This window comes from Callorhinus ursinus, unplaced genomic scaffold (genome assembly GCF_003265705.2).
Source record: "Callorhinus ursinus isolate GAN/ISIS: 27379988/994484 unplaced genomic scaffold, GSC_fseal_2.0 scaffold33, whole genome shotgun sequence".
NCBI classification, from domain to species: domain Eukaryota; kingdom Metazoa; phylum Chordata; class Mammalia; order Carnivora; family Otariidae; genus Callorhinus; species Callorhinus ursinus.
Window position 1 is genome coordinate 9,108,051 of NW_027397095.1, and position 72,089 is coordinate 9,180,139.

Sequence of the window (72,089 nt, forward strand, 5' to 3'; positions counted from 1 at the left end):
AACAACAAAAAGACAAACAACTGAATTTTAAAATAGGCAAAAAATCTGAATAGACATTTCTCCAAAGATAGTCAGATAACCAACAAGCACAAGAAAAGGTGCTCAACATTATTAGTCATTAGCAAAATGCAAATCCAAACTGTAATGAGATACCACTTCACAATTACTGGGATAACCATAACTTTTTAAAAAAAAGAAAATAACAGGTATTAGCAAGGACGCAAAATAAATGGGAACCCTCAAATACTGCTGGTGGGAATGTAAAATGGATCAGCCACTTTGGAAAATAGTTCGGAAGTTCCTCAATAAATTAAATATAGAACTACCATATGACTCAGAAACTCCATTCTTCCATTGACAACAGGTCCAACATTTGAACAAATATGAAAACAAAACCTTGTACACAAATGTGTGAACAAGATTCTTTCCTCTGTCCCCTCCATTCTGCTACTGAGCCTATCAATTCAGTTTTTATTTTAGTTTTTGTTTTTTTTTTCATTTATGAAATTTCCATTTGGTTCTTTTCTATATTTTCTGTCAAGTGAACTAATAAATAGGCCCCATCTTTGAGTTCAAAATCCAGTGAGGTGGAGATAAGGGAGTGTTTGATTAAAATATACTTTCAAATGTGCAATGGCCTTGCAAAGAAGAGACACTTATATGAGAGATAAAATAAATTTTGTCAATGTCTTGCTGAAATCTAGATATATCATCCCTTTAGTTTTCCCTTAACCATCACTCTACCAGTTTAGTAACCCTTTTAATAAAGGTAATTAAATTAGTTTAACAGTATTTATTTCTATTGAGTCAAGGGTACCCTTTGTATTTACTAATTTTTTGCCAAATGCTCAAAAACTTACCTGTTTATTAATATACTATTGGAAGGTGATCAATACCAACATGCCTTTGGTCTGTAATTGAAAGGAGTTATATTTCTCAACTCTCTGGAAAAAAGTGAATTGGAACAGCATTTTTGAATCAGAGAAACATTTGTACATTTTCGTTCTTCTGATAACTCTCCTCTTCATGTGATTTCTCAAAGATTAGCAACAGAGGTTCAATGACTACATCTGGAATTTGTTCCATTCACCTTATATGTAATACATCTGGCCTGCAAATTTAAAACATTGAAAGAAAATTAATACTTTCTCACTATCCTTCCCATTTATTGGCCCTCAGCTCACCCCAACCACATTTTGTGCAATGGGTTCCAATAGGAAGGTATTTCTTTTTCTAATAAATGTTGGGCACAAAATAGAGTTGATCATTTTGTTTCTTCCTGTCATCTGTTAATATTGTGTCTCTAGCAAAGGGCTTCTATTGTCCTGGTTTTTATTCTAACATTTAACACAGTTATCAAAGCCCTTTGGTCTGTCCCCAGCATTTTTTTATGAGTCTCAGCATATTTTGTACTTAACCTTTCTAACCATATTCCTACAAAATATTTTGTATTTGTCCTTGATTGTATTTGCTTCTATATTTCCACATTTCTGAAGAAAAATATGAACTTGTAAGAGATTTCCCAGTGCAGCCACAGTTTTCTTTAGATGTCTCTGCTGTTCAAAACCTTTTTTAAAAATCTTTCTTGAGTCATTTTCTGTCTTAGAGTCTCTGTCTTCACATCTGGCCTGTGGAAATATCATTTTAAAAATCAAGAATACCTTTAAGTATCCAAACCTTCATTCCTTTGGCTTTCTTCCCCCTTTCAGTGCTCTTTTGGGTATGTGCCAGTAAAGTACACAAGCACTTTTTCCTAGAGAAATGCGGCAAATGCCTACTGAAAGAGAATACTTTCCTCTCAACTCATTCCTTTGGAGGGATAAAACATTCACAAGGTAACCTATAGATGTATGCATATGTGCATATAATACCTGTTCTCTCATTTATATGAATATAAATATATAAAACAGATGATTCCATTTTCATGCCAACATGTTTTGACATCAATAAATATTTTATCTTAACGTACTTATGCTGACATTAACCCACACTTGACTAAAAATGGATCATGTGAAGTTAGAATAAAAAGGATCAGTGAGCAATTTTATTTTTTTATTTTTTATTATTATGTTCAATTAGCCAGCATATAGTACATCATTAGATATTGAGAGCAATTTTAAAAGCATTTTACCAATGTATTCTTACCATAAGATATATGAAAATACTAAAATGTAACCCATCTCTCTCTCTCTGACTCTGTCTCTCTCTCTCTCTCTCTCTCTCACACACACACACACACACACACATTTATGTCTCCAGAAAAAAATATATGCACATAATGTCCTAGTGTTTTATATCTCATACAGTTTCCATTCTGAAATCCTACTTTATACAGAATAACACAACTCTGCTACCATAAGGCACATAAGAAAAATAAAATCTGGAGTAGCTGTTTTTAATAGGTATATATAATTATGAATATTATGATATCTATTAAAGAGGATGCATGTAAAAAGCACACATAATATCTCCAATACTTTTTTTTTTAGTTTGTGAAAGAAAAACTAGTTTTCTCTAATAATCTTGTATATATTAGATATACAATGTGATTTTTTTAAGGTTGTACAACATGGTGATTTATTATAGGTAAAAGTGACTTATGCACCATCACTACAGTACTAGAGTACTCTGAATTTGACTATATATTTACCTTTTTTAAAAGATTTTATTTATTTATTTAATAGAGAGAGAAAGCATAAACGGGGAAGAGGCAGAGGGAGAAGCAGATTCCCCACTGAGTGGGGAGCCCAACGTAGGGCTCAATCCCAGGACCTGGGAACATGACCTGAGCCAAAGGCAGATGCTTTACTGACTGAGCCACCCAGGCGCCCCAATTATACATTTACCTTTACCTTTACCAGTGAGTTTTATACTTTCATATGCTTTCATGTTGTTATTTAGTGAACTTTCATTTCAATTTAAAGAATTTCTTTCAGCATTTCTTGTAAACCAGCTCTAGTGATGAAGAATCCCAGCTTTTGTTTGGGAATGTCTTTATCTCTCCATTTCTGAAGGACAGCTTTGCCAAATAGAGTATTCTTGGTTGGCAGGGTTTTTTTCTTTGAGCATTTTGAATATATCATCTTACTCTCTTCTGGCCTGCAAAGTTCCTATTGAGAAATCTGCTAATAGCCTTATAGGGGTTCCCTTGTATGTGATGAGTACCTTTTGCTGCTTTCAAAATTCTCTGTCTTTGACATTTGATAATTTGATTATAATGTGTCTCAGGGTAATCTTTGGGTTGATCTTGCTTGGGGTACTTTGAGCTTCATGTATCTGCAGTTCCATATCCCTCCTAAGATTTGGGAGGTTTTCAGCCATTATTTCTTTAAATAAACTTTCTGTCCCTTTCCCTTTCTTCTCCTTCTGTACATATATACATTTTCTTGACAGTGTACCATAGGTCTTTGTGCTTTCTTCACTCTTTTTCCTTTTTGCTCTTTGTTCCTTTAACTGGTTATTTCAAATGACCTATCCTTGAGTTTTCAGATTTTTTCCTCTGCATGATTGAGTATACTTTTGAAGATCTCTGTTGAATTTTTCAGTTCTTTCATTATATTCTTCAGCTCTAGGATTTCTGTTTTGGTTTTATATGACTTCTATTTCTTTATTAAACTTCTCATATTGTTCATGCATTATCTTTCTGATTCTGTTTCACTGTTTACCTGTGCTTTCTCTCATTTCATTGAGCTTATTTAAGAAAATTATTTTGAATTCTTTGTCAGATTATTCATAGATATCCATTTCTTTGGGGTTGGTTATTGCAGCTGTATTAGTTTCCTTTGGTGGTGTCATGTTTATCTTATTCTTTGTGATCCATGTTGCCTTCATTAGTGTCTGTGCATATTAAGGAGCAAACACTTCTTCCAGACTTTATAGATTGTTTTGTCAAGCAAAGACCTTCCCCAGTCAGGTCCCCAGGCTGATGGTATTGTCTTTGGAATCACAGTCTAGTGGGGTTGGAGCTGGGTCAAATGGCTGCTGGGTCTGTGGTGGGGTCTGTGGTTGGCAGGCCTGTTACTAGGGCCTGTCAGGTGTGGATTCTGTTTGGTCCCTGGGGGTGGATGGGACTCACTTTAGGACCTTGGACCATAGGGCTGACACTGGGACAAGGGTTTGCCGATGATGGGCCTTTTGCCAAGTGCATGGATGGGTGTGGTTTCCTCTTAATTCATGGGATGGCTTTCAACATGGTGGGTCCTAGGTTAGGCAGGATTGGTGTCAGACTGCAGTTGAGAGAGGCTATAACTGACTCCTTCCCCAATACTTTTGGATTATGTAAAGTGAAAAGTAAAGATCCCCACTCAGTTCATCCAATCTTTCATGTCAATGTTTCCTGAATTTTTCTTAATTTTATATATCCATGCATTTTAAATTGACCACAAAAACCAATGTAGTACCAGATCACAAACTGCCCGTCCAGGTAAAGGAAATCACTGTGGTTGCTGAGATAGAAATGGCCTTACTTGAATTATTTGAATGTCCCTCTGCTTCAAAATAGTGTCAATTCATTATTACCATGCCGAAATTAATGTTTTCAATATAAGCAAATTGTTGAACTCTCAGTTTGTTGCAGAACATTATATTTCATTAGGCTTATATTAAATTAGGAAATTTACCATGTTGCTCATTAAGAGCATAAAGATAACATCTTGAATTTCAAATTCCAAGCATATTACTGAAGATGCATCTTTTTGTGACAGAGGATTTATGGTGTAGAAATATTTGAAGAATTATACTTTATATGTGATTTTCAATAAAAGTAAAAACTATGAACCCATTGAAATTACTTACTTTTTCAAAAGTTTGCTGACTTATTGTCTAAAAGCTATTCCCTCTGTGAACTCCCTGCCCCCAAAATGACTTGTACAGCAATACTTGGTTACTTTTATTCTATGATATAAAGTTTTTGAAATTCCATGTAATATTAATCTTCACTATTGACTTCAACTTATATCCTGCTTTGAAATCTACTGTTAAGGTAAGAGTAGAATTATGTAATATAAATTTTAGTAGAAGCTATATTGGTTTTTGGTCAGATATAGATGAGATGTAGATGCCCTTCTGGACTAAAGTAGAGCAGATGAGATGATATCTTAATGGAATGGAGTGAAAAGAGGTTGGGGGAACCAAGGATGAGAAGAGAAAAAGAAGGCTTCAAACTTAATTTAAATTATCATTTTGCTTCAAATCCTTTCCATTGTAAATGGAATAAGCACATGGAGTGGAGGAAGATAGCAACAAAACTTCCTTGGCTATAACCTATAGTTATAGTTAAGCCTATAACTCAATTTTTACCTAGCATGTCATCTAGAGTTTGATAGTTTATATGGTTTAAATGGCTCATTTAAAAAAAAAAGCAAAAAAAAAACATTCTAATGAGTCTAGGAGGTTAAATTTTAATTAAAATAGTGTATTCACATCCAAAACTAAAACATGCAATCAGCCATTTAGATGACCTAGTAAATTTTTTTAAATAAAGTGGCACATTTACAATACCATATCATCTTTTATTACCCTGGTCTTAAGTTAACATCATAATGGGGCACTCAAGGTGTTGTTGAACTTTGCAAGTAAATAATTTGCTTTTGAATCAATTACATATTCTACTACTATCAAGAGGCTGCCACCATACAATTGCACAGTGGTAAGACCTAAGATGGCTTTCAAATCTTACTTAGTTAAGAAACCCCTGCCAATTAAGTGATTTTTTTTTTCTGGAAATCCTTTTACTGGTTAAGCCTAGGTTTTTCTTCTGCCTTTGTGTCTAACATACTCCATGCAACTTTTTTTTAATTTTCTTTCTTTTTTTATTCTTTTACATTCTGCACACTAACACACAGGGAAAAGAAAGTGCCTGAAACTGAAATATGGAGCAGTTCTTTACAATTATGTCCAGTTTTGTGCACTTCTCTCATTCACCTGTTAGTGAAAAATCACCAACCATTATGAAATAGGACAACTTAAGTAAAAAAGAACCAAAAATAATCTCATAAAAAATATATCCAAGTACAAAAAGCATTGTCCTCTTGGAGTCTTCACATCCTTCTCTTCTGTGTACTTACATACAATTCATTGTTTCCACGGATAAATGCAACCCCATACTTACTCTTCAGCTGTCCATTTATTGTCTGCTCCAAGGCTATATTCATGTAGCCATTTAGGCAAGCCAGGACTCCTCAATAATCCACTCTAGAATTCAATTTTACAACTCGTTGTCTAATGATTTGCTTTAAGAAGTCACTGGGGTTTGCTTCCATAGACTTATTTTAACAATCCTGATAAAAAATTTGGGAGATAGGAAGCCTGAGTTCTAATCCTAGCTCTGCTACTTAATTTAGCTGTATGCCTTGGATAACTCATTTCACCTCTCAAGGCCCCAGGTTCCTCATCTGGTGGCTGGGATCCAAAACCCTGCTCCAAGTTCCCCTTCCATGCAGCTTTTTGAGGGCTTCATTAAAATTCTGCTTTTTTATCATCCTCCTTTTTGCACATTCCCAAAAGCTTTTAAATTACCTATAAATCTATCTTCCTTTCAAAATGAGGGCTCATTGAGGGTAAAGAATATATCCTGTTTAGGTTTCCAATTCTCATTACCTAGCACTGTGCTAGATACATGATGAATAAATAACTTCATTTGACCTCTGGTTGCCTCTATTTCTTATTTGTTATTTCTCCTCCTCTCTTTCCTCCACTTTCCATTAGTAGAAACTCTAAGAAATGTGCCACAGGAAGTCTCCTCAGAATTCATATCTTAAGAAAACACACTGTTTAGATTTCTAACCTCAGGCCTTAAAAATTCTGTTTTGTGAAAATAAAAGAAAAGCTTAACAAGAAATTTGAAGAAAAGCCTGCTGTGAAATTCGAATATGAATAGTGAAACTGGGTCAATATAATTTAGTAAGATGGCAAAATGAATTCCCCAAATGTAATCATACTTGAAAAACAGTCAGCAATAGAGTGAGTTTTATAGTAAAATTGCAGAAAAAAAGAAAAATAATAAAAGCTTATTCAGGTAACTTTTACTTAGGGTCATTAGAGAAGGCCTAAGATTTACAGTGTTAAGAAAAATAACAGGGAATTGAAGGAAGAAAATTAATAAAGTGACTTATAGAGAAATTACTTACGATTTCTTTTAATTTTAATTCCAGTGTAGTTAATATGCAGTGTTGTACTGGGGCACCTGGGTGGCTCAGTTGGTTAAGCGACTACCTTCGGCTCAGGTCATGATCCTGGAGTCCCGGGATCGAGTCCCACATCAGGCTCCCTGCTCAGGCAGAGAGTCTGCTTCTCCCTCTGACCCTCTTGCCTCTTGTGCTCTCTAGCTCTGATTTTCTCTCTCAAATAAATAAATAAATAAAAATCTTTAAAAAAATATGCAGTATTGTATTAGTTTCAGGTATATAATATAGTGATTCAACATTTCCATTTATTACTCAGTGCTAATCAAGATAAGTGTACTCTTAATCCCCTTTACCTATTTCACCCACTGTATAATGTTTTAAAAACTTTCAAAATTGAAAAGAACTAATTACCAATATTTATTTGATTAAAATATTTCAATGTATGTTTAATCTTAAATTTAGTACATCAGAAATAGATGATGAAGTTTTCAAAGATCAGAGAGAATATATAGATAATTTGATCAAAATAGAGTCTTGAGCAAATGTCTACTGCTTGTTCTCCCTAAAAATCCAACTAAAATTACTGAAAAATACGAGAATTATCCATAACACCATGAAAGGAAAGAAAATATAAATGCAATCAGCAAACTAGAAATTCTGAGGAATTTCTGGAATCTGATGAACTGAGATACATATACACATAGCTTTAAATTGTTTATAAATCTATCTTTCTCTCAAAATGAGTGCTCATTGAAGATACAAAATATGCCTTATCTAGCTTTTCAATCTCATTACCTGGCACTGTGCTAAATGCATGATGAATAAATAATTTACATTATCTCTGATTATCTCAATTTCCTATTTGTTATTTCTCCTCTTCTCTCTTCCCTCCACTTTCCAATAGTAAAAACTCTAAGGCAATAAAGCTATGGTCTATTGCAGAATTGGGAACAATTCTTTCCAAGAAAGCCTCAGATATACTCAAAGCTCAGAGTCAATACAAAGATCAGTAAAGAATCTGGAGCTGTCATCAGGGTAATTAATGAAGTACATTTGAAAAAGTTGGATTTTCTAGAATCCCCACCCCTGCCCTACATACAACATGCTGTAGGGCACAATGATATTTGTTCTCAGTATGTACCCATGAAAATATTTTTTCTGATTACTAGTTTTTTAATTTTTTTATTTAATATTTATTTTTAATTTTTATTTAAGAAATATACATACATGATTTTAAAAGGCAAAAGTACCACAAGTCTCATAATGAAAAATGGAAGCCCATAGCACTTCCTACACGCCAGAAGCAACTACACTCAACTTTTTTAATGGTTTTATTTTATCACTGTTATTTCTTGAATTTTATTCATTTAAATATTAATTACTGACTTCTGACTTCAGAATATTCAGTAACACACACATTTCTAAAACTTCATCTTTCCAGTATGGATATATCATTATTTATTTGTTGCATCAGTATTCAAGCCTTAAATTATTAGGACTACATAAATATTTTTTTTAAGTTGAATCAATCAGTGTGGCATAATATCACTTTCTTTCTTGTACAGCTATGCATTTTTTCTAGAATTCATAACTGCTTCAACTTTATTTGTTTAGTTTTCTTCATAGCTATCACTAAGTTGTCTCCAAAGTGTCTAATAGGGGTGCCTGGGTGGCTCAGTTGGTTGAGCATCACACTCTTGATTTCAGCTCAGGTCATGATCTCACAGTCCTGAGGTCCAGCCCTGCATCAGGCTCCATGCTCAGCATGGAGTCTGCTTGTCCCTCTCCCTCTGTTCCTCCCCTTAACCCTCTTTCTCTTCCTCTCTCTCTCTAAAATAAATAATTGAATAAATACATAAATAAAATCTTTAAAAACAAAGTATCTGACAAAACTCTACAGCTCCACTCGATGTGGTCACACACTGGAGATAATTTGTGGGTTACATTTTTTTTTTCTTGGAGATATTACTCTTGAATACCTCCATTCTCTTACTCCAGTCAGAGTTGATGCTTTTTACTGATACTGCATAGCTATGATCATGGGAGTTCTATTCACCATCATCCTAAGAAATTCCATTACTTCTTATCTTAGATAACCCATTCCCAAGACATAAAAATTTCCTTTTTCTTGGTTTACTATTCCCTGAAATTATCTGTCCTCCTCCTTCTTAATTTCCTTTTCTTCTTTTACAGTTTATTTTATTCTCTGAACTTTTAAGATGGAAGCTTTCTTCAGAAATCTAATGTTTTTCCATCGTATTTAAGAACAAAACAGGCATGAAAAAGGTGATTAAAAATTCATTATGTGAGAGTGCGCTTTGTGACTGGTGGATCTCTCAATGAGTGATTGAGTGGGAACTTAATAATGTCATATGGTTACTCTAAGGTGTTAGTATTTGAAAGTTTTTTGAGGGCTAGTCAGATTCCTCAAAGAAATAGTCTAACCAGTTACTTTGTTAGGGGTGAGTTATATTCACCGGACTTCAGTGTTTGGGGAATAAGAGGGGGGATGACGGGTCTTAGAATTTATTATATAAGGCTTCTTATAATCTCTTTTTTCAGCAAGGTGCCTCATTCCTATCCTCCGCTGTGCCTGGTAATTTCCAGAACAAAGCTTCATGTGTTCAATTTTACCAGATAGTAAAATTCTCATTTTCTACAAGAAATTGTAGTATGACACTCATCCCTAAGTGCTGTTTTGGGAAGGGGATCTGGAGTCTAAGCATTCCTTATATAAATTTTAACTACTCCTTCTTAGCCCCATTTTCCTTCTGCCTTCAAAGTTACCTGATGCTTCCAATCCTTGGATAGTCTAAGGTTTCAGAGTAGAAATTGGCTTGTTTCATGTGGTGTCCCCCCAAAACTCCTACTTTTGCAGGCACTTAGAGTAAATAAAATCTAAGTCAATTACCATTTGTCAGTCCACTTTCCAACTTATAAAACTATATTAGAATATTTTCTCTGATTTCATCTTCTCCCCATTTGTCCTTATAGCTTTACAATTTTTTAAAATTTCCTTCACCATAATTTTTAGGTCTCAAGAGAGAAGAAAAGATGAAGATATGTTCAATTAGCTATATTTAAAAAAAAACACCTCAGACTATATTTTAGATAGAATAAAGTACTTCTAGCATGAGTAAATAACCTAACAAAGAAGAATAGGGCCTGACATAACTCTGAAAAGAAGAACAAGCAATAGGGGTCAGGAAAAGATGGCGGAGGAGTACGGGACCCTATTCTAACTGGTCCCCAGAATTGAGCTGGATATCTACCAGACCACTCTAAACACCCAGGAAATCAGCCTGAGATGTAAGAAGATAGATCTGGATCTCTACAAACAGAATAATGCAGGCAGTTGGTTTCAAGGTATGAAGAGGGGAACCATGATTCTTTGGGCACATATCCAAGGACAAAGGGAAGGGGGAGGGAGCTGCCATAAGCACTGGCACCAGGAAGGTGAAATAACATAGTAGTGCAAAAGCTGAGGACCGGACACAGACTCGCAGACTGGTAGCAACTGGGAAAGGACTTTAGGGCAGCCCCCCGGACTGAAACCTGGAGCAGCAGGGCCTCCCAAGTGAACTGGGTGCAGCTGGTGGTTTTAGAAGCACAAAGGGCAGAGACATGCCCCAACCTGAAGGTGAGGAATGGGAGCACTGCTGAGAGGCGCTCAAACAAGTACGCTGCAGTTTACAGCACCACAATCAGAAATGGAGATAGTGTGGCCTGGAGAGGTCACTGAAGAGCAGACTGCATCTGTCTACTCTGAGGCAGAGGGCTGGAAAAGATCTCTTCTGCTCTGACTCTTGGAAGAGACACAGAAAGCCGCCAGAGAAAAAAAGCCCCCCAAAAAACGGTTTTCAATGAGCCCATCCCTCCCCCAAAAGGGGCAGGGCAACTCTTCCCAAACAGGGTTGCCTGAGTAACAGTGCAGCAGGCTGCTCCCCTAGAACACAGGCTGTAAGAAGAAGAGGCCAATAACCCTAAGGTCCCTACAAAACAGGTGCATCTTCCTTGGGTTGTGGTCAATAATTTGGACTCTGTACATTCCCTCAACCATCCCTCAACAGAATGTAACCCCCAAAATAGGAAAGACTCAGAGACTGTGATTTCTGCCACAGATTTACAAATGGATACAGTTATAACCAAGATGTTGGAAATGGAATTCAGGGTAGCACTTGTGAAAACAATAGCTAGAATGGAGAAATTGATTAATGGCAACATAGAATTTCTAAGGGCAGAAATGAAAGCTGAACAGGCAGAACTTAAAAATGCTATCAGTGAGATCCAATCTAATCTAGATAACCTAACAGCTAGGGTAAGTGAGGTAGAAGAATGAATTAATGATCCAGGAGACCAACTGATAGAAAAGAAGGGAAAAGAGGAAGCCAGGGAAAAACAACTCAAAATCCATGAAAATAGAATCAGAGAAATAAGTGACACCATGAAACATTCCAATGTCAGAATTATTGGGATCCCAGAGGGGGTGGAGAGAGAGAGAGGACTAGAAGATATATTTGAGCAAATCGTAGCTGAGAACTTTCCTAATCTGGGGAATGAAACAAACATTCGTGTCCTAGAGGCAGAGAGGACCCCCCCCACCCCAGATCAAGGAAAACAGGCCAACACCCCGGCATGTAATAGTAAAACTGGCAAATCTTAGAACCAAGGAAACCATCTTAAGGGCAGTTAGGCATAAGAGATTTCTTATGTACAGAGGAAGGAATATCAGAATAACGTCAGACAAATCCACAGAAACCTGGCAAGCCAGAAAGGCCTGGCAAGACATATTCAGGGTACTAAACGAGAAGAACATGCAGCCAAGAATACTTTATCTGGCAAGGCTGTCATTGAGAATGGATGGAGAGATGGAGAGCTTCCAAGACTGGCAGAAACTGAAAGAATATGTGACCACTAAGCTGGCCCCGCAAGAAATATTAAGGGGGTTCTATAAGAGGAGAAAACCCCAAGAGTGATATAGAACACAAATTTACAGAGACAAACTATAGAAACAAGGTCTTCACAGGCAACATGATGACAATAAATTCATATCTTTCAATAATCACTCTGAACGTGAATGACCTAAATGCTCCCATAAGACAGCACAGGGTTGCAGATTGGATAAAAAGACAGGACCCATCCATTTGCTGTCTACAAGAGACTCATTTTGAACCTAAAGATACGTCCAGACTGAATATGAAGGGATGGAGATCCAACTTCCATGCCAACCGACCTCAAAAGAAAGCTGGAGTAGCAATTCTTATATCAGACAAATTAGATTTTAAGCTAAAGTCTGTAGTTAGAGACACAGAAGGACACTATATCATTCTTAAAGGGTCTATCCAACAAGAAGATCTAACAATTGTAAATATCTTGCCCCCAGCATGGGAGCAGCCATCTACATAAGCCAACAGTTAACCAAAATAAAGAGTTATACTGATAACAATATGTTAATTGTAGGAGACCTCAATACTCCACTCTCAGCAATAGACAGATCATCTAAGCAGAAATATCAACAAAGAAACAAGAGCTTTGAATGACACACTGGACCAGATGGACCTCATAGATATATAGAGAACCTTCCACCCTTAAACAACAGAATACTCATTCTTCTTGAGCGCACATGAAATGTTCTCCAGAATAGACCACATACTGGGTCACAAATCAGGTCTCAACCGATATCAAAAGATTGAAATTATTCCCTGCATATTCTCAGAGCACAATGCTTTAAAACTGGAACTCAAACACAAGAAAAAATTTGGCAGAAATTCAAACACTTGGAAGCTAAAGACCACTCTGCTCAAGAATGTTTGGGTCAACCAGGAAATCAAAGAAGAACTTAAACAATTCATGGAAACCAATGAGAACGAAAACACATTCGTCCAAAACCTATGGGATACTGCAAAGGTGGTCCTAAGGGGGAAATACATAGACATCCAAGCCTCACTCAAAAAAATAAAAAAATTCTGAATTCACCAACCAACTTTACACCTTAAAGAACTAGAGAAAAAGCAACAAACGATGCCTAAGCCACGCATTTGAAGATAAATAATTAAGAATAGAGCAGAGATCAATGAATTAGAAACCAGAAACACAGTAGATCAGACCAACGAAACTAGAAATTGGTTCTTTGAAAGAATTAATAAGAACGATAAACCACTGGCCAGACTTAGCCAAAAGAAAAGAGAAAGGACCCAAATTAATAAAATTTTGAATGAAAGGGGAGAGCTCATTACTAACACCAAGGAAATAGAAACAATTATTAGAAATTACTATCAACCACTATATGCCAATAAACTGAGCAACCTGGAAGAAATGGATGCCTTCAAGGAAACCTAGAAACTATCAAGACTGAAACAGGAAGAAATTGACAGCCTGAATAGACCAATAACCAGTAACGAAATTGAAGCAGTGATCAAAAACCTCCCAAAAAGCGACTCCAGGGCCTGATGGATTCCTCGGGTATTTCTACCAAACATTCAAAGAAGAAATAACACCTATTCTCCTGAAGCTGATTCAAAAAATAGGAACAGAAAGAAAGCTTCCAGACTCATTCTATGAGGCCAGCATTACCTTAATCCCCAAACCAGGCAAAAACCCCATCTAAAAGGAGAATTTCAGACCGATATCCCTGATGAATATGAATGCTGAAATCCTCAACAAAATCCTAGCTAATAGGATCCAACAGTACATTAAAAGGAACATCCACCATGACTAAGTGGGATTAATCCCTGGGATGCAAGGGTGGTTCAACATTTGCAAATCAATCAGTGTGATAGAACACATTAATAAGAGGAGGGAGAAGAACCATATGGTCCTCTCAATTGATGAAGAAAAACCATTTGACAAAATACAACATCCTTTCCTGATTAAAATTCTTCAGAGTATAGGGATAGAAGGAACTTTCCTCGAGTTCATAAAATCCATCTACAAAAAACCCACAGCGAATACCATTCTCAGTGGGGAAAAGCTAAAAGCCATTTCCTTAAGATCAGGAATAGGACAGGAATGCCCAAGCTTGCCACTATTGTTCAACATAGAACTAGAAGTCCTAGCAACAGCAATCACACAACAAAAAGAAATAAAAGGTATTCAAATTGGCAAAGAAGAAGTCAAACTCTCTGTCTTCACAGATGACATGATACTTCATGTGGAAAACCCCAAAGACTCCATCCCCAAATTACTAGAAGTCATACAGCAATTCAGTAATGTGGCAAGATACAAAATCAGTGCACAGTAATGACTTGTTTTCTTATACACTAACAAGGTAACTGTAGAAAGAAAACTTAGAGAATCAATTCCATTTAAAATAGCATCAAGAACCATAAGATAACTTGGAATAAACATAACCAAAGAAGTAAAAGATCTCTACTCTAGGAACTATGGAACTCATGAAAGAAATTGAAAAAGACACAAAAAGATGGAAAAACATTCTATGCTCATGGGTTGCAAGAATAAACTTTGTTAAAATGTCTATGCTGCCCAGAGCAATCTATACTTTCAACACCATCCCGCTCAAAATACCAATGGCATTTTTCAACGTGCTGGAACAAACAATCCTAAAATTGGTATGGAATCAGAAAAGACCCTGAATCACCAAGGAAATGTTGAAAAAGAAAAACAAAGCTGGGAGCATCACGTTGCCTGATTTCAACCTATATTACAAAGCTGTGATCACTAAGACAGCATGGTATTGGCACAAAAACAGACATATAGACCAATGGAACAGAATAGAGAGCCCAGATATGGGCCCTCAACTCTATGGTCAAATAATCTTCGACAAAGCAGGAAAATATATGCAATGGAAAAAAGACAATCTCTTCAATAAATGGTGCTGGGAAAATTGGACAGCCACATGCAGAACAATGAAACTCAAACATTCTCTTACACTATACACAAAGATAAACTAAAAATGGATAAAAGATCTCAATATGAGACAGGAATCCATCAAAATCCTAGAGGAGAACATAGGCAGTAACTTCTTCGACATCGGCCACGGCAACCTCTTTCAAGATACATCTCCAAAGGCGAATGAAACAAAAGCAAAAATGAACTTTTGGCACTTCATCAAGATAAAAAGCTTCTGCACAGCCAAGGAAACAGTCCACAAAACAAGGAAGCAAACCACGGAATGGGAGAAGATATTTGCAAATGACACTACAGATAAAGAGCTGGTATCCAAGATCTATAAAGAACTTCTCAAACTCAACACCAAAAAACAAATAATCAAGTCAAAAAATGGGCAGAAGACATGAACAGACACTTCTCCGAAGAAGGCATACAAACGGCGAACAGACACATGAAAAAATGTTCATCATCATTAGTCATCAGGGACATTCAAATCAAAACCACATTGAGATACCACCTTACACCAGTTAGAATGGCAAAAATGGACAGGGCAAGAAACAACAAATGTTGGAGAGGTTGTGGAGAAAGGGGAACCCTCTTACACCGTTGGTGGGAATGCAGCCACTTTAGAAAACAGTGTGGAGGTTCCTCAAAAAATTAAAAATAGAGCTACCCTATGACCCAGCAATTGCACTCCTGGGTATTTACCCCAAAGACACAGATGTAGTCAAAAGAAAGGCCATATGCACCCCAATGTTCATAGCAGCAATGTCTGTAGTAGACAAACTGTGGAACGAGCCAAGATGCCCTTCAACAGAGGAATGGATAAAGATGTGGTCCATATATGTGATGGAATCTTACTCAGCCATCAGAAAGGATGAATACCCAACTTTTACATCTACATGGATGGAACTGGAGGAGATTATGCTAAGTGAAATAAGTCAGGTAGAGAAAGTGAATTATCATATGGTGTCACTTATTTGTGGAACATAAGGAATAGCGTAGAGGACATTAGGAGAAGGAAGGGATAAATGAAGGAGGGGGAATCAGAGGGGGAGACGAATCATGAGAGACTATGGACTCCAGGATACAAACAGCTGGTTTTAGAGGGGAGGGGGTGGGAGGTTGTGTTAGCCCGATGATGGGTATTAAGGAGGGCACGTACTGCATGCAGCACTGGGTGTTATATACAAACAATGAATCCTGGACACTACATCAAAAACTAATGAAGTTTTATATGGTGACTAACATAATAAAAATAAATAAATAACCATAGTAATTCTAATGACAGGGGAAGAAGTTAAAATAAAGTCAGCCATGCCAAACATCCTATTTTTATTTACTTTATTTATGTTAACTCATATATTTCTCATTTTGTTTTGCACAAAATATGTTAGTGTTATTGTTATGAGAATAGAAATAAACATTGTGTTCTTGTGTGAAAAATATATCTCCCTGGAAGCCCCTTATTTGTGCAATAGTAGAGGTACAGTTATGATTTAAGTTAAACTTAATGCTCTCTCTTTTTGCTCACATCATTTTGAACCATATTTACTTATTTTGCATAAACCTGTCATTACTTACTTTATAGGTAAGGTTATAACCCTACAATTTAAGGCCACCTATTTATGCCTTGTAAACATATCTCTGCCTAAATCTACCTGTATGTAAACATATTTCTGCCTAACTCTACCTGTATGTCTTCTATGTAAAAATGAAAATAATATAAATTAACATTTAGGGTTGCCATGGGGATTGAACAAAAATGCTAATTCACAACACCTGCTGCATAATTAGCTATGAGTTTCTTTATCTCTCCCCCCTTTCTGGATATATGATATATGTCTCTGTCACATAAAATTATATCTCTAAATCTAAACATCTGCACCTTGTAGATGATTTATTGCTTTTTTGAACGGGACATTATAATGTGGTACCCATGAACACAGTCTCTAGGACCATACTCAGGTCCCTATCACTAACTAGCAGTGTGACTTTCTAATTCATTGATCTCTGCTCTATTCTTAATTATTTATCTTCAAATGCGTGGCTTAGGCATCGTTTGTTGCTTTTTCTCTAGTTCTTTAAGGTGTAAAGTTGGTTGGTGAATTCAGAATTTTTTTATTTTTTTGAGTGAGGCTTGGATGTCTATGTATTTCCCCCTTAGGACCACCTTTGCAGTATCCCATAGGTTTTGGACGAATGTGTTTTCGTTCTCATTGGTTTCCATGAATTGTTTAAGTTCTTCTTTGATTTCCTGGTTGACCCAAACATTCTTGAGCAGAGTGGTCTTTAGCTTCCAAGTGTTTGAATTTCTGCCAAATTTTTTCTTGTGTTTGAGTTCCAGTTTTAAAGCATTGTGCTCTGAGAATATGCAGGGAATAATTTCAATCTTTTGATATCGGTTGAGACCTGATTTGTGACCCAGTATGTGGTCTATTCTGGAGAACATTTCATGTGCGCTCAAGAAGAATGAGTATTCTGTTGTTTAAGGGTGGAAGGTTCTCTATATATCTATGAGGTCCATCTGGTCCAGTGTGTCATTCAAAGCTCTTGTTTCTTTGTTGATATTTCTGCTTAGATGATCTGTCTATTGCTGAGAGTGGAGTATTGAGGTCTCCTACAATTAACATATTGTTATCAGTATAACTCTTTATTTTGGTTAACTGTTGGCTTATGTAGATGGCTGCTCCCATGCTGGGGGCAAGATATTTACAATTGTTAGATCTTCTTGTTGGATAGACCCTTTAAGAATGATATAGTGTCCTTCTGTGTCTCTAACTACAGACTTTAGCTTAAAATCTAATTTGTCTGATATAAGAATTGCTACTCCAGCTTTCTTTTGAGGTCGGTTGGCATGGAAGTTGGATCTCCATCCCTTCATATTCAGTCTGGACGTATCTTTAGGTTCAAAATGAGTCTCTTGTAGACAGCAAATGGATGGGTCCTGTCTTTTTATCCAATCTGCAACCCTGTGCTGTCTTATGGGAGCATTTAGGTCATTCACGTTCAGAGTGATTATTGAAAGATATGAATTTATTGTCATCATGTTGCCTGTGAAGACCTTGTTTCTATAGTTTGTCTCTGTAAATTTGTGTTCTATATCACTCTTGGGGTTTTCTCCTCTTATAGAACCCCCTTAATATTTCTTGCGGGGCCAGCTTAGTGGTCACATATTCTTTCAGTTTCTGCCAGTCTTGGAAGCTCTCCATCTCTCCATCCATTCTCAATGACAGCCTTGCCAGATAAAGTATTCTTGGCTGCATGTTCTTCTCGTTTAGTACCCTGAATATGTCTTGCCAGGCCTTTCTGGCTTGCCAGGTTTCTGTGGATTTGTCTGACGTTATTCTGATATTCCTTCCTCTGTACATAAGAAATCTCTTATGCCTAACTGCCCTTAAGATGGTTTCCTTGGTTCTAAGATTTGCCAGTTTTACTATTACATGCCGGGGTGTTGGCCTGTTTTCCTTGATCTGGGGTGGGGGGGGTCCTCTCTGCCTCTAGGACACGAATGTTTGTTTCATTCCCCAGATTAGGAAAGTTCTCAGCTACGATTTGCTCAAATATATCTTCTAGTCCTCTCTCTCTCTCCACCCCCTCTGGGATCCCAATAATTCTGACATTGGAATGTTTCATGGTGTCACTTATTTCTCTGATTCTATTTTCATGGATTTTGAGTTGTTTTTCCCTGGCTTCCTCTTTTCCCTTCTTTTCTATCAGTTGGTCTCCTGGATCATTAATTCATTCTTCTACCTCGCTTACCCTAGCTGTTAGGTTATCTAGATTAGATTGGATCTCACTGATAGCATTTTTAAGTTCTGCCTGTTCAGCTTTCATTTCTGCCCTTAGAAATTCTATGTTGCCATTAATCAATTTCTCCATTCTAGCTATTGTTTTCACAAGTGCTACCCTGAATTCCATTTCCAACATCTTGGTTATAACTGTATCCATTTGTAAATCTGTGGCAGAAATCACAGTCTCTGAGTCTTTCCTATTTTGGGGGTTACATTCTGTTGAGGGATGGTTGAGGGAATGTACAGAGTCCAAATTATTGACCACAACCCAAGGAAGATGCACCTGTTTTGTAGGGACCTTAGGGTTATTGGCCTCTTCTTCTTACAGCCTGTGTTCTAGGGGAGCAGCCTGCTGCACTGTTACTCAGGCAACCCTGTTTGGGAAGAGTTGCCTTGCCCCCTGGGGGGGGTGGGCTCAGTGAAAACCGGTTTTTTGGGGCCTTTGTTCTCTGTGGCTTTCCCTGGTGGATTTCTGCCTCTCTTCCAATAGTCAGAGCATAAGTAACCATTTCCCACAGCACCTGGGTGACTCTGTTACTAAGCCTCTGTCTTCACCTCAGGTCATGGTCCCAGGGTCCTGGGATCAACCCCCACTTCGGGCTCCCTGCTTGGCAGGAAGTCTGCTTCTCCCTCCCCCATGTCCCCTGCTTGTGTTCCCTTTCTTGGTGTGTCTCTCTCTGTCAAATAAATAAATAAAATCTTAAAAAAAAAAAGAATTGACCATTTCCAAACCTCTATCTCAGAACAGAATGATCTCAGACTGTTCTTCAGTGAGCTCTCTGGACCACACTGTCTCCATGTTTGTCTGTGCTGCTAAAACCACCGTGTCCTGTGTTGTGTGCCCCACAGCAGCACTCCCAGCCCTCACTTTTACGTCCAGGCACATCTCTGCCATTTGTGCTTCTAAAATCACCTGCTGCCCCTAGTTCCCACGTGCACCCCCACAGCTCCAGGTTTCAATCTGGGGGGCCGCCCTAAAGTCCTTTCCCCGCTGCCACCAGTCTGCAAGTCTGTATCTGGTCTCCAGTGTGGAAGGCTTTCATGCTCCAGCAGTGCAGGATCCCAGAGGCTCCCTCCCCCTTCTGTTTATCTTCTGATATCTGCCCACAGAATCACAGCTCCCCACTTCATATCTCGAAACCAACTGCTGGGGATATTCTGTTTGTAGAGATCCAGATATATCTTCTTACATCTCGGGCTGATTTCGTGGGTGTTCACAGCTGTCTGGTAGATACCCAGCTCAATTCAGGGGACTGGTTGAAATAGGGTCCCCTACTCCTCTGCCATCTTTGCCCCCTCCTACTACTATGGTTATTTTGTAAAAAAAAAATTTAAAAATCTAACTTCAGTGGACAATTGTCATTTACATTTGCCCCCATTATTCACCATGAGTTATCCAGGATTATAGCTGGTAATACTTACATTACTTTAAAATGCACAGAAAAAAATGTTCCTGATAATATTGGTTTCCCTTGTGGTCTGAATTTACCTTTCCAGAGCTTGAAATATATCTAGAAATATAATGTGATCATATCTGAGAAATATTTCGTGTTTGGTTATCATCTTTTATACTCTATAAACAATTTTGAACTTATCCAGACAAATCAAAAATTTAGTATCAGATATGGTCTTATCATCAATGTGATAAATGTATTATTGGTCTTTGGTCAAAATAAGTGTATATGGAACCCCCAAGAATCATTCAGAGGTTTAACTTGACAGAATTCTTGTGATTTTTATAAGTATTCAGCATCAGAGTCACTTCAGGAACATTCTCTTACACTAGAATTTATTTAACCACTTCTTTTGAGACAAAAAACAATGAAGATATCAGTGCATATGTTTTTTTAAAAAGTTATATTTTATATAACTTACCACTAAATGTTTATCTTTTACTTTTTTTAACACATTCAGTATTTTTATTTGTTTAGCAGACAATGGACATGTCTCCCACCCTTTCCTTTAAGTTAGTGTGACAATTTTCCATAAAAAACTACTTAAAGAGAAGCTTTGGTCAAGAATGGAATGAAATAGCAAAAACAAAAAACAGAAAAACCCAAATCATGGCTGCTTTTAAAAAAACAACATTGTCACCAGTTATATTCAAACAAAAACACACAAACGATATTTGCGCGAAACTTGGCTTCAGTGTCTCCTTGCGGCTGGCTCTCCTCACCACCATGCACACAGCGGGGCTGCGTCAGCGCATTTGTCAGTCTGTCAGTCTGTCCATTTGTCATGCTGGATCTGGGAGGCTCACTCAGCTTCACATTTTCTGGAGGCCCTGGATGGGAAGACTCTAAGGTCTTGAAATCCCAAATTGTCATGGCTCCATCGATGCCAGTAGTGCAAATTTTGTGACAATCTTGCTTGTCCACCTCATAAATAGATACCTGAGTGATGCTATTCTGGTGCAGCGTCTCCAAGGCTGTGTTGCTGTCCTCAGTCGTGGCCCTCTTGTCCATGTTGCGGAAGCGCTCCATGGCAGACATGTTGCGCTGGATGCTCTGTTTGGGAATGTCTAGTTTGGAGATGAAGGTCAAGCAGCCACGGTCATCGTAGTTGAAGAGCATTGGGCAGCAGTCATGGCCCGCGGCTACAACGCTATTCTCTGAGACAAACGACACACTCAGGAGGGGCAGGAACTCTGTTTTCAGAGTTGAGACCTGCACACTTTTTGAGGCATCAGCAACGGATACGGTGCTGTCATGGCTGACCCAGGTCAGGCGGCTCCCACTGGCAGAGAAGCTGACCCCATGTACCCAGCCACCAGTGCCGCTGCCACCGAACTCTGACATCAGCTGACCAAAAGGCATCTTGCTGCCCCAGGGCGTACTGGCTGACTTTTCATCCACTTCTTTAATGTAGGCAGAAAACACTGTGCATTTGGAAATCACATGATCCTGCTGCCAGCAAAACATTGTTGGGATGCCAATCCAAGCTGAGGACCGTGGATCGAATTGGCTTTTTAATGTGCTTGCTTACCCACCAGTCATTTTCAGACTCAAAGTAACAAACAGAAATGAGTTGTGCTCCACTTCCCACAGCAAATTTGTTCTCTAGCGGGGACCACTTGACAAAAGTCGCTGCATGATTAATTCTCAGGATCACCAGGGTTGGCTTCCAGACACCATCTTTCTGACTCCAGACATAGGCATTGCGCTCTGCCCCACAAGTGACGATGCAGTCACTCTTGGGAGCCCAGTCGATACCTGTAATGTGTCCGTTGCGCTCCTTGAGTTCATGAGCTTTCACCCACTGGCTCCCGTTCTTCTTATAGATGTGGACTTCATGATAATTGGGGCTAAGAGCAATCTGGGTACGATCCCTGTTCCAGGCATGACAGGTGATTGGTTCTAGTAAAAACTGATGCAGGGACATTATTCTTAGTGTTTTCAAAGGATAGAAAGCTGGGATCGGGGCAGTGTGGACCGGCTCAGAGCAGAGAACTTGCAGACTCTGGTAAGTCGCAAACAGGCTCTGGCTGATGTGGGTGGAAGACCCTATCTTTTACTTTTTAATAAACTCCACTGGTATAGACTTTATATCCAATAAAAATGTTCACAATTAAGTATATATTTTGATGAGCTTTAACAAATGAATATACCCTTGAAACCACTACTATAATCCAAATATAGAACATTTCCTTCACCCCCAAAAAGTTCCTTTGGGCTCTTTCCCAGTCAATCCTTGTCCCCAGCCTTGCACATTGACCACCTGTTCTGGTTTTCCAGGAACTATTCTGGGTTTAGTCCTGAAATTCCTGTATTGCAGGAAATATCTCAGGACCAAATAAAGTAGGATGGTGAAACACTGATCTGCTTTCTATCATCATAGATTAGTATTGCTTATTTTAGGGTTTCATACAAATGGGATCATATGGAGGGAATGAAGATGGCAAGAGAGTAGGGGACCCACATTTCATCTAGTCCCTTGAATGCAGCTAGATATTTACCAAATCATTCTGAACACCTGTGAATTCAAACTGAGATCTAAGAAAAGAATTGCTGCAATTCTACAAATAGAAAAGCGACCACTTTTTGCAAGGCAGGAGGTGCGGAGATGTGAATCTAAGGGGATATATCGGAAGATAAACCACAGGAGAATGAAGTCTCTGTATGCCAGCTACCAGAAAATGATATAACAGTGGATAGCAAAATAGGAACTCTTAGAAGTCTGCTCCTGTGAGGGATGTCCCTGCCTGAAAGGTGGTCAGGTGGTAAAGTGGGGCAGAAACCTAGGTGGGACAGTGTGGTCTCAGGATCCCCATGGTCACAGAACGAATGGGGATGCCTGAGCACAGCAGAGTTTCCAAACATTGGAGCAAGGAATCCAGTTGAGCCCTGGAGTGGCCTCTCAGCTGGGTGTTGTCATAAACCATGAACCATGGCACAATCAGGCAACTGCTCTCCAAGCAGGGGCCCAGCAAGAGACAACCACTGTGAGATCTGGCTCCTTCCCCTGGGAGAATTGGTGCAGGTGTGCACTGCAAGAGTCTTCAGAGTTTGGTGCACGTGAAAGGGATTGACTGCCTTTCCCTGAGGGTGCACTAAAGAGTGGGGGCCATGATTGTTCAGCTCTGGGGTTGGAGATCGGGGCACCACTATTTTTTACATTTTTTTTCCATCTTCTAAAGTCGTATGAAAAGCCTTCAGGAAACAAAAGCCACATAGCAACCTGAAGCAGCTTATGCTGAGCCCGGCCCCCTGGCAAGGGTTGGTGCAACTCTGCCCAGGCAAAGACACTGGAGAATCAGTGCAACAGGCCCCTACCCAAGAAGACAAGCAGGATCCTCAGGCAAATACTAGGTTTTATAGATCACTCAGAACTGAAAAACTCCTGCACTAGGGGAAAATAGTATATAGAATTAGAGATTTTTTCACATGAGTCTTTAGTCCTTCAGTTTAAAAATTTTTTTCACTTTTTCCTTTTCAACTAGTCTCTTATTTTATCAACTCTTTGTTTTTATATCTTTTTTAATTTTAATTTTTACATTTACATTTTATACGCACACACACACTTCATTTTGGCTTCCTTTCACTTTTTAAATTCTTTACAATTTTGGGATTTAGTGTATTCTAACAAACACACCAAAATACACCAGGGACCAAGTGGATCACCCTGTTTTGTCCACCTGTGAGATTGTATTCTCTCTTTTTCCCTTTTTTTTCTTTTCTTTTTTGGTTTCTGACATCTTTGGATTTCTCTACTGTGTATTTCCCTTGAGTTTGGTTGATTTTTTTATTTTGTTTTCTTGTTCATCCATTCTTCTCTGGGAAAAATGATTAGATGGAGGAATTCACAACAAAAGAAAGAACCAGAGGTAAAGCTCTCTGCCACAGATCTATCGATATAGATATAAGTAAAATGTCAGAGGTAGAATTCAGGATGATTATAATGTTACTAGCTGAGCTTGAAAAAGGCATAAAAGACATTAGAGAATCTCTTAGTGCAGAAATAAAATCTAATCAGTCCTAAATTAAAAATGCTTTAACTGCGATGCAGTCTAAAATGGATGCCCTAACAGCTAGAATGAGGCAAAAGAGAGAGTCAGTGACATAGAAGACAAGATGATGGAAAGGAAGGAAGCTGAGGAAAAGAGAAACACAACTAATGGACCATGAGGGGAGGCTTCAAGAAATCAGCAATACCAGAAAATGAAAATTATTAAAATTATTTGGGTCCCAGAAGAAGAAGAAAGAGAGAGGGACAAAAGGTATATTTGAGCAAATCATAGCTGAGAACTTCCTTAATGTGGGGAAGGAAACAGGCATTCAAGTCCAGGAGGTAGAGAGAACCCCCCCAAAATCAATAAAAATAGACAAACACCCCACCACACCATGTAATAGTGAAGCTTGCAAATTTCAGAGATAAAGAGAAAATCCTGGAAGCAGCTCGAGACAAGAACTTCTTAACCCACAAGGGTAGGAACATTACACTGGCAGCAGACCTATCCACAGAAACCTGGTAGGCCAGAAAGGGTTGGCATGATATATTCAGGATGCTAAATGAGAAAAATATACAGCCAAAAATACTTTTCCAGTAAGGCTGTCATTCAAAATAGAAAATAGAAGGAGAAGTAAAAAGCTTCCAGGACAAACAGAAACTGAAAGAATTTGTGATCACTAAACTAGCCCTGAAAGAAATATTGAAGGGGGATCCTTTAAGCGAAGAGAGAGTCCCAAAGTAACATAGACCAGAAAGGAACAGAGACAATATACAAAAACACTGACTTTACAGGTAATACAATGGCACTAAATTCATATCTTTCAATAGTTACTCTAAATGTAAATGGGCTAAATGCTCCAATCAAAAGACTCAATGTATCAGACTGGATAAAAAAAACAAGTCCCAACAGTATGTTGGCAAGAGACTCATTTTAGACCCAAATACACCTCCAGATTGAAAGTGAGGGGGTGGAGAAACATTTATCATGCTAATGGACATCAAAGAAAGCTGGGGTAGCAATCCTTGTATCAGAAAAATTAGATTTTAAATCAGAGACTGTAATAAGGGATGAGGAAGGACTTTATATCATAATTAAAGGGTCTATCCAACAAGATCAAATAATTGTAAATATTTATGCCCCTAACTTGGGAGCAGCCAATTATATAAACCAATTAATAACAAAAGTAAAGAAATTCATTGATAATAACACAATAATCGTAAGGGACTTTAACACTCCACTACTGCAATGGACAGATCATGTAAGTAGAAGATCAACAAGGAAACAAGGGCTTTGAATGACACACTGGACCAGAGTGACTTCAGAGATACATTCAGAGCATTCCATCCTAAAACAACAGAATACACATTCTTCTCAAGTGCACATGGAACATTCTCCAGAGTAGATCACATATTGGGTCAAAAATCAGGTTTCAACTGGTACCAAAAGATGGGAATCATTCCCTGCATATTTTCAGACCACAATGCTTTCAAAATTGAACTCAGTCACAAGAGGAAATTTGGAAAGAACTCATATATGGAAGTTAAAGAGCATCCTACTAAAGAATGAATGAATCAACAAGGAAATTAAAGAAGAATTTTTAAAATTCATGGAAACAAATGAAAATACAACTGTTCAAAACCTTTCAGATGTTGCAAAGGAAGTCCTAAGAGGGAAGTATATAGCAATACAAGCCTTTCTCAAGAAACAAGAAAGGTTTCAAATACACAAGCTAACCTTACACCTAAAAGAGTTGGAGAAATAACAGAAAATAAAGCCTAAACCCAGCAGAAGAAGAGAATTAATAAAAATTAGAGCAGAAATCAATGAAATAGAAACCAAAAGAATAGCAGAACATATCAACAAAACTAGGAGCTGATTCTTTGAAAAAATTAATAAGATCAATAAACCCCTAACCAGACTTGTCAAAAAGAAAAAAAAAGGAACCAAGTTAATAAAATTATGAACGAAAGGGGAGCAATCACAACCAATACCAAGGAAATACAATTTTAAGAACATATTATGAGCAACTATATGACAACATTAGGCAATCTGGAAGAAATGGATGCATTTCTGGAAACTTATAAACTACTGAAACAGGAAAAAACAGAAAACCTGAACAGATCCATAACCAACAGGAAATTGATGCAGTAATCAAAAATCTCCCAAAAAACAGGAGTCCAGGGGCCAAATGGCTTCCCAGAGGGTATTCTACCAAATATTTAAGGAAGAAATAATATTTTTCTACTAAAGGTGTTTCAAAAAATAGAAATGGAAGGAAAACTTCCAAACTCGTTCTACGAGGCCAGCATTACCTTGACCCCAAAACCAGACACCCCATCAAAGAGGAGAATAACAGACCCAATTTGCCTGATGAACATGGATGTCAAATTACTCACCAAGAAACTAGCCAATAGGATCCAGCAGTACATTAAAAGAGTTATTCCCACAACCAAGTGGGATTATCCCCAGTCTGCAATTGTGGTACAACATTCACAAATCAATCAATGTGACACATCATATTAATAAAAGGAAAGACAAGAACCATATGATCCTCTCAATTTAGTACTTTATCTAGCAAGGCTGTCATTCAGAATGGCAAGAGAGATAAAGAGCTTCCAGGACAAACAGAAATTAAAGAATTTGTGATCACTAAACCAACCCTGCAAGAAGAAATATTGAAGGGGATCCTGTAAGCGAACAGAGCCCAAAAATACCATAGACATGAAAGAAAAAGAGAGAGAGAGAGAGAGAGAGAGAGAGACCATCTATAGAAACAGGGACTTTACAGGTAATACAATGGCACTAAATTCATATCTTTCAATAGTTACTCTGAATGTAAATGGGCTAAATGTTCCAATCAAAGACACAGGGTATCAGATTGGATAAAAAAGCAAGACTGGTGGTGCCTGGATTGTTCAGTCAGTTAAGCATCTGCCTTTCACTTAGGTCATGATCCCAGGGTCCTAGGATCAAGCCCCACGTTGGGCTCTCTGCTCAGCAGGTAGCCTGCTTCTCCCTCTCCCTCTGCCTGCTGCTCCCCCTGCTTGTGCTCTCTCTCTCTTAAATAAAATATTTTTTAAAAAAGCAAGACCCATCTATATGCTGTCTACAGAGACTCATTGTAGACCCAAGGAAACCTCCAGATTGAAACTGGAGGGAGGTAGAGAACCATTTATCATGCTAATGGACATCAAAAGAAAGCTTGGGTAGCAATTCTTACATCAGACAAATCAGATTTTAAACCAAAGACTATAGTAAGGGTTAAAGAGGGACACTATGTCATATTTAAAGAGTGTATCCAACAAGGTCTAACAATTATAAATATGCTCCTAACCCTAGGAGCAGCCAAATACACAAACCAATTAATAACCAAATTAAAGAAACACATTGATAATACTACAATAATAGTAGGGAACTTTAAAACCCCACTCACAGCAATGGACAATCATTTAAGCATAAGATCAACAAGGAAACAAGGGCTTTGAAAGACACTCCAGACCAGATGGACTTCACATAGATATAGAGAGAGCATTCCATCCTAAAGCAACAGAATACACATTCTTCTCAAGTGCACATGGAACATTCTCCAGAATAGATCACATACTGGGTCAGGAATCAGGTCTCAACCAGTAACAAAATATTGGGATTATTCCCTGCATATTTTCAGACCACAGTGTTTTGAAACTTGAACTCAACCACAAAAGAAAATTTGGAAGGAACTCAAATCCTTGGAGGTTAGGGAGCATCCTACTAAAGAATGAATGGGTGAACCAAGAAATTAAAGAAGAATCTAAAAAATTCATGGAAACAAATGAAAATGAAAACACAACTGTTCAAAATCTTTGGGATGCAGCAGAGGTGGTCCTAAAAGGGAAGTACATAGCAATATAGGCCTTTCCCAAAAAAATTAGAAAGGTCTCCAATACACAAACTAACCTTGCACCTAAAGAAGCTGGAGAAACATCAGCAAATAAAGCCTAAACCCAGCAGGAGAAAAGAAATAATAAAGATCAGAGCAGAAATCAATGAAATAGAAACCAAAAGAACAGTAGAACAGATGAAACTAGAAGCTGGTTCTTTGAAAGAATTAACAAGATCAATGAACCCCTAGCCAGACTTATCAAAAAGTGATAGGACCCAAATAAATAAAATCATGAATGAAAGAGGAGAGATCACAACCAGCACCAAGGAAACACAAACAATTATAAGAACATATGAGCAACTATATGCCAACAAATTAGGCAATCTGGAAGAAATGGATGCATTCCTAGAGACATATAAACTACCAAAACTGAAACAAGAATAGAAAACTTGAACAGACCCATAACCAGAAAAAAAAAAAATTGAATCAGTAATCAAAAATCTCCCAATAAACAAGAGTCCAGGGCCAGATGGCTTCACAGGGGAATTCTACCAAACATTTAAAGAAGAATTAATACCTGTTCTTCTGAAACTGTTCCAAAAAATAGAAATGGAAGGAAAACTTTCAAACCAGTCTATGAGGCCAACATTACCTTGATCCCAAAACCAGATAAAGACCCCACCAAAAAGGAGAATTACAGACCAATATACGTGATGAACATGGATGCCAAAATTCTCACTTAGATGCTAGCTAATAAGATCCAACAGTACATTGGAAGGATTATTCATCATAAACAAGTGGGATTTATTCCTGGGCTTCAAAGATGGTTCACATTCACAAATCCATCAACGTGATACATCACATTAATAAAATAAAGGAAAAGAGCCATATGATCCTCTCAATTGATCCAGAAAAAGCATTTGACAAAATACAGCATTCTTTTTTGATTAAAACTCTCCACAGTGTATGGACATAAGGAACATACCTCAATATCATATATGAAAAGCCCACAGAAAATATTCTCTCTCTCTTTTTAAAGATGTTATTTGTCAGAGAGAGAGAGTAAAGAAGGGGGAGCAGCAGGCAGAGAGAGAAGCAGGCTCCCTGCTGAGCAAGGAGCCCAATGCTGGACTTGATCCCAGAACCCTGAGATCATGACCTGAGCCAAAAGCAGACGCATAACTGACTGAGCCACCCAGGCATCCCAGCAAATATTCTCAACAGGAAAAACTGAGAGCTTTTCTGCTAAGGTCAGGAACATGACAGGGATGCCCACTCTCACCACTGTTGCTCAACATAGTACTAGAAGTCCTAGCCTCAGCAAGCAGACAACAAAAAGAAAGAAAAGGCATTCAACTTGGCAAAGAAGAAGTCAAACCTTTACACAGATGACATGATGCTTTATGTGGAAAACCCAAAAGACTCCAACCCAAAATTGGTAGAACTCATACAGGAATTCAGCAACATGGCAGGATATAAAATCAAGTCACAGAAATGAGTTGTATTTCTATACACTAACAATGAGACAGAAGAAAGAAAAATTAAGGAATCAATCCCATTTACCACTGCACCAAAAACCATAAGATACCTAGGAATAAATCTAACCAAAGATATAAAAGATCTGTACTCTGAAAGCCATAAAACACTTCTGAAAGAAATTGAAGAGCACACAAAGAAATGGGAAAACTTTCCATGCTCATGGATTGGAAGAAAAAATATTGTTACAATGTCTCTGCTACCCAGAGCAATCTACACATTTAATGCAATTCCTATCAAAATACCATTGATATTTTTCACAGAGCTGGAACAAATAATCTTAAAATTTGTGTCGAACCAAAAAGACCCTGAAGAGCCAGAGGAATGTTGAAAAAGAAAACCAAAGCTGCTGGCATCACAATTTCGGACTTCAAGCTATAATAAAAGGTTTTAATATAAGGCTGTGATCATCAAGACAGTATGGTACTGGCACAAAAACAAAAACATAGATCAACGTAAAAGAATTGAGAATCCAGAAAAGGACCTTCAACTCTATGGTCAACTAATCTTCGACAAAGCAGGAACGAGTATCCAGGGGAAAAAAGACAGTCTCTTCAACAAATGGTGGTGGGAAAATTGGACAGCCACATGCAAAAGAATGAAACTGGACTATTTTATTACACCATACACAAAGATAAATTCAAAATGGATGAAAGGCCTAAATGTAAGACAGGAATCCATCAAAATCTAGAGGAGAACACAGGTTGCTACCTCTTTGACCTTGGCTATAGCAACTTCTTACTAGACACGTCTCCAAAGGCAAGGGAAATAAAAGCAAAAATGAACTATTGGGACTTCATCATGATAAAAATCTTTTTCACAACAAAGGAAACAGTCAACAAAACTAAAAGGCAACCTATGGAATGGGAGAAGATATTGGCAAATGACATATCAGATAAAGGGCTGATATCCAAGCTCTATAAAGAACTTATCAAACTCAACACCCAAAAAACAAAAAAATCTAGTGAAGAAATGGGCAGAAGACATGAACAGACATTTCTCCAAAGAAGACATCCAGATGGCCAACAGACACATGAGAAAAGGCTCAACATCACTTAGCATCAGGGAAATACAAATAAAAACCACAATGAGATACCATCTCACATCAGTCAAAATGGTTAAAATTAACAAGTCAGCAAATAAATGTTGGTGAGGATGTGGAGAAAGGGGAACACTCTTACACTGCTGGTGGGAATGTCAACTGGTACAGCCACTCTGGAAAACAGTATGGAGGTTCCTCAAGACGTTAAAAATAGAGCTACCCTACGACCCAGCAATTGCACTACTAGGTATTTACCCCAAAGACACAAATATATTGATCCGAAGGGGCACCTGCACTCAATGTTTATAGCAGCAATGTCCACAATAGCCAAACTATGTAAAGAGTCCAGATGTCCAACGACAGATGAATGGATAAAGATGTGGATGCAATGGAATATTACTCATCCATCAGAAAGGATGAATACTTACCATTTACATTGGCATGGATGGAATTGGAGGGTATTATGCTGAGCAAAATAAGTATATCAGAGAAAGACAATTATCATATAGTTTCATTCATATGTGGAACATAAGAAACAGTGCAGAAGATCAGAGGGGAAGGGAGGTAAAACTGAATGGGAAGATATCAGAGAGGGAGAAAAACCATGAGAAACTCTTAAATATAGGAAATAACCTGAGGGTTAATGGAGAGGGTGTGGGTGTCGGGACAGGGTAATTGGGTGATGGACATTAAGGAGGGCACATGATGTGATGAGCACTGGGTGTAATGTGTAACTGATGAATTATTGAACTCTACATCTGAAATTAATAATGTACTATATGTTGGCTAATCAAATTTAAATAAAAAAATAAATGGAATCACACAATAATGTACTCTTACAATCTTCGAATAATAATTTTAAGATTCATCCAGATTGTTCCATAAAATAGTAATTTATTTCTCTTTAATACTGAATAATTTTATATTCTCTGGATATACAACAATTTTTTTATCCATTTACCTGTTAATGGATGTTTGGTTGTTCTCACGTTTTAGTTATTATAAATAATGCTGTTATGAATACTCATACATAGGTCTTTTTGTGGACATATGTTTTCATTTCTCTTAAATACAATACCTTAGCAAATACCTAACAGTAGTAATGCTGGGTCAGAAAATAAATATATGCTAAATTTACAGGAAACTGGAAAACTATTTTCCGAAGTAGTTGTACCATTTTACATTCCTACAAGCATTATATGAGTGTTCCAATTGTTCCACATCCTTACTATAACTTTATCAGTGTTTTTAATTTTTGCTATTAAAGTGGTTAGGTAGTAAAATCTCATGATTATAATTTACATTTCCCTGATAATTAATGATGTAGACAACTTTTCATGTACTTATTTGCCATCCAAATATATCTTTCATATGCTTGATAAACATCACAAACAGCACATATAAATCCAAATATTTGATGCCACCCTATAAACTTTGAAGTCATCTTTGATTCTCTCTTACATCCCACACGAAGTCTAATAGATTAACTTTGCCCTATATTTTAGTATACTTATAAATGAACTCTTCTCATACTCAATACTATAAACGAAATACCCTGCTCCAACCCACCATCATCTCTTATCTGGACTAATGCAATAGCTTCTTAACTAGTCTCTCTGCTTCCACTCTTGTTCATTCATCACATTATTCTCTTCACAGCAGCCAAAGTGATAGTTATAAAATATATGTCAGATCATGAGTTCAACACCCAATGAATCCTGATGGCTCCTGGTCTATAAAAATAATCTATATAAGGCTATATGATCTTACCCCTCTGCTACCATTCTGACTTCATGTCCTACTATCTCTCCTTTTATTTCATTCCAGCCACATGACTTCCTGGTTATCCCTTAAACATGCCAGTCATGCACCTGCTTCAGGACGTTTGCACTGGTTTTTCCTCTGCCTAACATCTTTCCCCCTAGACATTCATGTGATTTGTTTGCTCACTTCTTCAGATGTCAGCTCAAATCCCTTCTTAACATAGAGATAATTTTTATATATAAAATTTGTATATAAAATCACTCCCCTGTCACTCTTTATTCCTTTTTCCCTGTTCTATTGTTCTTCATACTACTTATCTCAACTTGGCCATTATAGATTTATTTTTTAATCTATTGTCTGCCTTCTCTATAAAATTTACACTTCAAGAGCATTTCAATTTCTCATATTGGTATCCTAGTGCCTAAACTGTGCTTGATATGATAATAAAATTCAATAAACTTGTTGAATGAATAATTGTAAACTATTTCTCCATGTCCACCAAGTCCACCTCCTGGATTCTATATTAAATTCTTCATATGGAGGAATCATACCTCATTCTTTTCATAGTACCTTGTATGAGGTACATACTAAGCACTCAAAGATCCTTGTTGATGGGTTTCTGCATATTGGAAATGCTGCCCAATTAGCCTAGTTGAGATTAAAATTAGCCAGGAAATGTTGATGCCTAACATTATCTTGAATTGATATTATAAGAATAACTAAAACATTTGATAAATGGTAAAATAAATGGTTTTTTAGGCTCAACTAATACTTATTGCCCTTGTACACAGAAATAATTTTCAATGTTTTTGTATAGCATTTGATATTGACTAAACTGATTTTCAGAGATTAAGTAACTCTCCCAAAATCATAGATCTAGGACATTACACAACTAGAATTCTAATTCCTTAGCTCATGGTTCCAAATTTTGTACTTGTACTTCTCCCTTTCATTGTTTCACCTCCAGTCAAATGCTTCCTAATTATTGCTTCCATCTTCCCCGATCTTTCATTCTCTAAACTATGCCACATCCTGAGAAGTGTGCCATTTGTCACACTTTAGCTGATCTCTTCACCTTCAAAATGTAACCCTTTGTTGGTTTATTGTTACACTAACCTAAGTCAAGGGTAAATGACCACTACTGCTTAGTGCAGTAATCATATAACAAAATTGACATCCTGTTAACAGAAGTATCTGGCTACCTATGAAATAAGAAATTACTGTGAGAATTTTAAATACTGGGGCCAGACCAGATAAGGATTATGATGTGTTTAGGCATTTTTGAAGTCCTCTGGCACACATTCCCTCAGGCAGCTGTTGATGTGCCTACTTCAAGAGTAAGCTATGAGTATATTTATACATACATGTTAATACACTACTCTTACCCCAGAGAATGTGAAATGAGAATTTCTTTTTGCTTACTCTTACTTAGCACTCCTCTTACAGCTATATTTTCTATGTTAACTTAGGGGAAATAAATGTTAGGGGTGAGAATTAGTATAAAAATTACTATTTTTCTTGATTTTCATCTGTAAATGGTATGAGGTGAATTAAATACATAAACTTTAAGCCACATAATTTTTACTTATTCATGTCATCTGGATATGTATTAAACTTTTATCAAATAGCTTCTATGTACAATGTACTTTTAAACACTGTGAGAAACCCCTGCATATTACACAATTCCAGCTCTCAGAGATTCATGTAATCTGCTGGAGAATACAAAAATGTTCAAGAGAATTTGTAGGGAAGTAAACAGTATGGGCATTTCCAGTTTCAAGTTTAGTCCACCCATTCAACAATAAGCACCAAAGATGTGCAAGGCATTATGCTGGGAACTAGGTATTAAATGATGAACAAACCTATCACAATCCCTATGTCATGGTATACAAAGAATAGTAAGGAAGATACAGACATAAAGGAAATAATTATCTACAAAATGAAAAATTTTCAACTGTGAGTAAGTATTATGAAAATAAGAGGACTTTTACATAGAAAGCTCAGGGAAGACTTCACTGATAGGAAGATAATTGAGGTATTATCTGAAGAGTGAATAGGAATTAACCAAGTAAAAAAGGGAGAGAATAATGTCTCAGGCCCTCCAGCAAGAGGGAGCAAGAAAGACACTGAAAAAAGACCTATATGGCAAGAAAAGATAAGGCATGTACATGATGAATCTAGAGAGGTAGATGAAGCCAGACTATGATACAAAGACTTCTGGGACATGGTATAAAGTTTCAAAATTAGAATAGTATTTTCATGATGGAATAAAAACTCTCTAAAAATTCTACCCTATGGTTATTCCTAATGCTAGAGTCTTACTTATTTATACATTAATTATATTTGTATATTACTCCTATTTATAGCTAACTTGGTTAATCATGTGAATTACTATTTAACAAATATTGTATTATATTTTAAGATTAATTTAAGTATAATTTATATAAAATAAATGTAATTAAATATTATATTAAACTACTACTTAACAAAAATACACAACAGATGAGAAAATTTAGCCTTTCATATGCCTCTCTAAACTGTATACCAAAAGAAAAAAGGTGTGCATTTGCAAAGATTTAGAGATCATGAGATAAATTCAAATTGGAAATTAGATATGAAAATCATTCTGGAAATAAACTCCATGATTTTAACATGTTGAGATCACCTGTGCTTCTGGGGAAAGGCCTGAGGAAAATGTGATCGAATACCAGCTACGTTAAATTTTCTTAAGTCATCAGACGGCTCTGATTTTTAAAGAAATGAAAGAGATGCAAATTCCTTCCTAAGATACACACTTTTGCTATTCTCCATTTAGAGTTAAAATTCTCCACTGTATTTAAGGTTTCACCAAATGTATTTAAACAATCTGGATAATGCAACAAACACATGTTGTTCTAAATGCTATCTTCATCACTAAGATGTGATTTTATATCTTTGAAAATCGGAAATTCAAGGTAAATCAAATTCATGGTACATACTTAAAGGCCTGCTTCAACCCAGACATAGATGTATATTTTTTCCATTATATTCATGGTAAATACAGTATCACAGATATTTAACAGAAAAAATAGACCACATAAGCCATGCCCTTCTTATGCACATCTATAACAGGGAACTAAATAGGTGAAATATCCCTACAAGAAATTATAGCCTTAAGGGAGAAAATTGTGCTTCTTGATTCCTAGACTAACTAGAGAACAAGAAAGCAAGGGTAAGCACAAGAGTCTCTTCCTAATTAAAGAGTACAATGCCTTTATTAATATGTACTTAATCCAGGACAAATAGTATCTACTCTCCAAATTTAACAAAATATTAAAAGTATTTATTATTTTTTAATTTTTAATATGGAAAACTTCACAGATTTGCATGTCATTCTTGCACAGGGGCCATGCTAATACCTGTATTGTTCCAACTGTAGTATATGTGCTGCCAAAGTGAACACAAAAGTACATTTATAAAAATCAAATTTCATTAACACAAGAAGCATTTCAACACGATATTTTTAAAGGAATTCTTGAATAATGGCTATCACATTACTCAGGCTTTTTTTTTCCCTTCTCCATGTACATCATCCTCAAGAAGCTTGTGAGATTTTGGAAACCAAAGATCAAAGAGCTTTAGTTTTGTCAATTCCACATTTTTAGTTTAACAAGTACATCTCCATTCAAAGTTCTTGAAACTGTTCTCAGTAATCAAAACTTGAAAGCTAATCTGAATTTGTAGCTTCACTCACTGTAGTTATAATACTTTTTTTTTCAGTGCAATGGTCAAATACAGGGCAATTCCTTCCCATAACTAAAATGGAGGCTACTATTGAATATGAGCTATATTACTGATTTAATATATATTATTCCTATTGTTATCACTATTACATACATTTTGAATTTTCTCTTAAGCAACTTTTCACATACTATGACTTCTAAAATATTACTTCATTAATGTCATGATAACTTGAAAATATCTCGTATTATTCAGTTTGGGCTGCTGTAACAAAATACCATAGACTGAGTAGCTTATAAAAAATAGAAATATATTTCTCACAGTTCTAGATGCTCACAGTCTGATATCATGTTGAAGCATGGTCGGGTTCTGTTGAGAGCCCTCTTCTGAGATGCAGACTGCTGAATCTCCTTGTTTCCACATGATGGAAAATGAGAGAGCTCTCTAGGATCTTTTTAATAAGGGCACTAATCTCATTTATGAGGGCTTTTATCTTCATGACCCAATCACCTCCCAAAGATTCCTAATACCATCACAATGGGGGTTAGGGTTTCAACAAATGAATATTGAGGGGACACAAACATTCAGTCCATAGCAATCTCCAAAACAACAAGTGATTTAATTTACAATGATTTTTATGAAATTAGAATAAAATGTGTTTTCTGACATCAAAATTTACAAAATGTCCACTGTATAAGGTTTATTACATTTATAAACTAAATTTACTAAAATTCTAAGAAGCTAGACTCCATTGTAGTTCAAGTATGTTTTATATTCAACATTTATTTTCTTTATCACTGAAATCTGTGTGCATGTTCTAAGACTTTTGGCATATTTGAGTACCATGGAGAAATCATATCTTGTATTTCATTATTCAGTATTCTTGTATCATTAATGAATCCAAACTTCTGGAAAGCCTTAGGTTCACATGATGTTAGTGTTGACATCATTCAAATGATATAAATTTAGTACATGCATTAAAACAAACAACATCTTTTGAAGAAAAAGCTACAATATAGTCATTTGCTGTCTGAAGAAAACTATAAGCAGTAACACTAAAAGACAAATAAAATGATAGTAGATATTTAGATATGAGTTTATGATGTGATAAAAATAATAGAAAAGTAAATACTCCCCATGACAATTTAACATAAAGAGTCTGTTCAAGAGAGACTATGGCATAGTTTCATCAAGCAATAAATGATGTATTCAGTACTCTAAAATGTGGAGAGGACTCTGATAGTGTTTACTTGAAAAATAATTCTCTGGACAATTAAATCAGTCTTTAGTATCACAAGTATAGAAACACATTGATAATGAGAAATGGTAGATTTCTGAAGTTGTCAAAAATTTTAAATGCATAATTCATGGAGTTTTGCTGAGATGCAACCATTTATGATATAGCATTTGGCTGAATTTGGATACATTTTGTAACCCCTTCTAAGAATAGTTATCAGACTTATCAGGAAGAAAAAGTCCTTATTCATTAATTGCTTTTCTGTAGCCAAAATATTTGAAGTAATAGAGGTATTAGCAAACACTCATATCTGTCCTTTATTACACTAATCTCAAAAAGTTGGATTGTATTTTATAGACTCCTTCCATTAATATTTCTGTCAGAGATATCTAATCTATAAATTTACATAAATATTAACAAAGATACTTATATTATTATGCTATACATTGGGTAATAGAATTCTCAACTATATATTACAGCATAGGTGTTATTGCCACAACTTGGGATGGTATGGATTCAATAGTCACATATTATAGTTAATATATCAATATAAATATACTAATATGTTACATTCTGTATATATGGGTTACCAGTCATTAAAACATAGATTACACTAAATTTAACAATATTATAATGGTTGCAACTATTCTTTTACCACTTCTACATTCTTTATTTCCTTTAATTTGTACAATGACTCTATTTGGTAATAATGAGTATTCCATTTTCCAAATAAGGAATTTGAGGCTTAGCAAGGCTAAGTTCTCTATAGTCACACAACTAATTAGTGTCATAGCAAGAATTTGAAAGAGAGCCAATCTGACCAACAGAGTGGCTTTTGATGTAAAAACTAAATACAAATAATCTATTTTAACCTTTCATAATCATCATGATATAAATCATCCTTGGGCAATAGATATATATGTATGTCACATATCAGGGTTTTAACTAGCCCTATATTCTTCTGGGTTTGTGATCTATGAGTTTCAGAGGGACTCCAGGTTTGATTTTTTTGTTTGTTTGTTTCTTGAAAAGAAAGTCATCATCTCTGATTTTTCTTAATATTTTTTAAAGTTTCCATTTACTTTGATATTTTTAAAAATATATTTCACATATAACGTTGCATAAATTTAAGGTGTACAACATGTTGATTTCATACATTTACATATTGTGATATGATTGCCATTGTAATGATAATCAGCACCTCTTTCATTTTGGATAAAGAAGTCTATGGGGAGGAGAGTAAGATGGCGGCAGAGTAGGAGGACTCTAGGCTCGCACACAGGGGAATGCATGAGGAAAACATTTTCCCAAAGCCATTGGCTTGGAAAACGAGAGGGGGTGAATTTCGTAAGTCCTACAACCAGCAGGACTTAAAGCCTAGAGTTCTAAAGGTCAGAGGGTTTGGCTGGGATAGAGCCTGGAGGGCACTGCGCTGCTCCTGGAGAGAAGGCAGGCAGACAACCCCAGGGCAGACAGCTTGGAAACAGTGATCTGAGAAGAATGCCTGGGGCACACAGGGGGTAGATTATTTGTTCTCCTCAGAGGCAGTGTTCACCTGAGAAGCCTCTCTGGGAACAAAGGAGCCTGCTCTGCCACCACCTCCCTCCTCCGCCCATCAGCATAAACACAGAGCCACCTGTGGGAAGTAGCACAGTACTGACACAGGCTGCCTAACTTGCTTACACCACGCCTCACCCCGTGCCCTCGGTCAGGACTGCCCTTCTCAGTCAAGCTTGCCTCAATCCAAGCACAGTGGGCTCCTCCCCCTAGAAGACCAGCACAAACCCCTGCCCACACCACGTTTCCTAACCAGAGAGTTCTGCAGGGCCTCGGTTCTGATGGAGTTGGTGTCAGGTCTCATTTTAAGAACAGACCAGACCAGACCAGAGTACACCTAGTTAAAACTCAACACATTCAGGCCAGGGAACAAACACTGCCCACTGAAGGCAAGGAAAGCCTCTGCAGACAACTGGCCTGAAGGACAGAGCAGCCAAAACACAACAGCAGAGCACACACAGCACACACTGGAGACACCCCCTGAAGCACCAGGCCCTGGGGCACTACATGACTTCTTAAGGCCATTACTTTCAGGGGCAGTAGACATCCTGGCTTTTCTAACACAGAGAAGAAGACAGAGACTTAGGCAAAATGCCAAGGTGCAGAAATTTATCACAAATGAAACAAGAAAAGGTCACAACCAGAGATCTAAGCAAAACAGAAATAAGTAACATGCCAAATGGAGAATTTAAAGCAACAATCATACTGATACTCACTGGGCTCGAGAAAAGAATAGAAGACATCAGTGAGACATTTTACCACAGAGAAAGAATCAATCAGAGAGGAAGAATGCAATAAACAAGGTTCAGAACAGGTTTGATGGAAGGAACTGCAGGATGGAAGAAGCAGAGGAATGAATTAGTGACCTAGAGGATAAAATCATGGAAAACAATGAAGCTGAATGCAAGAGGGACAGAAGGATTATGCAACATGACAATAGACTTAGGGAACTCAGTGACTCCATCAAACATAATAACATTTGTGTTATAGGAATCCCAGAAGATGAAAGAGTAAGGGGATGGCAAATTTATTTGAAGTAATAATAGCTGAAAACTTCCCTAATCTGGGGAAGGAAACGGGCATCCAGATCCAGGAGGCAGAGAACTCCCATCAAAATCAACAAAAGCAGGTCAACACCAAGACATACTGTAATTAAATTTGCAAAATATAGAGACAAAAGAAAAAGAACTTAAAAGCAGCAGGACAAAAGAAGCCCTTAAGTTACAAGGGAAGACCCATAAGACTAGCTGCAGATTTCTCAACAGAAACTTAGATAGCCAGAGAAGAGTGGCTTGAATATTCAATGTCCCAAATGGGAAAAAATCTGCAGCCAAGAATACTCTACCCAGCTAGGCAATCATTCAGAATAGAAAGACAGATAAAGAGTTTCTCCTAGACAAACAAAAACTAAAGATGTTCATGACCACAAAACCATCCCTGCAAGAAATATTAAACAGGACTGAGTTCAAAGGAAAGAACAAAGGAGACAAAACATGAAAAAATCAGAGAAAATCTACAGAAATAAGTACAAAACAAGTAATAAAATGACAACAAATACATATCTATCAATAATTACTTTGAATGTAAATGGACTAAACGCTACAATCAAAAGATACAGGGTGTCAGAATGGATTGAAAAAACAAAACCCATCTATATGCTCCCTACAAGAGACCCATTTCAGCCCTAAAGACACCTACAGATAGAAAGTGAGGGGAGGGCGCCTGGGTGGCTCAGTCGTTAAGCGGCTGCCTTCGGCTCAGGTCATGATCCCAGGGTCCTGGGATCGAGTTCCACATCGGGCTCCCTCCTGGGCGGGAAGCCTGCTCTCCCTCTCCCACTCCCGCTGCTATGTTCCTGCTCTCACTATCTCTGTCTCTGTCAAATAAATAAATAAAATCTTAAAAAATAAAAGAAAAAAGAAAGTGAGGGGATGTAGAAACATTTATCATGCTAATGGGTGTCAAAAGAAAACCAAAGTAGTAATACTTGTAACAGACAAAAAGGACTTTAAACAAAAACTATCAAAAGAGACAAAGAAGCATTATACAATTATAAAGGGGACAATCCAAAAGAAGACTTAACAATTGTAAATACTGAGGTACAAAACATGGGAGCACTCAAATACAAAAAAATTAAAAACAAACATAAAAGAAATACTGATAATAAGACAATAATATTAAGGGACTTTAACCTCCCACTTTCATCAATGGACAGATCATCTAAACAGAAAATCAACAAGGAAATACGTATTCTTTACAAGTGCACATGGAGCATTCAACAGAATAGATCACATATTAGATCACAAAACAGGCCTCAACAAATACAAAAGGACTGAAATCATAACACAACACTATGAAACTTGAAGTCAACTACAAGCAAAAATTTGGAGAGACCACAAAAACATGGAGGTTAAAGAACATGCTACTAGAAGGAGGAGCAAGATGGTGGAGTAGGAGACCTAAATTTTGTCTGGTCCCAGGAATTCGGCTAGATAGGGATCAAACCATTCTGAACACCTACAAACTTAAGAGATCAAAGAAAAGAATAGCAGCAACTCTCTGAACAGAAAAGCAACCACTTTCTGGAAGGTAGGACATGCGGAGAAGTGAATCCGAGGCGATATAGGGGAAGACTGACTGCAGAGGGAGGAAGCCTCTATCAGCTGGCTACCAGCAAGTGATAGAGCAGCTGAGAACAAAACCGGAAATTTTGGAAGTCTGCTCCACTGAGGGATGTTGCTCCAGCAGCTAAGCGGGGGTGGAACCTTCGCTGGGACAGTGTGGTCTCAGGACCCTCAGGGTCACAGAAAGACCAGGAGTGCCTGAGTGTGGCAGAGCTCCCATGTATCAGAGCAGGGAAGCTGGCTGCAAAGATGGAACTGAGTAGTGGGCTTTCAGCTCGGGGTTGCCATAAACCATGATCCATGGCACAGTTGGGCCACTGCTCTTCCAGCAGGAACCCAACAAGTGGCAGATCCAGGGAGACTCCCCTTCCTCCCCCAGAAGGAGTGGTGTAGGAGCACTCCTCAGGAATCTGCTGGGTTTGGAGACTCCAAATGGGGTTGTGTGCCAGAGATATAAACGCTCCATCACAGGCCGGGTGATCATGGCGTGCAGCCGGAGACCAGGGAGATAGGAGTGATTGATTGCTTTGCTCTAGGGCTCACTGAGGAGTGGGGCCCTGAGCTCTCGGCTCCACTGGGGCAGAAATTGGGAGGCCCCCATTTTCACTCTCGTTCTCCAAAGCTGTATTGGAAGGTTGCAGGGAACAAAAGCTACGGAGAGCAAACCTGAGCAGATTACTTAGCCCGGCCCCTGGCAAAGGTGGTACAATTCCACCTCGGGCAAAGACATTTGAGAATCACTGCAACAGGCCCCTCCCCCAGAAGATCAGCAAGAACAGCCAGCCAAGACCAAGTTTACCAATCAATGAGAATGGCAGAATGCCAGCACTAGGGGAATACAGCACATAAAATTCATGGTATTTTTTCCCCCTGATTCTTTAGTCTTTCAAAGTTAATTTTTTTAACTTTCTTTTTTTTTCTTTTTTTGAATGTTTTTCCCTTTTTCAACCAACATCTTATGAATCCCTTTTTAAAAAATCTTTTTTTATTTTTCATTTTTAGAGTCATATTCTATCCCTTCATAGTAGTTAACCTTATTTTTGGTATATATATAAGTTGTTCACTCTTTAAAAGTTTGGGATACAGTTTCTTCTAACAGACCAAAATATACCCTAAATCTCTAGTGTATGGCTCTGTTCTAGTCTCCTGCCTAATCACATTCTCTTCCTTTATTTTTTTTAATTTCTCTTCTTTCTTTTTGCAACAAACTTCTTATATTATAAATTCCTTTTTATAAAATCTTTTATACTTCTCATCTTTAACTCATATTCCATCCCTTCATCGTCTTTACCCTTATTTTTGTTCATATATAAGCTTTTCTTTCTTGAAAATTTTGGGAGGCACTTTCTTCTAACAGACCAAAATACAGCCAAAATCTAGTATGTGGCACTGATTTATTCACCAGCCTGATCATATTTGATTATATTCTTTTTTTATCTTTCTCTTTTTCATTCTTTTTTCTTTCATTCCCCCTGGTTTCAGGTCTCTTCTGATTTGTTTAGTGTATATTTTTCTGGGGTTGTTGTTACCCTGTTAGCATTTTGTTCTCTCATTCATCTATTCTCTTCTGGACAAAATAACAAGATGGAAAAAATCACCTCAAAAAAAAAAAAAGAACAAGAGGCAGTACTGACTGCCAGGGACCTAATCAATATGGACATTAGTAAGATGTCAGAACTAGAGTTCAGAATGACGATTATAAAGATACCAGCTGGGCTTGATAAAAGCATGGAAGATATTAGAGAAACCCTTTCTGGAGAAATAAAAGAACAAAAATCTAACCAAGTCGAAATCAAAAAAGGCTATTAATGAGGTGCAATCAAAAATGGAGGCTCTAACTGCTAGGATATATGAGAGGAGAGAGAATTAGTGATATAGAAGACCAAATGATGGAAAGTAAAGAAGCTGAGAAAAACAGAGATAAACAACTACTGGATCATGAGGGCAGAATTCAAGAGATAAGTGATACCGTAAGACAAAACAATATTAGAATAATTGGGATCCCAAAAGAAGAAGAAAGAGAGAGAGGGGCAGAAGGTTTACTGGAGCAAATTATGGCAGAGAACTTCCCTAATTTGGGGAAGGACACAGGCATCAATATCCAGGAGGCACAGAGAACCCTCCTCAAAATCAATAAAAATAGATCAACACCCGACATCTAATAGTAAAACTTACAAGTCTCAGAAACAAAGAGAAAATCCTGAAAGCAGCTCGGGAGAAGAGATATGTAACCTACAATGGTAGAAACATTAGATTGGCAACAGACCTATCCACAGAGACCTGGCAGGCCAGAAAGGACTGGCATGATATATTCAGAGCACTAAATGAGAAAAATATGCAGCCAAGAATACTATATCCAGCTAGGCTGTCACTGAAAATAGAAGGAGAGATAAAAAGCTTCCAGGAGAAACAAAAACTAAAGGAATTTGCAAACACGAAACCAGCCCTACAGGAAATATTGGAAGGGGTCCTCTAAGCAAAGAGAGAGCCTAAAAGCAGCATAGATCAGAAAGGAACACAGACAATATATAGTCACAGTCACCTTACAGGCAATACAATGGCACTAAATTCATATCTTTCAGTAGTTACCCTGAATGTAAATGGGCTAAATGCCCCAATCAAAAGACAGAGGGTATCAGACTGGATAAAAAAAAAAAACAAGACCTGTCAATATGTTGTCTGCAGGAGACACATTTTAGACCCAAAGACACCCCCACATTGAAAGTGAGGGGGTGGAAAACCATTTACCATGCTGATGGACACCAAAAGAAAGTTGGGGTGGCAATCCTTATATCAGACAAATTAGATTTTAAACCAAAGTCTATAATAAGAGATGAGGAAGGACACTATATCATACTTAAATGGCCTATCCAACAAGAGGATCTAACAATTGTAAATATCTATGCCCCTAACATGGGAGCAGCCAGTCAATAACAAAAGCAAAGAAACACATCGACAACAATACAGTAATAGTAGGGGACTTTAAGAACCCCCTCACTGAAATGGACAGATGATCTAAGCAAAAGATCAACAAGGAAATAAAGACTTTAAATGACACACTGGACCAAATGGACTTTACAGATATATTCAGAACATTCCATCCCAAAGCAACGGAATACACATTCTTCTCTAGTGCCCGTGGAACATTCTCCAGAATAGATCAGATCCTAGGTCACAAATCAGGTCTCAACTGGTACCAAAAGATTGGGATCATGCCCTGCATATTTTCAGACCACAATGCTTTAAATTAGAACTCAGTCACAAGACGACAGTCAGAAAGAACTCAAATACATGGAGGCTAAAGAGCATCCTACGAAAGAAGGAAAGGGTCAACCAGGAAATTAAAGATGAATTTAAAAAATTCATGGAAACAAATGAAAATGAAAACACAACTGTTCAAAATCTTTGGGATGCAGCTAAGGCAATCCTCCGAAGAAAGTATATAGCAATACCTTTCTCAAGAAACAAGAAAGGTCTCAAATACACAACCTAACCCTACACCTGAAGGAGCCAGAGAAAGAACAGCAAATAAAGCCTAAACAGCAAATAAAGCAGGAAAAAAGAAATAATAAAGATCAGAGCAGAAATCAAGGAAATAGAAACCAAAAGAACAGTAGAACAGATCAATGAAACTAGGAGCTGGTTCTTTGAAAGAATGAATAAGATTGATAAACCTCTGGCCAGACTTATCAAAAAGAAAAGAGAAATGACCCAAATAAATAAAATCATGACTGAAAGAGGAGAGATCACAACCAACACCAAAGAAATACAAACAATTATAAGAACATATTATGAGCAACTATATGCCAACAAATTAGATAATCTGGAAGAAATGGATGCATTCATAGAGATGTATAAACTACCAAAACTGAACCAGGAAGAATGGAAAACCTAAACAGACCTATAACCACTAAGGAAATTGAAGCAGTAATAAAAAAATCTCCCAAAAAAACAAAAGCCCAGGGCCAGATAGCTTCCCAGGGGAATTCTACCAAACATTAAAGAAGATTTAATACCTATCTTTCTGAAACTGTTCCAAAAAATAGAAATGGAAGGAAAACTTTCAAACTCATTTTACGAGGCCACCATTACCTTAATCCCCAAACCAGACAAAGGACCCCATCAAAAAGGAGAATACAGACCAATATCCCTGATGAACATGGATGCAAAAATTCTCACCAAAATACTAGCCAATAGGATCCAACAGTACATTAGAAGGATTATTCATAATGACCAAGTGGGATTTATTCCTGGGTTGCAAGGTTGGTTCAACATCTGCAAATCAATCAATGTGATATAATACATTAATAAAAGAAAGAACAAGAACCATACGATCCTCCCAATAGATGCAGAAAAAGCATTTGGCAAAGTACAACAACCTTTCTTGATCAAAACTCTTCAGAGTATAGGGATAGAGGGTACATACCTCAATATCTTAAAAGCTATCTATGAAAAACCCACAGCGAATATCATTCTTAATGGGGAAAAACTGAGAGCTTTCCCCCTAAGGTCAGGAACACGGCAGGGATGTCCACTATCACCACTGCTATTCAACATAGTATTAGAAGTCCTAGCCACAGCAATCAGACAACAAAAAGAAATAAAAGGCATTCGAATTGGCAATGAAGAAGTCAAACTCTCACTCTTTGCAGATGATATGATACTTTATGTGGAAAACCCAAAAGACTCCACCCCAAAACTGCTAGAACTCATACAGGAATTCAGTAAGGTGGCAGGATATAAAATCAATGCTCAGAAATCAGTGGCATTCCTATGCAACAAGACAGAAGAAAGAGAAATTAAGGAGTCAATCCCAACATAAAAAAAAAGCTTTTTATCTTGATGAAGTCCCAATAGTTCATCTTTGCCCTTGCTTCCCTTGCCTTTGGAGATGTTTCTAAGAAGTTGCTGCGGCTGAGGTTGAAGAGGTTGCTGCCTGTGTTCTCCTTTAGGATGTTGATGGACTCCTGTCTCACATTTAGGTCTTTCAACCATTTAGAGTCTATTTTTGTGTGTGGTGTAAGGAAATGGTCCAGTTTCATTCTTCTGCATGTGGCTGTCCAATTTTCCCAACATCATTTGTTGAAGAGACTGTTTTTTTCCACTGGACATTCTTTCCTGCTTTGTGAAAGATTAGTTGACCATAGAGTTGAGGGTCCATTTCTGGGCCCTCTATTCTGTTCCATTGATCTATGTGTCTGTTTCTGTGCCAGTACCATACTGTCTTGATGATGAAAGCTTTGTAATAGAGCTTGAAGTCCGGAATTGTGATGCCACCAGCTTTGCTTTTCTTTTTCAACATTCGTCTGGTTATTCGGGGTCTTTTCTGGTTCCATACAAATTTTAGGATTATTTGTTCAATTTCTTTGAAAAAAGTGGATGGTATTTTGATAGGGATTGCATTAAATGTGTAGATTGCTCTAGGTAGCATTGACATCTTCACACTATTTGTTCTCCCAATCCACGACATGGAACATTTTTCCATTTCTTTGTGTCTTCCTCAATTTCTTTCATGAGTATTTTATGGTTTTGTGAGTACAGATTCTTTGCCTCTTTGGTTAGATTTATTCCTAGGTATCTTATGGTTTTGGGTGCAGTTGGAAGTGGAATTGACTCCTTAATACAGAAATATCAACAGAAATATCATTTGATTTCACTTATGTGGAATTTAAGAAACAAATTTAAGAAACAAAGCAAATGAGCAAAGGGAAAGAGAGAGAGAAACAAACCAAGAAACAGACTCTTAACTATAGAGAACAAATTGATGTTTACCAGAGGAGAGGGGGGTGGGGGGATGAGTTAAATTAGGTGATGGGGATTAAGGAGTGCACCTATTGTGATGATCACCAGGTGTTTACGGAAGTGTTGAATCACTATAGTGCATACCTGAAACTAATATTACACTGTATGTTAACAGGAATTTAAATAGAAACTTAAAACATTAAAGAAGTTTATGGGTTAGTTTATGAGAGGACCTAGCATTTGAATACAGAAATGTACAGTATAATTGTTTGATATAAATTCAGTTTCCTTTTGGATGAGATTTTCTGCTTTGAACCTTTTTTCTCTTTTTTTCTCACCCTTGACACTACTGACATTTTGCACTGGGTAATTCTCTGTTCTGTGGGGATGTCCTGTGCTTTTTAGGATGTTTAGCATCATGCTTGGCCTCTGTTCAGTAAATGCTAGTAGCACCTTCCTTCCCCAATCATGACAACTAAAAATTCCTCCAGAAATTGCCAAAAGAAATATCCCTTCTGGGACAAAAGCACCTTCTGCTGAAAGCCACAGGTTTAAGACAACACAACTAAAGAAAAAGAGAGCAGATAATCATTCTTCAGTGCAGCTTTATTCTACTCAGAAAAAAAGGCAAAACCACGGACATTGCTTTTCTGAGCAACTTGAGGATTACAGTTGCCCATTGAATGAAGAATTTTGAATACATAATTATATGCATAGTTTACTTTCATTAATTTTTCATTGAATTTCAATGTATTTGATTAAATAAGTTTCATATAAATAATAAAACCATGAAAAATATGAGGAAATCACCGTGTATTTGCTGCTTTAAAATGATTACTGTTATAAATAATATACTCAGTTGTGGTTTTACATTGCAGAGATTTCCCCACCTTGTGGCCTGTGAGTTGGATTCTATGCTTCGCCTAAGAAGCTATTTTCTCACTAGATTAAATATTGTGAAATAAGAAGAAAATATGTAAATATAATATGCCCCAAAGCAAAAAAATTAATTTTCAACACAGATGGGTTTCAAGAGGTTTAATGCCAAAGATTTTAAAAGTCTTGTGCCAGGGGGTACTTTGTTTGTAACTGAGATAAAATATTTCCTGTATTATCCTCACAGAATGATGAGTTTCATCCCCAAAGCAGACATTTAAAGGGTCATTTGAAATAAAGTGAAAAGCATTAAATATCTGATTCCCTTAGTCCCAACAGTACCATTAACTCTATCTGTTCTATCCCCCAAAATGGAAAAAGAGGAATGGTGTAGGAAAGTGGGTAAAATACTTTATGATATGTTTTTTTCCCCGAACAGAAATTAATCACAAAAGGATAATCTCAAAGTTTTTATTCAATGACAACCTTATATGTAGCCAATGGGAGTTGAAACTAAATAAGCACAAGTTTAATTCCCATTCCATTTGGTGAACTGATAACAATGAAGTCTTCCACATTTAGCCAAGAAAATCTGATTATCATCACATGCATTTCTTTGCAGCATTCCTTTGTCAGTAAATAAATATTGCAGTGTATGGAGGGCTTAGGTTACCCATTAAATAACGGATCTAGTCATAGCCTTCAAAGAGCTATAGTCTATAAAATGTAGCTAGGATGGAGATACAAAGAACTTCTGGAAACACATATTTATGCTTTTGTTCCTTCTGGACATACAACATGCACTTAATCAATGTTGAATGAAACTAAACTAAGAAAAGTTCCATGAATTAAAAAACAGACTGCATAGTTCTAGGAAGATGTACACTCATATAAAAGAAAGCAGCAAAGGACCTCAAATTCTTAAAATCCTGCTTAGGAATGCTCCAGGAAATTTCAAGAAATTCCAGTTCATTTTTCAAAATGTGTGGCTTGGGTTCAGACAAGTTGAGAAAGAATCATATTTGTAACCACTATACATCTCAGAATTTCTGCAAGTGTCCATTATTCTTGTAAATTCACTTGGATTTATCCCTATTTTGGTTTAAAAAAAAAAAAGCTTGCTACAAAGAAACAATTTATTCTTGAATGTAAATCCCAAGGCATACCTCTAGTTGTGGCTTTGTCATTGGTTCAGATGATTCTCAATGAAAATATTCCTCTATAATTTAATCTGTAGTTAGATTTACACAGACAAGTTTTGGGGGAGCTATTTCTTCATAAATGTTCAACATCTCACTGTGGCAATATGGCTAATCTCGGAGACTCATTTCCAAATGAGAAAATATGAAAGGAGAGTTTATGGCTATACTCAAAGGCCCAAAGTACACCTTGTAAGAAGTTGCTTTGAAGGTTATATTTTCTTCTCCTTAGTAAAAGAATAATACCCTTCAGGAAGAATGAAGGGGGGGGAATCAGAGGGGGAGATGAACCATAAGAGACTATGGACTCTGAGAAACAAACTGAGGGTTCTAGAGGGGAGGGGGTAGGGGGATGGGTTAGCCTGGTGATGGGTATTGAGGAGGGCACGTTCTGCATGGAGCACTGGGTGTTATGAACAAACAATGAATCATGGAACACTGCACCAAAAACTAATGATGTAATATACGGTGATTAACATAACAATAAAAAAATTTAAAAAAAAACTAATGATGTAATGTATGGTGATTAACATAACATAATAATAAAAAAAATAATACCCTTCAGATTTTGAATGATCCTGACATGCTTAAGCCCTCTTATCCTTAGTCTAAATAAATGTTTATTATTTTGTACTACACAGTTCCCCAAAAATCTAATGTAATGATATTTAACACTGAAATTGTTGTGCATACATAATTGTTTGTAAAAACTAGATATGTTATGACAAGATATACTCATTTATTTTGGATGGATGTAATCTCAGACATAAAAAATACTCAAGTTATCTCAACTCAAATAAAAAAGTTAACTTTGTATTCTCTATGGAAAAAATGCCATCATATCGATGAATGACAAGTGGCACTAACAATGTAAAATTATTAAATGATAAAATCTACTTCTTATTACCAAAAATACATTTCAAATGCTGTACAAAATGATATGACAAGCACTGGGTGTTATATGCAACTGATGAATTACTGAACTCTACATCTGAAACTAATGATGTACTATATGTTGGTTAATTGAATTTAAATAAAAAATATTCACGTTGTGAATAAAACCTTTTATAAAATAGTATGTTTCTTTTTTCACAATGGATTTGTTGCCAGAACACAGGTGTCATGTAAACTACCACGACACCTAAACCAAAATGGGAAAGGAAAAGACTCATATCAACATTGTCATCACTGGACATGTAGATTTGAGCAAGTCTATCACTACTGGTCATCTGATCTACAAATGTGGTGGGATCGACAAAAGGACTATTGTAAAATTTGAGAAGGAGACTGCTTAGATGGAAAAGGCCCCTTCAAGTATGACTGGGTTTTAGATAAACTGAAAATTGAATGTGAACATGGTATCATCATTGATACCTCCCTGTGGAGATTTGAGAACAGCAAGTATTATGTGACCATCATTGATGCCTCAGTACACAGAGACATTATCAAAAACATGATTACAGGCACATCTCAGGCTGACTTTGATGCCCTGATTGTTGCTGCTGTTGTTGTGAATTTGAAGCAGGTATCTCCAAGAATGGGAAGACCCGTGAACATGCCCTTCTGGCTTACACACTGGGTGTGAAACAACTAATTATTAGTGTTAACAGAATGGATTCCACTGAACCACCCTACAGCTAGAAGAGATATAAGGAAATTGTTAAGGAAGTCAGCACCTACATTAAGAAAATTGGCTACAACCCTGACACAGTAGCATCTGTGCTAATTTCTGGTTGGGATGGTGACAATATGCTGCAGACAAATACTAACATGCCTTCGTCCAAGAGATGGAAAGTCACCCGTAAAGATGGCAAAGCCAGTGGAACCATGCTGCTTGAAGCTCTGGATTGTATTCTGCCATCAACTCGTCCAATTGACAAGCCCTTATGTCTGCCCCTCCAGGACATCTACAAAATTGGTGATATTGGTACCGTCCCTCTGGGTTGAGTGGAGACTGGTGTTCTTAAACCCAGCATGGTGGTCACCTTTGCTCCAGTCAGTGTTACAACCATAGTCAAGTGTGTTGAAAGGCACCATGAAGTTTGAGTGAGGCTGTTCCTGGGGACAATGTATGCTTCAATGACAAGAACCTATCTGTCAAAGATGTTCATTGTGGTAAAGCGGCTGGTGACAGCAAAAATGACCCACCAATGGAAGCATCTGGCTTCACAGCTCAGGTGATTATCCTGAACCATCCAGGCCAAATCAGTGCTGGATATGTACCTGTGCTGGACTGTCACCCAACTCACATTGCTTACAAGTTTGCTGAGATGAAGGAGAAGATTTATCATCGTTCTGGAAAAAAGTTGGAAAATGGCCCCACGTTCTTGAAATCTGGTGACGCTGCCATCATTGATATGGTTCCTGGCAAGGTCTATATGTGTTGAGAGCTTCTCTGACTATCCTACTCTGGGCCATTTTGCTGTTTGTGATATGAGACAGATGGTTGTTGTGAGTGTCATCAAAGCAGTGGACAAGAAGGCAGCTGGAACTGGCAAGGTCACCAAGCCTGCCCAGAAAGCTCAGAAGGCTAAATGAATATTAACCCCAATACCTGCCACTGCAGTCTTAATCAGTGGTGGAAGAATGGTCTCATAACTGTTTGTGTCAACTGGTTATTAAATTTAATAGTAAAAGACTGGTTAATGGGTGCATTGCATTGTAAAACCTTCAAAAGGAAAGAAGAATGTTTGTGGACCATTTGTTTTGTGTGTGTATGTGTCAGTTTTAAGTTATTAATTTTAAAAATCAGTACTTTTTTAATGGAAACAACTTGACCAAAAATCTGTCACAGAATTTTGAGACCCATTAAAACAAATGTTTAATGAGAAAAATAAAAATAAAATAAAATAGAATAGAATAAAATAATACATGTTTTTATACTATCTTCAGAGAACATAATCATGGAAATTTACATTTTAAGTGACATAAGAAACAGACTGAATGAACCATAATTATATTACTCAGTTTATTGACACCAGAAATGTTTTTTTTTTTTACTTAAACTTAAGGTTCATATTTAAAATACATATAATAAAGTCTATACTTGTCCAATATGGTAGCCACAAGTCACACGTCCTTTATATTTACATTTAAATTAATCAAAATTAATAAAATTTAAAATTTAGTTTCTCCATCATACTAGCTGCTTTTTTAGTGCTCAGTAGCCATATACTCATCATTACAAAAAATGTTGTCAATTCTGCTATGTATAGTAGAGATAGTTATATGAGAAATATATGTATCTTAAAAATATTTAAGGATTTTGAGAGAATTTATATTTTTCCCACTTGTAGACCACTTGACCTTCAGAGGAAAGGCACTTATAATTTCTAAATTCTGATCAGTTCTATATGATTATACATCTCCATCAATCATTCTAATTAGAACCAGGAAATATTAAATTAAGACTTTTCTACTTCACGCACTTTTGAAAATAGCTTTCCTAATTTCATTGACCAGCTATCCACCAAACTGATGACAAGGCTGAAGAGTACAAAGAGAAGATTCTTATATATAATTTTACTGATTGCTTCCATTATAATAATTATATTCTACTTAGTTTTAAATTCATTTAAAAACTTAGGGATAAGGATGGTATATCAGTCAGGATTCTCCAGAAAAACTGAATAGGGAAATATATATATATTATATATAAAATATATGATTTATTTCTAAGGAATTGGCTTATACAATTGTAGGAACTGGCAAGTATGAAAACTATCAGGCAGGCCAGCTGATTAGAAACTCAAGTGAGAGTTAATTCTGCAATCGTGAGGCAGAATTTTTTTTCTCCAGAAAACCTGTTTTTGCTTTTAAGGCCTTAAACTGATTGGATGAGATCTATATTATCAAGGGTAATCTCCTTTAATTAAAGTCAACTGATTGTAGCTATTAACCACATAGGAAAAATACCTTCACAGCAAAACCTAGATTAGTGTTTGACTAAATAACTGGGCCTAGCCAAACTGACACAAAATTAACCATCACAGATGGTAATGAGATCATATAAATGGGACTAGGGTAAGAGGGAGGTCTCTTCTCATGGCCAGAATGTGCCCAGGCTCCTGTAAGAATTCCTATTTACTACTTCAAACATGGGTGGAATACTAAACAACACCTGTTATGATAATAATCTAGACAAGAGGTTCTCATCAATGTGATTAAATGGATAAATTTCAAGGATCTCCCTTCTTTGCACTGGTAGATTTGTGAATTATCTGCAGTTTTCTGCCTTTATCCTGAGGACTGTTTCCAGAAGAGCATGAGTTTTTTTTTTGCTTTGTCAAAACTCAGTGAAAATATCCTGCCCTCTCTTCTCCCAACTTGACACTTTATCCTAAGTCATTGACTTTCTTTTTCTCAATCTCCTTCCTTTTTCTCTATTGTTCTAACCTCAGTTTATTTCAAGAACTTACAGATCTAATTGATGAATAAAAATTTTAAATACTGTCTTCAAAATAAATATTTTCTATTAAAGTCTACACTTGAAACTACTTCAAATGAAGATAAAATCATGGAAAATATTATTATAACAATTCATGCTATATATGCCCTAAACTCAGGGCTTAAGAGTATACATTCTATATTTCTTGCTCACATTCGTTTAATATTTACTTGAAGTTTTAGAATAAAGCAGGAGAGAAGCTGAAAATACTTGCACATTTTAATTTCAAAACAAACATGTATGACCCTTCCCCCAAAAGGTTTCATGCATATATGCCTCTAAACTCAAATGTGAAAATGTTAAAGAATGTACTTTGTGATAAGATCCTGCAGTAACATGGAAAATCATACATCCACAGGACTCTAGGTTACATGCTTTGAAAAACCCAAATAAGAATGTTCAAATTTACAACTTGGAACAGCAATTGCATTATAAGATAAAAGATGGATAGTGAATAAATACAAGGTTGTAATCATTCACTGAGAAGGCCCTTGCTGACATCATAAAACATGGAGGCACAGCTTGAACAGCTTTCATATGTTGGGAGACCCCCAAGAGTGATTTGCAGCCACTTACTTCTCCATTGCTCCACTTGATATATAAAAGGTACTTTTTTAACCCTTCTGAGAGCCTCCTCTGAAGAACTTTTTTAAACGTGAGGAAGTTGGAAGAAAGTTTCCTATCCCATTTCCATGAAAATTCAATTTGAAACTTTTTATGATGAGGTTATAATGTCAATTCATTCAAAAAATATTTGTCAAGGGCTCTGCTATGTGTTCAAGATATAGAGATGAATACCATCAAGTCCTGCCCTCACTTAAAGTCAACAACTCCTCAAGGAGCCTATAGTGATTTGAGGGCAGTTGTTATTAATTTGTATCAAAGTGACACCCAGAAGGGATTGATAGCAGTTGTCCAATTTGATCCCTCCATTACTATAACTAAAACATTCTGGATAGATTTTTTAGATGAATTTTTATTTGGGAATAATTTTAGATTTATACAAAAGCTAAAAAGTTAGTATAAGGATGTGATGGTTAATTTTATATATGAACCTGACTAGGACATGGGATGCCCTGACATTTGTTCAAACATTCTAGTTATGTCTATGAGAGTGTTTCTGGATGAGATTAAGATTCCAATCAGTAGACTGAATAAAACATGTTGTGCTCCCTTAGGTTGTGAAATCCATTCAATCATTTGAAGGCCTGAATAGAACAAAAACACTGACCATCTCTTGAGTAAGAGGGAATTTCCTTCTTTCTGACTGCCTGGAACTAGGACATTGTAAGGGTTTTGTTTATGTATACACACACACACACACACACACACACACACACACACACACACACACCTTTGGACTTGGACTGGAACTAACCCATACTATTATATACTCTATTATATACCACTAAACTGTGTGTGTGTGTGTGTGTGTGTGTGTGTGTGTGTGTGTAAATATGGCCTTTTGGTTCTGTTTTTCTGGAGAACCTTAACACAAGAGAGTTCCCATATATCCTCCACTCAGTTTCATTTTCCCATTCTATTATCATCATTATTATGATGCATTTATCAAAAATAAAAATTAGAGAGGGAGCTAAGATGTTGGCATAGTAGGAGGACCTTAGGCTCATCTTGTCCCTCAAACACAAATAGATAACTATCAAATCATTCTGAATACCCAAGAAATCAATCTGAGGACTGACAGAACAAACTCCACAACTAGAGGGAGAGAAAAGGCCACACTGAGGAAGGTAGGAAGTGCAGAGACATGGTTTGGGTGAGAAAAAGATTGCAGGTGCTGTGGAAGTGTGGGAACACTGGTAACAGAAAAAGGTGTGAGAGAGAGGAGCACACAGGGGAATGCACGAAGAGAATACTTCTCCAAGGCCACTGGCTGGGAAAATGAGAGGAGCTGATTTTTGTGAGTTTTTGCAACCAGCAGAGCTTGAAGACTGAAATTTTAAAGGTTGGCAGGCTTGGCTGGGATAGATCCCCGAGGGCACTGCCCTACTGCTACTGAGAAGGCTGGCAAAAAACTCGGGGGGCAGATGGCACAATCTGAGGAAGGCCTGGGCAGATGGGGGGAGATTATTCACTCTTTGTGGATCATGTCCCTGAGAGGTAGCGTTCACAGAGATGCCTCTCCAGGGGCCAAAGAAAACAGCAGGCATCATTTCCTGCCACCCCACCAAGCATAAATGCCAAGCTACATGCCAAGGGCAACTCAGCCCAAACACTGGCTCTTTAGCTTGCTTGCTCCAAGTCCCATGCTCCTGCACTCTGGTGTGACTGCCCTTCTCGGTCAAACCTCCCTCATTCCCAGCACAGTGAGACCCTTCCCCAGAAGACTAGCACAGGCCCCTTACCACACTGCGTGCCTAGAGCCTAGAGTTTTAAAAATTAGCAGGCTGGGCTGGGATAGAGGCTGGAGGGCACAGCACTGTTCCTGGAGAGAAGGCAGGCAAACAAGAGGCAGAAAGTGTGAAAATGGCGATCTGAAAAATGCCTGGAATGGACAGTGGGGAGATTATTCACTCTTCTTGGAGTGCTTCCCTGAGAGCAGCAACAGAAGGAGAGATAGAGTTTCCCAGACAAACAAAAACTAAAGGAGTTTGTGACCGCTAAACCAACCCTTCAAGAAACATTAAAGGGGACTCTTGGAGTGGAAATGAAAGACCAAAAGTGACAAGGACAAGAAAGCAACAGAGAAAATCTCCAAAAACAATAAAACAAGTAATAAAATGGCACTAAATGCATATCTATCAATAATTATTCTGAATGTAAGTGGACTAAACAGTCCAATCAAAAGACATAGTGTGTCAGAATGGATAAAAAAATAAGACCCACCTGAATGCTGCTTACAAGAGACTTATTTTAGACTAAAGACACCTACAGATTGAAAGTGAGGGGATGGGTTTTGGATCAATGAGCTAAGATGGTGGAGTAACAGGAAGATCCAAGGCTTGCCTCATCCCTTGAACACAACTAGATAAATACCAAATCATTCTGAATATCCAAATAATTGATCTGAAGACTGACAGAACAAATTACACAGCTAGAGGGAGAGAAGAGGCCACATTATGAAAGGTAGGAAGTACAGAGACGTGATTTGGGGGAGAAGAGGATCCCGGGTGCTGCAGAGAGGAAGAAGCCTTGATCACAGAAAGAGGTGAAAGAGAGAGAGATAGGGAGAGAGAGAGAGAGAAAGGGAGCACACAAGGGGTCGCACAAGGAAAATACTCCCAAAGCCATTGACTGGGAAAACAAGAGGGGCTGATTTTTGTGAGTTCTTACAACCAGCAGATCTCAAAGACTGGAGTTTTAGAGGTCCATGCTACAGAGGGTACAGAGCCTGGTGAGCACTGCAGTGCTCCTATGGAGGAGGGCAGAGAACCTGGGGGAAGAAGGCACAATCTGATGATACCCTGGGATGCACTGGGAGAGAGTGTTCCCCCTTCTCTGAGTGCATCTGGGAGAGATGGCACTGCCTCTCAGGGGACAAAAGAGCCAGAGGGTGCCATTATGTTCCCCCACCCCTCAGCATAGGCATAAAGACACCAGCTGAACTGGCTAACCTGGACACCAGCTTTTTGCTGGTCTTTACTCCAAACACCAAGCTCCTGTGCTTTGGTCTGACTGCCTTTCTGGGACAAACCTGCACCAGTCCCAGTACAGTGAGACTCCCCCACCCAGAAGATGAGCATGGGTCTTCACCATGCCAGATACCTAAAGTCTGGAGTTTTAAAATTCAGCTGGCCTGCCTGGGATAAACAGGTGCACTGCACTGCAAGGCAGGCAGATAGCCAGGACACAGACAAGGTGAAGGCAGGGATCTGAGGGACACCTGGGACACATGAGGGAAGATTATTTGGTCTTCTGTGAGGGCTTCCTGGACACTGACAGGTGTGAACTCCCCTCTCCAGGGTGAGGAAGAGGGCTGGTGTCATTTTTCTCCCCTACCCCTCAGCATAAACTAACTTCAGGAAACAGCACAGCACCAACAGTGGTGACTCAACTTCACTAAGCCCCACCCCCACACTCTGCAAGTGCTGCTTTACTAGGACAAATGTGCCTGAGAACTGGAACAGTGGGCCCCTCCCCCAGAAGACAAGCAAACCCTCACACACAACACAACTACTGACCATAGAGTGCTACAAAGCTTCAACTCAAGTGGAAATAGCAATAGATCTCTGTTAACAAGCAGATCAGAGCACACCTAGTAAAAACTCACCACACAGTAGACAAGGTCAAAACACCCCACTGCAGGTGAGGAGAAACATTACAGAGGATTGACCTGAGGGAAAGAGTGACCAAAACACATCAGCAGAGTGCAAACAGCATATGCCAGAAATGATCCCTGAATCACTGGGCCTTGGACAGTATATGATCTCTTTATAAAATGATTACTCTCAGGAGAAGGAAACATAACAGGCTTTCCTAAAACACAGAAGACAGTGGCTTAGACAAAATACCAAGAAGGAGTAATTCATCCCAAAAGAAAGAACAAGAAAAGGCCATGGCCAGGGATCTAATCAAAATAAATATAAATAACATGCCTGAACCAGAATTTAAAACAACAGTCATAAGGATACTAGCTGGGCTTTAAAAAAGCATAGAGACACCAGGGAGTGCCTTATAGCAGAGATAAAAGACCTAAAAACTAGTCAGGCCAAAATAAAAAAGAGCTATAACCAACATGCAAAACCAACTGGATGTAATGATCACAAGGACGGAAGAAGCAGAGGAACAAATAAATGATTAAAAAGATAAAATTATGGGGATGCCTGGGTGGCTCAGTCAGTTAAGTGTCTGCTTTCAGCTCAGGTCATGATCTCAGGGTCCTGGAATCAAGTCCCGTGTCATCTGGCTTCCTGCTCAGTGGGGAGTCTGCTTCTCCCTCTCCCTCTGCCCCTCCACCTTCTTGTGCTCTGTTTCTCTGTCTCTCTCTCTCTCAAATAAATAATTTAAAAAAATAATAAAAACCAATAAAAAGATAAAATTATGGAAAATAATGAAGTCAGAAAGAAGGTAAGAAAAAATATTGGATCATGAATGTAGACTTAGGGAACCCAGTGAATCCATAAAGCATAATAACATTCATATAATAGGAGTCCCAGAAGAAGAGAGGGGAAAAGGGGCAGAATGTTTATTTCAGCAAATTATAGCTGAAAACTTCCCTAATCTGGGGAAGGAAACAGACATCCAAATCCAGGAGGTACGGAGAACTCCCATCAAAATCAACAAAAGCAGACCAACACCAAGACATAGTGTAGTTAAATTTGCAAAATATAGAGATAAAGAAAAAAATCCTAAAACAACAAGACAAAAAAGTCCCTAACTTACAAGGGAAGACAAATAAGGTTAGCAGCAGATATCTCCACAGAAGCTTTGCAGGCTAGAAGAGAGTGGCACAATATATTCAATGTGGTAAATGAGAAAAATATGCAGCCAAGAATACTCCATCCACCAAGTCTGTCATTCAGAATAGAAATATGGATAGTTTCCCAGATAAACAAACAACTAAAGGAGTTTATGACACTAAACCAGTCCTGCAAAAAATAATAAAGGGGACTCTTCGAATGGGAAAGAAAAACCAAAAGCAAAAAAGACTAGAAAGGAACAGAGAAAATCTCCAGAAACGATGACATAAAAAGTGATACAATGGCACAAAATTCATATCTATTAATAATCACACTGAATGTAAAGGGACTAAATGCTCCAAAAGACATAGGGTGTCAGAATGGATTAAAAAAAAAAAAAAAAAACAAGGCCCATCTATATGCTGCTTACAAGAGACTAATTTTAGACCTAAAGACACCTGAGGATTGAAAGTGAGGGGGTGGAGAACCATCTATCATTCTAATGGACATCAAAAGAAAGCCAGAGTAGCCATCCTTATATCAAACTAGATTTACCAAAGATGGTAATAATACATGAAGAAGACTGTAAAAAGAGATAAAGACAGGCACTATATCATAAGAAAGGGGTCTATCCAAAAAAAAGAAATAACAATTGTAAATATTTATCCCCCAACTTGGGAGCACCCAAATATATAAATCAATTAATAATAAAAGAAACTCATTGATAATAATACAATAATAGGAGACTTTAACACCCTAATGACAATAATGGACAGATCATCTAAGCAGAAAATCAACAAGGAAACAATGACTTTGAATGACACACTGGACCAGATGGACTTGACAGATATTGTCAGAACATTTTATCCTAAAGCAGCAGAGTATACATTCTTTTGAGTGCATATGAAACATTTTCCAGAATAGATCACAGATACTGGGTCACAAATCAGGCTTCAACCAGTACAAAAAGATTGAGATCATACCCTGCATATTTTCAGACCACAATGCTATGAAACATGAAGTCAACCACAAGAAAAAATTTGGAAGGACCACAAATACATGGAGGTTAAAGAACATCCTACTAAAGAATGAATGGATTAACCAGGAAATTAAAGAAGAAATAAAAAATACATGGAAGCAAATGAAAATGAAAACACGACAGTCCAAAACCTTTGGGATGGAGCAAAAGTGGTCCTAGGAGGGAAGTATATTAGCAATACAGGCCTACCTCAAGAAGCAAGAAAAATCTCAAATACACAACCTAATTTTACACCAAAAGGAGCTAGGAAAAGAAAAATTGAAGCCTAAAGCCAGGACAGGAAAAGAAATAATAAAGATTAGAGCAAAAATAAATGATATAGAAACAAAAAAGGAGAATGCATCAATGAATCCAGGAGCTGATTCATTGAAAGAATCAATAAAATTGATAAATCCCTAGCCAGATTTATCAACAAAAAAACAAAGGGGCACCTGGCTGTCAGTTAAGAGGCTGCCTTCGGCTCAGGTCATGATCTCAGGGTCCTGGGATCGAGCCCCACATCAGAATCCCTGCTCGGTGGGGAATCTGCTTCTCCCTCTCCAACTGCCCCTCCCCCTGTCTGTGCACTCTCACTCTCTCCCTCTCTCTCAAATAAATAAAATCTTAAAAAGAAAAAAAGAAAAACTATATGCCAACAAATTGGACAACCTGGAAGAAATGGATAAATTCCTACAACCACATAAACTACCAAAACTGAAACAGGAAGAAATAGAAAACTTGAACTGACCAATAACCAGCAAAGAAATTAAATCAGTAATCGAAAACCTCCCAACAAACAAAAGTCCAGGGCCAGATGGCTTCCCAGGGGAATTCTACCAAACATTGAAAGAAGAGTTAATACCTATTCTTCTCAAACTATTCCAAAAATTAGAAAAGGAAGGAAAATTTCTAAATCCATCCAATGAGTCCGGCATTACCCTGATACCAAAACCAGACAAAGACTCCACTAAAAAAGAGAAGGCCAATATCCCTGATGAACATGGATGCAAAAATTCTTAATAAAATACTATCGAATTGAATCCAACAATACATTGAAAGAATGATTCAGCACAATGAACTGGGATTTATTTCTGGGTTTTAAGGGTGGTTTAATATTTGCAAATTAACCAACATCACATTCCACATTAACAAAAGAAGTGATAAGAACCATATGATCATTTTAATAGATGCAGAAAAAGCACTTGACAAAATACAACATCCATTCATGATAAAAACCCTCAACAAAGTAGGGATAGAGGGAACATACCTCAACATCATGAAGGCCTTATACGAAAGACCCACAGCTAATATAATTCTTAATGGGGAAAACCTGAGAGCTTTTCCTCTGATCAGGAACAAGAGGGATGACCACTCTCACCACTATTACTTAATAGTACTGGAAGTCCTCGCCTCAGCAATCAGATGACAACAACAACAACAACAACAACAACAACAACAACAACAAAAACAAATAAAAGGCATCCAAACCAGCAAGGAAGAAGCCAACCTTTGAATATCTGCAGATAACATGATACTCTACATAGAAAGCTCAAAGACTCCAACAAAAATTTGCTAGACCTGATAACCGAATTCAGCAAAGTCACAGGATACAAAATCAACATACAGAAATCTGTTGCATTTTTATACACCAATAACAGAGAAAGAGAAAGAGAAAGAAAGAGAAGAGAAATCAAGGAATTGATCCCATTTACAATTGCACCAAAATCTATGAGATACTTAGGAATAAACCTAACCAAAGAGATAAAAGATCTGTACTCAGAAAACTATAAAACACTGATGGAATAAATTGAAGGTGACACAAAGAAATGGAAAAATAGTCCATGCTCATGGATTGGAAGAATAAATGTCTATACTACCCAAAGCAATCTACACATTTGATGCAATACCCATCAAAATACCACCAGCATTTTTCACAGAGCCAGAACAAACAATCCTAAAAATTTGTATGGAAGACAAAGACCCTGAATAGTCAAAGCAATCTTGAAAAAGAAAAGCAAAGCTGGAGGCATCACAATTTCAGACTTCCAACTATATTACAAAGCTGTAGTCATCAAGATAGTATGGTACTGGCACAAAAATAAACACATAGATCAACAGACCAGAGTAGCAAACCAAGAAATGAACCCACAACTATACGGTCAACTAATATTCAACAAAACAGGAAACAATATCCAATGAAAAAAAGTCTCTTCAACAAATGGTATTGGGAAAACTGAACTGAAATGTGCAGAAGAATCAATCTGGACCACTTTCTTACACCATACACAAAAATACATTCAAAATGTATTAAAGACCTAAGTATGGGACAGGGAATCATTAAAATCCAAGAGGAGAACACAGGCAGTAACCTCTTTGACATTAGCCATAACAACTTGTTATTAGATATGTCTCCTGAGGCAAGGGAAACAAAAGTAAAAATAAACTATCAGGACATCATCAAAATAAAAAGTTTCTGCACAGTGAAGGAAACAGTCAACAAAACTAAAAGCAACCTTCAGAATGGGAGAAGATATTTACAAATGACATATCTGATAAAGGGTTAGTATCCAAGAGCTATAAAGAACTTATCAAACTCAACACCCAAAAAACAAATGATCTAGTTAAGAATGGGCAGCAGACATGAATAGACATTTTTCCAAAGAAGACATACATCATCAGGGAAATACAAATCAAAACTATGATATCACCTCACACCTGTCAGAATGGCTAAAATTAACAACACAGGAAACAACAGGTGTTGGTAAGGATGTGGAGAAAGGGGAACCCTCTTACACTGTTGGTGGGAATGCAAACTGGTCCAGCTCCTTTGGGAAACAGAATGGAAGTTTAGTTAATAATGATGTATCAATGATTTTAATTTTTTTTCTTCCAAGTTTTTATTTATGTTAGTTAACATACAGTGCAATATTAGTTTCAGTTTCAGGTGTAGAATTTAGTGATTCAACACTTACATACAACATCCAGTGTTCATCACAAGTGTATTCCTTAATGTCCATCACCTATTTAACCTATCCTCCCGCCCACCACTCTCTGGTATCCCTCAGTTTGCTCTCTATAGTTAGAGTCTGTTTCTTTGTTTTCCTCTCTCATTTTTCTCCCTATGTTCATTTTTTTTTCTTAACTTCCACATATGAATGAAACCATGTGGTATTTGTCTATCTCTGACTGACTTATTTCACTTAGCATAATGCTCTCTAGCTCCATCCACATCATTGTAAATGGCAAGATTTCATTCTTTTTGATGGCTGAGTAATAATCCATTATGTATATATATATCATATATATGATATATATATATGATATATGATATATATATCACCTCTTCTTTATCCATTTGTCAGTCAATGGACACATGGCCTCTTTCCATAATTTGGCTATTATAGATACTGTTGCTATAAACATCAGGGTGCATGTATCCCTTTGAATCAACATTTTTGTATACTTTGGGTAAATACCTAGTAGGGCAATTGCTGGATCATAGGGTAATTCTATTTTTAACTTTTGAGGAACATTTAACATGTCAGTCAGAAAAACCATGGAAACACTGAGAAATTGTCAAAGACCAGAGTAGACTAAGGAGACATGGAAACTACATACAATGTGGTATCTTAGAAAAGATCCTAGAATAGAAAAAGAATTCTGGAACAGAAAAAGTACATAGAGAAAAAACTGGTAATAAGTTAATGAATTCTTTTTCTGACTGACAATTTTGCGGAGAACTGGTTATATATTTTGTAGAATGTATCCCTATTCAGATTTTCTGATTTTTTTTTCTCATGATTAGACTAGGATTATGAATTTGGGGGAAGAATACTACAGAGGAAAAGTGCCCTTCTCATTACATCATATCAAGAGGTATATGACATCACTGGTGATATTAATCTTGACCCCTTTTTTTAGTGTTTGCCAGGTTGCCCTACTATAAAGTTAGTATTTCTTGATTTACATATACTTTATTCCTGTGAAATAAGTCACTGTGTCCAGTTCACACTAGCAGGAGTAAGGGGAGTAATCTCCACCTCCTGACCTTGGAAGTATCCATTTATATTATTTGGGATTTTGCAAATTACATGTTAAATGTAGCCATATCCCTCAGTAGAAGAGATTTCTAGAGATTAAATATATGATGCTCAGCTACAGAGATTCAAAGTATAGAGCCTGTGATTTATCTTTGCTTACACATCATATAATGTTCATGGTAACACCTCTGGGGTTTATGGGTACTAAATATTAAAGGCCATTTTTTTCTCCACTAAGAACTGTTTAGTGTCCCTCAGACTGGCAGAAGACAGGAAAGAAAAAGACTGAAATTTAAATCCTCTTTGTACTTCGTTTCAATTTCTGGCAATATTGGTCTCCTATTCCCAATATTTACTTAAAGTGTAGATCTCACATCCTTGACAATGAGAACTTGTAAGAAATCTCAGAAATGCTAAACACATTGTAAAGGTTATTAACAGTTTAAGTGTTTAGCTCTAGCTATTTTAAAAACATGTCTTCTTTAAAACAAATATTTCTCAGTTATCATCCTTGGGTTTTGTTTCTTTATAGAATCCACTATAACTCCTTGTCCAATTGCCATCACAGTTGAGCATATCTTATTATTCCCTATGTTGTATTAAGCAACTAATGTTTTCTCCTGAAATTCATCAATATGTTCATTTGAATTTTATCATTTTGTCACCACCCCAAAAATACATTTTGTCTTCTGTCCCTAACTTTTGAAAAAATCAGCCACATCACTGAACACTCTTCAACAAATAATGACCATGAAGAAACCAAAATTCCTACTTTAGTAATAATAAATAATACATTTCTTTGCAGTTTATAGAAGGTTTTCATGTATGTTCTCTTATGTGACCATGTGATCTGCCCCCAAAATCTCAGGAGGGAGGCACAGACTAGAAATCATAGTTTTAAAACACAAAACTAAGATTCATAGAAGTTAATGGCTTGTTTTTACTGATCTTGAAAATTAGGGCTAAAGTTAGAACACATGTGGTTTTATGTTTCAAACAGATTGAGTTTAGGCTATGTACCAATATTCCAGGGGCCTAACACATCAAAAGTTCATTTCTCAGTCACACAACGTCCACTTTGAATCTGGGAGAGTCTCCAGGGCAACTAACCTGTATTTGATCATTCAGTTTTCCAGGATGCTTTGGACTTTCTTCCTCACCTCCAATATGATAAACACATGCTTCCACAATTACTATGGCAAGAAAAGAGAACATGGAGAATCTCACATCAGACTTTAAATACCTCTAACCACAAATGGCACAGGTCACTTCTCCTCTTATTTTACCAGATAAAGCAAGTCATATGACTGTATCTAAATTCAATGAGGCAGGGGCGCCTGCGTGGCTCAGTTGGTTAAGCGACTGCTTTCGGCTCAGGTCATGATCCCAGAGTCCTGGAATTGAGTCCCGCATCAGGCTCCCTGCTCCACAGGGAGTCTGCCTCTCCCTCTGACCCTCCCCCCTCTCATGTACTCTCTCTCTCTCATTCTCGCTCTCTCAAATAAATAAATCTTTAAAAATAAATAAATAAATAAATGAATGAATGAATAAATAAATTCAGTGAGGCATGTACCCAAAGAAGATAATCAGAGATCTTGGTGAGCATTTGTATGCCCATCACAGATTACTTGTTCGGTTTTCTTCTGTAAGATCATACTGCCTCACCTGAGAATGTTCATGAATAGTATCAGTAATTACCCACCAGCTAATGACGTGTCCTTCTAGACCTATAGCCCAAACAATTTTATGATTCTAAGCCACTTTTTCAATACATATCAGCTAAGTATTCTCAAAGAGGCACTATTACCTAACAGTCAAAAACTTGAGCTTTGAAGTCAGAACAACTTTGGTTCAAACCCCCCCCAAAAAACTTACATCTTCAAGAGCTGGGGCAAGGTATTTTAACATCTCCAAGTAAAAGGGAGATAAAAATAGCTACCTCACAGATTTCTTTTGAGCATTAAGAAAGATAATGCAACAGTTCTTGGCATATAGTAAACCTTCAATCAATGTTGCAACTGTTATTATACTGTTGTCCACTGTAATTATAATGAACATAGGTCCTAGATATTCAAGGACAGTCCCAGTGTTGTCTTATCTCCCCTTCCCCTTATTGCCTTTGGTGAAAGAACATTGCTACAAGTATAATCTACAATAAGATAATTTTGAAATCTTAAAGAAAACAAATTATATCTAAAAATGTTTACTTATGAATTTCAATACCCTAGACTGATATTTTGGGAAGAGTGAAAAGAATACAACAACTGCTTTACTTCCATTCTATTTAAATAAGTTCATTTGTCAGTATGCAAAAAAAATTAAAATGTTCCAATATGAATGACTTTTCATAATTCCACTGTTTACCATATTATTCTGAGGTTTTATAGATACATCACAATTGATTGCTTAGTGTTTGGAGCCATGAATGACTAGTATGGAACAGTCTTACAAATTAGAGATCTAGGAACACAATTAAAACATAAGACCGTTTTCAACCAGGTATAGTATATGGTATCACTAAAGATACAGAAATACATTTTATTCACCATAAGCACTAGCATAACAAAATTTTTTTTTTAGTTTTTATTTTGAAGTGCCTAATGTTACATAACACTTAATACTGTCAATTAATGTGCTTGAAAACACTAGTTTTCCCCCAACACCGAATTCCATAAAACTAGACATTTCCTATTTTCATTCACCTTCTATAAATAACATTCTGAGTTTACAACAGTCTCAGATAAGAAACCATTTAGATAAACTCCTAATCAATATCAGGCTCATCTAACTGCTGATCAGAAAGTAGTTTCTGACTTTTGAAGTTTAGCCATTCACAATATTAACGATTTTATGTTTTGTGTGTATACTTGAGTGAAGCATGAATTTATCCTTAAAATTACATTGAGTTAATCTGCTAACTTCTTCTGTATAAATCAACAAATATATACAAATGGAAGTGAACTATTGACTTAATGTAAAGACACAAAATTAAGACTTTATCTCCAACTTTGTGCTAGTTGATAAGGACTTACCAAAATAATATTTTCACACAAAGAAATAATAGCTTTTCTAATACTTTCCTCACCCCACTTTTTTTATAAAGTGGTATGTTTATCATGACTGTCATTTATTAAAATTTGGCCCATCTTCCCACTTTCCAAAGTGTAAGTGAACCTTTGAAATCTGACTGAAATGAATTACAAATGACAAACATTGCCTTCCTTTTCAGAAAGAAGCTAGACTTCTTTTAAAATCTACTTTCCTATAGTCATTCACACAGGTATCCATTCTGAGAAATGAATTTCTCAGATTGTCTTAGTAAGGTCATGTTTCCTTGCTACATTAAGTGAATTTTGTACTATAAACAAGGGGGAAAACATCCAACTAAATTGGTAAAGTGCCACCAGACTTGCAGCTAACTTTATAGTTTTATAACAGATATTTTAGACCCTCTCATTTTTCAAGGTCAATTTTAAAATACTTTATATTAAGATCTTATGTAAAAAAACTTTGCTTATTAGAAAATAAAAATATTACCATGGTGTGAATAACTAGTATCTTATAGGAGCATTATTCCTCTGAACATGTAGTGGGAAATACTGATCTGGCCAGTATGCTGTTCATGGGCAGTAATCATGATTTATTTTTTTACACAATCTCCCCAGTACCAGACTTAGTGCCAGTGTCTAATAAATGTTGAATGGATGGATGGGTGGATGGGTGGATGGATGGATGGATGGATGGATGGATGGATGGATGAAAGAGCGAATGAATTAATAAGTGAATAAATGACTTCTGATCAACAGTTAAAATAGGTCACAGACTTCACTTTATGAGGTCAGAATTTATTTGCCCCAGGAAAATTTTTTTTGTACTCTATTAAATGGCCTTTAAGATTTGAACTTGACATTATCATCAAATCAGTAGATACATTTCAAGAAATAATACATGATTTTGACCTTTTTTATTGTAGCCACCACATCATCAGTCTGCTTGATTAACTTGTCAGCTTTCTCCTCTCCAGACAGTGAGCCAAGCCCTTTGCACTGAAAGCTTTTAAAATGGCTAAAGGATCTATGATAAGGTCAGGATATATCAATAGAGAAAGCAGAGCAAGATTTTTTATTTTATTTTAGTTTGGTTTAGTTTTATAAGATGAAAATGACAGAAAATTGATTAGTGGATGTCTCATGACATTTCATTTATTCATGATTTTTTATGCAAGTAGGACACAGGTTTCCTCAGAGTAGACTTTGAAATCAATTTAAGGCATATTTCTATTTTAAGACCCCATAAACTAAAAGTTATTTATAGAACTGCAGCCTGGGCTGAATTTTCAGGAAGTATCTTATTTATTACATAAATAGAATAGTAAAATACCCTGAACCAAACAGAGAAAAACAACATTACATCCCCCAAGACTAGCTGTTATCAATGTCAATCAACATTTTTGATGGTCCTGTTTGACACAAAGCACAGTACTGTGTATTATGAAAGAGCTAGAAAACAAGTCTTCCCTGTACCTAAAATTGATATAATTCATATAGAGAAAAAAGCCATATGTGATTCAGCCAAAGACCACTTAAAAACATTGTTATAAAATATATAAATTTAAATACTTAGAAGAAATAATATGTATATGACATCACAGTGAAGGAAGGATTAAGATGTTGGTTCAGATGGATCAGCTAAATCAGTGGTATGGTCAACTTAGTCAGCTAAGTCAGTGGTTCTCAAATGGGAGAGATTCCCCCACCCAGGAAACATTCAACAATATCTGGAGCTATCTGGAGGTGGTATACTACTGGTATACCATTAGAATTAGTGGCTAAGGACCATGAACACTGCTAAACATCCTACAATGCACAAGATAGTCCCCCACAACAAGGAATCTGGCCCAAAATATCAGTAGTGCTGAGGTTGAGAAACCCTGAGCTAAGTTCTTGTAAGACAAATTCATGGTACTCTTGGTGTTCAGCCTTCATCATCTTCCCACAATATTAGGTTATTAAGTTTGCCCTAAAGTAATCAATATTTGAATGCACACACTGCTCTAACAATTATGTGATCTAAGTCTATTTTCCTACTTTAATGTAGGAAATGTATTTGTATTTTCCTACTTTATGTAGGAATTCCTACTAAATGTAATGTATTTTCCTACTTTAATGACACTTGACCCCTATGCATCAAAATTATTTTAGTGGTGGACCTAAATAATATTATTGTTTATTAGAGTATGAGATAAGATTATTTTTTTTCCCGTGGCTGCTTTAAATTTTCCAAGAGAAAAAAATAGTGAATCAGCAAAGAATTAATGATGACTAGTATAACATCTTATTTTGAAGGTAAAAAAATAAAAATTGAACCATGCATAATGACCATAAGGCATATAATCAGCATTGATGATTTTGATTTTAAATGAAACCTTTTCCTCAAAGTGCTTTTGCCTGTCAGAGAGGGCAGTATACGAACATCAAACATTAGTTTATTTTCTCATTTCTCTCATCAGAGTTTTTTTTTTAACTACTTAGTGAGAAATACCATGATTAAGAAAAGTTCAAATGTTAGTGTAATTTTTTATAAGGTAAATATTTACTGTCAAATGTCCTTCTCACCTTCATGAATGAAAAGGACATCACCTGTGAATAAAAATATCTAAAACATTATGATTTCAGTTCTCATTGTCTTCAGCTAAGATTTAATATGTTCTTTAACTTCTGTTCTAAAAGAAATGCAACAATCTCAGGAGTAGCTTAAAAATTTTAGGACTCCATTTTACATTTGGTAATCTGAGCAGATGAGACATGATTTTCAAATCAGCAAGAAATATTAAACAATGTCCTGAGCTTTTGTTTTAGACTTGTGAATTCAGATTGGAAAACAGTTTTAGCAAACCTTTGAGTATAGCTCATATAGTAATCCCATCTCTATCTCTGGGACCTTGGTGCATCTACAATTCTCCTCAATTCCCAACATCCTTTCCTACAGTATTTCCATTCTTCCCTCCTTTACTTGGGTAGAGTTCCATAGCCAGAACTTATAAGGCCTTCTTCCCTCAGCAGATGTTCCATTTGATCACTGACAGGTAATCAAAATGACCAATCCATAGTCATCATCATCAAAGTATAATTTCTCCAAGATGCACTTGCATTTTAATATGGGCCTTTTAGAAATAAAATGCTTTACATGAAAGCAGTGACTCCAAAGCAACATTAGTTGATTACCATATTGATTGCATTTGCAGCCTAATAGATTTATTAATATGTGAAAGATGCAGCTTAACTAAATGATAATTGAAACAATGAATTCATATACCTAAGAAAGTAAAATACAAAATAATTGAGAGATGGGTGTTTCTGATAGAAAGTGACCCTGATCATGATAAATTATACACATGCATATTCAATTATTATTGAAAAGGAATCAATCCTATCTAGTATTAAGATACTTTGGTAGTAGAATCTAAAGTTTGTCCATTTTTGATAGATATTAATCTAAAAGATTATTCTAAAACTAATGTATTTCTTTGTTAGAGTTATCATTTTCAGGTTATTTTGATTTAAAACAATTGGAAGAATACAGAGTTAAAAACTGTGTAACTATTCATCATAAGATAAATAGTAAAGGCACATCTACCAGTTTATTTTAATGATAATTCCAGCAAAAGTCAAGTATTACATTTTACAGATGAACAGAATATCTTAAGGGGATATAGAAATACAGAGATACTACTTAGACTAGAACTGTACATAATTTGGCTTGAAATCTATTTTCTGTGGCACTTAAAAATGAGTGTGATGTTCCTCTGGATTATCAGCCAAAATCCAAGAAAACATGAATAAATGGCTGAACTCCCACAGCATGAGAGGGAGGTTAAGATGCATGCTACCATGACAAACTATAAAAGCTGGGAAGGAGTAAGTCTGGATGTTACAGTTGAGAACATTAAGTGAAATGATAGATTGAAAATGATGGCTACACCAAGGAGGAGAAAGATTTCCCAGTAGGAGTAAAATATAGAACATGATAAAATAGTATGTAGGAAGAGTCATAAAATAATGAATTGCTAAGAGGGAAAAATATGAGAGAAATTTAAATGTTATAATCACTTATCACTAAAATATATTTTAAAAAGAATGATAGAAACATAGCATATTAGCTTTAGAATGAAGCAGAGAAAGCATCTAACCCATCTCCATCATTTTGAAAATTAAGAGACTGGGGTCAAGAGAAATAAAAGTTGTCTAGAGTCATAAAATAAATCAGTGGCATAAGAGTAACATTTTATAGTATAATGAAAGTATCACTTAAATGCTGCAGATAATTTGTTTATTTGAATTGGAGCCCAATCTCTCCCACACCAATTCTCCAAAGAAGCAAAAAATATTATCCCATGGGTACTTTTCTCCTACTTACCTCCTAGCAAAAGAATGTTCATTTTAGACTGCTTTTATCCATATTGGAAAATAATAATTAACATGTATTCATTGCTTACTGTGTCAGATACTGTAAATATGTTTCTTTTCTCTCATTTAATTCTAACAGCAATCCTATGAGGAAGGCACATTTAGTGTCCCCGTTTTCAGATGAAGAAAGTGGAGGCTTAACAGGGTAGCAACTTGCCCAAACTCTCACAAATAAAAGTAAAATGACCAGAATTTTTAATCCAATAGCCTAACTTTGGACTCCTCTATGCTCTACTGCCTCCAAAAGGTGGAACTTGCCCCTAATACCTAGTTTGTCAAGGCCCGTAGGGTAACAAAATGAACAAGGCTAAACACCATGAATGTTCAGTGAAGCAACAATATCCAAATTAAGTTACATGCAACAAAAGAAGAGAAAGTTGCTTG

The 72,089-nt window shown here is 36.9% G+C and overlaps 1 non-coding gene and 2 pseudogenes across 1 annotated transcript; 1 reads left to right on the forward strand and 2 right to left on the reverse strand.

Moving 5' to 3' along the window:
• Nucleotides 1-20,676: 20,676 nt before the first annotated feature.
• On the reverse strand, nucleotides 20,677-22,230 carry LOC112809371 (actin-related protein 2/3 complex subunit 1A pseudogene; annotated as a pseudogene).
• Nucleotides 22,231-35,757: 13,527 nt separating this feature from the next.
• Nucleotides 35,758-35,861, reverse strand: LOC112809335 (U6 spliceosomal RNA). The gene has a single exon (XR_003204558.1). It is a non-coding gene; the product is annotated as a U6 spliceosomal RNA (small nuclear RNA).
• A 14,664-nt stretch (nucleotides 35,862-50,525) lies between these two features.
• LOC112809275 (elongation factor 1-alpha 1 pseudogene) lies at nucleotides 50,526-51,983 on the forward strand (annotated as a pseudogene).
• Nucleotides 51,984-72,089: the final 20,106 nt, after the last annotated feature.